At 32.6% G+C, this 72,089-nt stretch overlaps 3 protein-coding genes across 3 annotated transcripts; 2 read left to right on the plus strand and 1 right to left on the minus strand.

The window, feature by feature from the left end:
* The first annotated feature begins 735 nt into the window (after positions 1 to 735).
* On the plus strand, positions 736 to 19,935 carry LOC134260441 (probable serine/threonine-protein kinase pats1). The gene is made up of 5 exons (XM_062742996.1): positions 736 to 769; positions 3,488 to 3,736; positions 3,918 to 4,217; positions 14,602 to 14,735; positions 18,500 to 19,935. Exons 1-5 carry the CDS (start codon positions 736 to 738, stop codon positions 19,298 to 19,300), a joined length of 1,518 nt encoding a protein of 505 aa, XP_062598980.1. The 3' UTR covers positions 19,301 to 19,935.
* A 14,330-nt stretch (positions 19,936 to 34,265) lies between these two features.
* On the plus strand, positions 34,266 to 38,948 carry LOC134260439 (uncharacterized). The gene is made up of 5 exons (XM_062742994.1): positions 34,266 to 34,852; positions 35,130 to 35,285; positions 36,284 to 36,425; positions 37,890 to 38,072; positions 38,468 to 38,948. The coding sequence occupies exons 1-5, from the start codon at positions 34,317 to 34,319 to the stop codon at positions 38,669 to 38,671; spliced, it is 1,221 nt and encodes a 406-aa protein (XP_062598978.1). The 5' UTR covers positions 34,266 to 34,316; the 3' UTR covers positions 38,672 to 38,948.
* Positions 38,949 to 43,058: 4,110 nt separating this feature from the next.
* Positions 43,059 to 43,517, minus strand: LOC134260442 (zinc finger protein 37 homolog). Its single transcript, XM_062742997.1, has one exon. The coding sequence runs from the start codon at positions 43,515 to 43,517 to the stop codon at positions 43,059 to 43,061; it is 459 nt and encodes a 152-aa protein (XP_062598981.1).
* Positions 43,518 to 72,089: the final 28,572 nt, after the last annotated feature.

Genomic DNA, 72,089 nt, shown 5'->3' on the forward strand with positions numbered 1-72,089 from the left:
ACTTATGATAAGTTACTGTGTACGTCAAAGTAAATATATTGCGAGCGAGGCCAAAATTAACCATTTTCATTCTATGTCCAATGTAAAATTCACTCTTCAATTCTTAAGAGATAAGCCATAAGCCGAAGTCAAGATTCCGATATCAGTTAGGAAGATGTGAGAGATACTGTATTGATTGATTAATTGTATGTTGTTGAACGTCCCGTTCCAGAATTTTTCATTCATGCAGAGACCTGACCATTTACTGGTGAAGGACTTCGAATTTTGACATATACTCAGCACTCAGGGCCATTGATCAGTGAGGTATATTTATCGTGCCAAAGCCTGCCGCTGACACAGGGACCTCGGAATTGAAGGCCTCCAAAGAACCCGCAGTTTCACTTCAATTTCCGAGCGCTTGGCAAAGGAACAGTTGCCACGCATTTTTTTTTATCGAATTAGGTCCGTCGTGGACGAGATTCGATCTAACGACCTCCCGATCAAGTAGTGAACGCTCTGCCTAGTTGGGTACCGTGACCGGTGGAATACGGTATATGTTTCTTTTCCAAATTTTACCAATCATGGTCATTGTATGTTAATACACTGTATAACCCTTGCTATTTTGTTACACGCTGTCGATGAATTTATTTTGTTTGGTACTTCAATAAAAATATCTTTCTTCTTGTGAGAAATCAATGTTAAAGCCAGCTGGCTTTTTATCCAGAAAAAATCGTCAGGTAGTTTTTAGGTACTAAAATGCCGATGCCAATCAATTTTTGTACCCTTGAAGGTAGGCAAAGAGAGGGGTGTCAATTGCAATCATAAATCAAAGTACTGAAAGTACTGAAAAGCGGTTAGCATGCTTTCATCGAATATGTACAGTGTACAATAACAAAAAATGCATTGAATGATGATATTAAAGTAGGCATGCATATCTTTTTCTAGTGTCATCAGCGAAGAAGCAGACACAATGAATTTTGTAGTACTTAACTAAATGGTATAACCAATAACATCCCAGACTGATGTCACAAATGTTTGTTTCAAAATATCAACCTGCGATTTTCAGTTTGAAAGACAGAAAGTTCAATTTCAAAAATTTCTCCCTAATTGTCTCCATTAGTGGCGTCCAAAAGTGCTCAGTACGAAAAAAAATTATGTTGATGTTGCAAATTTTATTGGCTTTCATGCTCTATTGATTCTGAAAGTAGGTAACTGAAAAGGCTCTTTAGAAAACAACCCAAAAAGAAAATAAAATGATAATTCAAATTCTTTAGATTAATTGATTTGGAGTACTGTACATAGATCTTTAGCTGGCTATTCTGAGAAAAACGGATGGACGAGCAGAGAATTAATTAAGGTAATTTCAGAGAGCTTCAGTTTCGTAGGCTCACTGCGGGTCAGCAGATGGTTTCATTCTACCTATTCCCACTTTTTGAAAAAACAATTTTTCCCTGAAAACAAAGCTTTTATCATCTTTTAAATAATTTTAATTGAGAAAAAAAGGAGACGAAAACAAACGTTTCATTATAGAAGTAATCCATAACTGTTCAACTTACAGATGTATTCAGTATTTTTATATAAAGGCTTTCTTCGTGTACTAGTATTACCTAAGTTAATTAAAGGGATGCCTTAATATTTTGGAAAATGAAACTCGATCGAGAGATTCTCCGATGTTTTGTAGTCAGTAATAACCTTAAACCCCTTTAGCCAGTAATTAACCCGTCCTCCCTGTGCCCAGTGGCATAATTCGGTCAAATATTTATTGTTCATGAGGGGTGCCTTATAATTAATCACAGGCACCTGAATTTTTTTCAGTAAGTCTCTAAATTAGCCAAATATCGAAACATTCTTCTCCCTCTATATATAAATAAACAAGGTGTCCAACGCCTTTTGACCACCTGTTCGATTCAGGCTTAAATTTAACACATAAATCGGATATGCCTACTGGTTTTCGTGTAGCATTGGCTTCAAATATGATATTTCTCGCTATACATTTCTTCCCAAAGTTTAATTCTAACGCGTTGATAATGTTATCTGCTAAACTTCATGCTGACTTCGAATTTCATCACAGGGCCCGTTCGCCATCAGCTGATGTCACGGAAATTTAATCTTGACACCAAATGCTCCTATACATAAACTTTTTTTTAATACAACAATTATAGATTTATTTCATTGACAAACAAAATCAGAAAAAAACCGAAAGATTATAATGTTGCTTTGATAGTCTTGATTTTATCTAACATATGCTATATGTGTTGGAAACAAATCATAAGTACTTGGTAGAGGCTTTGTTGAAGTTTTTGTTGTCGATAGGTAGCGCCTTATGGAAGTTTCCGGTTTTGATAAAAATCTGACACATGCCATAAAGCGCTTAGCGAAGCTAACCGCTTAAAAATAACAAAGAATATGTATCACTAAGATTCAAAAGTTTAAGCCTCAACATGCATTTTAAACTCCTACGTCTGAATAGATTTTACACCATATAGCTCTCCCCTAAAGGTCTGACAGAGTGAGGTTTTTACAATTTAGCCATAGTTGCAACGGTGATAAAAATCATATTCGAAATTTCATCGATCTTTTCCTTCCATGAATCTACTAGTATTCAAAACTATTTAAGAAATATTTGAATATTTTACAGACTAAAATTTATATTTAGACAATAAATGTATCTTTAATAAGTGAGAAAATTGGCAATTAATTGACAACACCGTCAATTCACTTATGGCATGTTTTCACAACTATCACTTTTCTAAAACCAACAATTACCTGTTGCTGCCATCGTCTTTCCTGTCTACCCGGGCTCTTTGTTTATTGACGATATGCGAGCTTTCGTTGCCATATATGCGACTATCAAAACAAAAAAAAAGTTGACATAAAAAGTGACATAAAACACAATAACTAGTCACTTCATTGTACCTCTTATTGAAAAATTTATAACTTCGGAATTTGAGGTAATATAAAGGCAATTTAAAATGGACACTATTTGTAGGTAAAAATAAAAAGTTGGTTCTGATCATCGCAATATCGACTAAATTAGTCTCCAATTAGCCCTGCAAATTAAAGTTTTTCTTCCTTTTCCTGAGATATCTTTTTTGTTTGCTTTCTTGCTCTTATACATGTAGCTCTAATGCTATTTTGCCTTCATCATATCACCTTATGAAGACATAGAATCATTAAACCTCCTCAGTTGATCCCAATCAAATATCAGATAACAGTCAGCGTAGGAACTTGACATCCTCATATATTGAAAGAGTATGGCAGAATCGTAAAATTATAAAGTTTTTTTTTTCTACATACATATGTACATGTCCATGTCCAGGTCATAAATAGCTCATTATGTATCCGATTAGTCCTATTAGGGCAATTGTGTTTATTTTTATTAAAATGTAGATCATCACTCATTGCATCCATTTTTAGAGAGAAATTAGGTATTGTTATTACCTTATGCTACTAAAAAAAAGAAAAAAATATAGAATTTTACAATATGCAATTTTGAATTTTTATCTAGTAAACATACCGGAGGAAATTTTGACATGGGATTTGAGTGCCAGGAAAAGATTTGTTGAGAGTCTCCGCCATGGAAGAGTACAAATGTTCCGTGGACGAGGTATGATTGTGGGATGCGCAGGCGCAGGTAAAACAACTCTACTTAGGAAGCTTCAAAGAAGACACACAGAGGAAAATCAACCTACAGAAACAACAATTGGTCTAGAGGTCCATGAAGATTTGTTTGAAATTAAAGATGACACTTTATATGGTAATTCTTCTTTTACATATCAACATTTTTACGTTAGGTTTCAACTGATTTTAGAACATGTGCATTTGAACTTCTGGAATTTTATAAATGCACCCCAAGTCACTTCCATCTCGTTTGTTTTCAGGAATGACTGATTAACAATATTAAAAAATTGTTCCCTAATTATTTTGTATCAAATCAGATTTCAGTGTTAACGCTGAAGATGATCCGATTACAATACGTATACAGAACAGGGAAGAGGAAGAGGGGAAGGTTATCAAAGGCATTCATCTTCACAGCAGCCGTGGTACAAAGCTGATCAGTATGACAGACTTTGCCGGACAAGTGGCTTATTACGCATGTCACCAGGTTTATTTGTCAAGGAGAGCATTTTATATCGTTGTTGTTGACATATCCAAGGGTTTAGATGAAGAAGTTAGAATCTACCATACTGATCGCCATAACCCTGAAGGATCCTTGTTTCATTCCTGGAAATACAAAGGTGGGTTTCAACAAAAACAATGTTTTTTATCCTGTTATTTTACACATCTATAGATGTTTCCCCTTATACATTTTATTTATATATGCATGATTTAAATTATTACCCGGTATACTTTCATGTTGAATATTAAAATCTGACTGGTTAAGACGCAGTTAACAATCTGTTCTATTACCCTTAACCTAAGCAACACACTTGACAACGGGTAACACAATGAAATTGTCACATACGTGCAAATCATGCCCGTACTAGTACTGTTCACTTTAGAATTCTCAAAATGTCCGTTGTGCGTTTGAGAGACTTGCGTCCGATGTAGCTTCCTTGTAAACAACAAACACCAGACGAAACATGCTTGCGAGTGCAAAAAAAAAAAAAACCAACTAATTTCTAGAGGATAAGGGACTCTTGGACTATCAAATAAAGAATAAAGAGGTGTGTTAATCTTTTTCGAAGTAGTGGGGAGTTTGAAAGTTTACTAAACGTGAACGTAAAGACGATCGGCGATTTTTTCCACTTGCATCCTTAATCAATAAGACATTCAGTACTAGAGCCGAGCTCGTTGCAAAGCAACGAGTAGGTCTTCCGTTGGAGCTGTGGACAGGAAGTACAAACCTTGGGTCAAGGTCACTGCACTTTCTTATGTAAACTACCTTTCTTCCCAGCATGAGCCTCCAGTAAATTTTAATTATAAAGTTATGCTTAAACATTTTTTTCTTTGTCAGTGACCTTGATTTGCCAGAAAGACATTTGATCAGGGTCATGACAAAACCTCCAATCATAAGTAATGTATGTTTCAAGTAAGAGCCTCCAATGATTTTCATTTACTAATTCATAGCGTAGTAAAGAAAATATTTCTTCTGTCAGTGACCTTGATCTTAACAGAATAATCTTGGCTCTGTGTCAAGACAAACACCCTTTAATGATTAGAAGTTCATAACCTGACAGAAATTTTACAACTTCTCTGTCATTGGCCGATGATGATGTTTGAAATTTGCATTATCTCGCACCATTTTGTCATAGGTCAGAAAAACAACACTGAGGTATTTTTAAACATAACCGGATATTAATATTCAAACAACATGGAGTTTCTATTTATGAAAGATAGACGGGGTTGAAAGTCCTTTCCATAATACGTATTTTAGGGTAATAGCTTTACTTTCAATAAAATTAAACTCAAAAGTCCACAAATAAAATATCTTTCCTCATTTATTTCAAAGTTTGGGTAAGGGGGGTGAGGAGCATGGGGATGTCATAATGTATACGTAATACATTCGAGGTTATTATTCTGTTATACAGGAAGACCCGAGGAGTTGTGATTTGCTGATTATGATCTAAAACACGTTGACAAACCAAACCCACATGTTTTTATACATGTTATTCAATCAATTCATTCATATAATTATATATTTTCCTTGAAGGAGGATCGCGATGTTTAATAGAAAAAAAAAATAGACAATACTTGATACAGGTACTTGCTGGTAAAAACTTGAATGTACTTGAATAAAATGCTTCTCACTCGTTTTCTCTCGTATGCGTATTTTTTAAACCAAGGAAAGTAATTTGTGCTAGATATAAGTTCATCATTTTAAAGAAAATACTGAGTTATATACGGTTAAGGATACAAATGGTTTGACTTTGGTGCCGGTTTTGATTTTAACAGCTTAATTTAGGTTGTAAAAGCGTTTAATTACAATGACATGATTAGTCTGTAATATTAAGATAACGTTGTTACCCCGGTATACAAGTTCTTAAATTTTCGATTCTGGACAAATGCGGGTTTATTATGACTTGAATGTACATTGTATAACCTGCTACTGATATTTAATAACGGAACAAAATTACAATGTTACAGTAGCACACTATACTTATCATTTATACGGGTTTTGAATAAATTATAAAACAAATTAAGTTCATTGCTTTAAAATTATTATTTCCTGAACTTTACTTTAAAACCTGTAATATAAATTGATAGACAGTGTGCAGCACAGAAGTCACTTATGAAGTTTACACGTGCCGGTGTTACTTATCGATGTTTAGTCCATTTCATTGAGTATAATTCTATCCTTACGATTCGGAAGATTCTCTTTAAAAGTTTAAAATTGGTATAGCCATGGTTAATATCTGTGATAAAAAAAATGTGTTTCGGAAAACTTGTGTTGAAAACGGATTTATTTGTGTGTGAAAAGAGCAAAGCTTGTGCATTTTATATTGGTTGAAGTAAAGTAACGGCAGATCGCCAGTCCTTGTGCTATGAATCGTCAAATTACACATGGATCTAACGAATATTTAAGAATTGAAGACTGATTGATGTACATGTAAAATAAATACCCAGCGTTTTGTACTAAAGTCAAACCTAAAAAATTTTAAGATATTTTTGAAAGATTTAATTTACTTAGAGAAAATAATATTTTCTTACTGTTGTGAATGGTTTGTATATACCAATTATTTGCCTATGACTGCGGGGTCAATGGTTCACCGCGGTGTGTCGCTTTAGAATTAATCGAAAGATAGAATACGTAATGGTAAACACACTTAAAAAAAGGATCTTGGTTCCAGGTGAATATGAGAATCGCGCAGTAAATAATTGTGTATTATTTGACTCTTAAATTTTTTTTAATGAAATCCGGGCGTATGTTGTTTCCGTTCATATTGTTGATGTTCATATTTAAACGAATCAAAGATACTCGTACTTTTTTTCTATTACTCTTTCTCTTGGAAAGATCTTCATTAATAAAAGGAAAAAGATACCATCGAATACTCTGAACGGGAAACAAAGAACACGTTTAAAACCTAATTTAAAAAAGAGATATGATACAGCGTGGTAAAATATTTATTACTTACGGCAAGTTTATTTCAATTATACGCATAAAGAGTTCTTCAATATCAAAATGAGAACGGTGCCTTGTTTACGGTTAATACGGATCTAGCTTTCTTTCCTACCATACGTAAGAATCGAACAAATTAATATTTTCATGGGACAGAGATAGTTTAAGAAGGAACAATTTTATCAAGAATTGATTTAACCATTCTGTGGTGTTTTTCTTTTTGTGTATGACTGTGGGTCGCTGGATCATACGCCGATTGATTCCCGGTGACCGACTTTGCCCCGCCGCTATCGAGGAATGCGCGTTATATAATTGTAAACAAACAACATGAACAAGGTGAATGTTAAAGCCGTGCACTTAATGGTGTGCTTTTTAGTTATGTTCTATTTTCTCACTATATTGTTTGCTTTTATGTGATAAGAAGAAAAGATGATATTTTCTTCCCTTTTTAGTAGACTTGGTTTATACGATTTTTAAAAGATGAAATAAAAGGGAAAGTTGTCAGTGAATAAACATGAGAATTTATAAGAAAAAAAGCACAAACACTTCGAGAACTTTATTCTGAAGAATATTAGCTTCCAATATAGCCATGTTTATTATTTATAGTAAGCTTGCTTTGGTTACACGCACGAGGAGCTCTCGTTTACGTGCTGAGTGAAAATAATTACCTGTGCATATATATAGGTCATGCACCAGCTCATTTAAAACAAGACTCGAAAACAATTACAATTTCATGAGATCAGTAAGATGTTAAAGAACAACTTTATAATCGATAGTCATTTCGAAATATTTACCGTTATTGAGTTATAAAGCAAAAACTTTCAAGGTCCCTTGATCCCTAATTATAGGGGCCAGCCCCTTTTGAATATTATTATATGAAATCCCTTGCAATTATGCACAACTTTTGTTCATTATGTCTTAACAAAATATTTTCAGTTTTCAAGATAAAAAGGAAAATATGTGTAAATTTTCGCTCTTTTAGGCGTTCTAATTTTTGACCCCTATATATAGCGCCATTGTGAATACAGAAATCGAAAAACAAAAACCGATGTGCACAACTTCAATCCTTCTGTTACCTAAAATCGGTAAAAATTTTGCTCCAGCTTTTGTGGTCTCTGAGCCTTTATCCGGAAACGAAAGCCTATAAATTTTCATTTAAAGGGAAATAACTCAAAACCGGAAGTGACTTTTTAAAATTTTAGTCAACATTCTGGTAGAGTTTATAAACACCTATAACCTCTGAAAATTTGAGCGAAATCCGTTGAGAAATGAGTGAGATATAAGGCCTCAAAGTTGCGGTCTAGGAAGTAGAAGAAAAAAAAAAGAATAACTAGAGCCGAGCTCGTTGCAAAGCAACGAGTAGGTCTTCCGTCGGAGCTACGGACATAGAGAAATGACCTTGAGTCAAGGTCATGCCACGTTCTAATGATAAAGCAATCTTTTAAGGGTAGATATCATCTTATTATGTTTTACTATTAAAAAAGTGTTAGTAAAGGAATGTTTGCGACCTTGACCTTGTCAAAATGACCCTGGGTCACACCATGACACAAGATGGTGATGAGCATATCCCATTTGTGTGCTACTGTATTGACAAATTCACACATGTTTTTTTTCAAACAATGCATCCAGTCAAAATATCTTATCCTAAATGACCTTGATTCAAGGCCATAACACACTCTCCATGATTTAAGCCATACCTTTTTTTTAGATAGGCCTTGTCACAGCTAATATACATGTGTAAAAAGTTATGGTCAATTTTATGCAATGTTTAAATTTTGGAAAAGCCGGATAAACTTCAAGTTCAAAGTTCATGATATACTAGTATTTGATATGATTTTATCACAGGTTACGTACATGACATTATGATGTTTGTGTAATATGAAAGCCCTATCTCTCCTCATTAAAAAAGTTATGATCAAGCCTCAAGGTCAAGTTGTCAAAAGTCAGTGTATTTAGAAAAGAGTTGTCATAGGTAATTCATAGGGATAAAATAAAAGCCCTATCTCTTCTCAGTCAAAAGGTATAAGTATTGTTAATGTTTTTGAAAAGCAGGTCAAACTTCAAGGTCAAAGGGTAAAAAATTAGTGAATTTTAAAAGGTGTTGTCACAATTAATACATTTTTATAAAATGGAAGCTATTAAAAGTTATGGTCAATTTAAAGAAATGTTATTTTTTTTAAGTAGGTCAAGCTCCAAGATCAAGGTCACAGGGTCAAAAATCACAGTATATTTGAAAATCATATGTCACAAATAATGCTCATGTGAAATATCAAAGTCCTATTTCAACTCATTCAATAATTATTATCAAGTTTAAAGTTCTCGTGACAGATGGACAGACTGGCTGACGAATAAGGTTTAATGTTCCCTAAAAAATAAATACATGTAATTTGAACATGATAGATTGAGAAGTACGAATAATTACACAATAGAATATATTAGAATATAAATCAGGTTTCCTACATGAGATTTCCTTAAAGACTTATTTATACATATTATTCAAGAGCATGCAATACATGTTCTTGGAGGTTCAAGACGCGAAGACCGGTCATTTCGATGAGATGTCTCGTTATGGGGTTGGTGGTGCCATAAAAGGATTTAATTCGCCTGATTCCACCTCTGATTTTTTTTTTAAAGTCTGTCTTTGCGCTGCTAGTGATTTATATTGTTATAACAAAATTTAATTTTATGAAAAGAATTATTTTTAATGCTTATTTTTGACATATGCTTAAGTTATTAACCTATCAAATTGAGTTTAAATAGTAAAAAGGAATTTGTCACTAAGTATTTATCTAAGAAATTAGTGTCAATCCTCTACATCAAAGAGCGTCTGACTTGTATGTATATGATGTAAATTGCGTAAATGTGTTAATTGAAATTTGAGTGAAACCCGTATGTTGTGTGAGAGAGTTTTTAGATCCGCCGTGGACTATCCCGGACGTGAACATTAGATGTACAGGACATTCCTTCATCAAGAAAATATAGTTTTACTCTGGACTATTCCGAGTTACCAAAACGTTTGTGTGTGTGTCGGTGTGTGAGCTTTACAACCTGTCTTTGTTTTCTGTGACTTGATTTGATTTATTCGTGTTTCAATAACACGAAAGAATGGCTTGGAATATTTGTATGCAACTACATGGCTTTCTCAGAAACAATTTTGAATTTGTTAAAAAAAATTCTAATTATCCATTTTTTTTCTCTCGTATTCTGAAAGCTCGGAATGTATATATTTTGGGGGCTCTTCCGTGTAAAATAGCATGTATTTAGTTACCATCATGTACCCGTAAAATCATATCATATTGATATTCTTTTTATTCGAGGAAATAAAAAGAATACATTCGGTACAATACATATATATAAGTTATGCATCAATTCACGCAAATCTCCAAGTTGCTTCATTTACGATTTTCATGAGAATTGGAAACGTCACTTTCACTTACAATTTACTGTGCAATGTTTATAGGTATTTGCTAATTTAAACAACATCGCAAATTTTTCTGATATAAAGCAATTAGAATAACTTGATATAGGCCCCTATACATGTAACAATTGCAATTACTTCAAAGTGGAGGGGGAGACGGGGCCTAAAAAAATCGTCGTACTAGGTGTGTACCTCTCCAATAATAGAATCATCCGCACAAATCAAAAACAAGTTGCAGTATTGATATCCCAATTTTTTTTAAATAATGAGACTATAATGGACCTCACAAGGGTAGAATTGAACATTAATTTATCATGTTAGTGGTACATGTGCAATTAAAATCACTATCAATATTGGCAGAGTTATCGATAGGTCATCCTGTGTCACCCTTCAGTGTAACCGATGAACTCGTCCATAGATACCTTAGCAGATGAGAAAAGCGCGTGTAAACGCAGCACCTTTTATTCATTCGTCAAAGAATAGAATCCGACATTCAACACTTTTAAATCATGTTCAAGAAAACCTTAAAATTTGTGTAAAGAAATATTCTTACGATTAGCGCAAATGACATGTTTTCTCGATCTTAAATCTAGGACTCTAGTAAAAATCAAAGAGCGGTAATGTTGACCTCACGAATGTATACAGTTCAATGCGCGATAGATAAACGGGTTTCATAACCATGTGATAACTGTACACACAAAACACGCACACTGTACACATGAAACTTTCAGGGTCCGAGGAAAATTCACGATGCATGAATTGACTGACAGTGAATTATCTTAAGCTTGAATATTTTTTAAAATAAATTATGCTACATTGAATATTAATACTTAAAAATATTTTTCCTCTCTCCCGTCTTGTTCTTTACACTAAACACAGAGAGAAAGTTGTCTCTGAATAATCTGTATGACATCCAGCTAGAGAATACGTTAAAAATCTTATTTCAACAAAGTTTAACATTCAATTTAGCTAGGTATATTATTTTATCCAGTTAATTTCAGTTATACGTGTTATACGCGTACGCATATAGAATTCTTCTTCACTTGCCGTATAAAATCACTTACCTGTACATGGACTATAAAGTTTTCTTCTCATCTAATAAAACATGACTAGAACAAAATAACGTTTTCATGAGATCAATAAGATACTAAAGAACCCTGAGCGGAAGACCTTAATAATCTTTCCCATCAGAATCAGTAGAAGGTCTTCCGTTGGAAACAGAAGACCTTAATAATATTAAAATAAATGGTGTCTATTTTGGAGGATATAGCTGTTGAAATTGACACCCCTCGGAAAACCATTGTCAGCCTCCGCTGACGCGTCGGTTGACAGTGGTTTTCCTTGGGGTGTCAATTCCAATTATCATCCCCCAAAACAGGCACCATTTATATATAAATAAAGAACAATGCTTTTCTTCTTTTAATTCTACACATTATACGAGGGGCATTTCAAAAGTCCTGAGAACTGTTTGATAAAAAATTAACCGTTTAACGGAAATTATTGAGTTTGGTATCATTGGAAAGAGCAGAAAAATGCACACATATTGTGACGTCACTTTATAATTTTTATGACGTAATAACTCCAAAAATGACGTCAAACTTCCGCATACTTACAATACTGACCATAAAAATGACGTAACAAACGACACAATTTAATCAATGTAAAATTTTAAAAACAATTTTTGCTCATTACTCGGGTGCAAGCTATCGGACGTAAATGACAGTTGGTAGAATCTTTACATAGACTACAATCTATCATATGGTGGTCTATTATAGAGATCATCTTGTTCTGAAATGGTTTAAGCGATTGTCAAACATTGCAAGTTTTTATCGAATCTTGCTCAAAATATTGCGTAAAACAGACCCAACTGTGAGAATAATGCAAAGTTGACAATCAAAAAAAAAAATGATCGTGTTACTTAATTTCATGGCATCAATTCGTCAGGTGTTTTAACTATATTTGTGGGATCGATGAAGGCTTAAGAGAAGTTAAGTTTAGTGTGCCCCATATTTTCTCGTAAAATCCAAAATGGCGCGGGCGCAGTTGAAATCCCACCGTACCTCCACATATTCGCAAAAATTAATTCATGGAAATTAAATAAGATTTGACATGTCTGTGTAACTTATAAACCTTTTCTGGAGTCAAAAGTCAAAAGCAGTACTGAGTTTTAGGGGCACCGAAGTTGAATTAATGAGAAAAAATACGTACAGAAACAAGTCAGGGGCAAAACTTTTGTGCATTTTATTTGTAAACGGCAAGAGTAATGTTACTCAAAATATATTTGTTGAAAGCTGCATTAATATACTTTAGTTTTATACAGAAAAAGTTTTATTTCATACACTGGAGAACTATATAAAAGACCGAAAATCCAGTCGTATCATGTAACTTAAAATATTGGATGAATGTCGATGGTAGCATAACCGGACATAAACCGCGCTAGTAAACGAACAAAACGATGAAATATAGTATTGTTGATAAACAGTACCATAGTCCTACTCAACTTCTTTGCAAATGAAAATTTTCTTTCAAATATATTTTAAAATAAGCCTTTGGCAGCACTTTTAAAATTGTGCCATGTGGATAAAAACGCGAGTTTTCAGTATGCTAAACATTCTATATCCTGACGTCATTTTCGGAGATATTACGTCATAAAAATTATAAAGTGACGTAATAATATTTGTATATTTTTCTTATCTTTCCAATGATACCAAACTCAATAATTTTCGAGAAACGGTTAATTTTTTATTAAACAGTTCTCAGGACTTTTGAAATGCCCCTCGTAGAATGTTTCCTCTATACTTTTCACAAATACAGCCTTTACATTCACATAAAAAAACTGAATCGCTAAATATCTGATTAAAACTATTGGCAAATAAATAAAAAAACATGTACATGTATAGGGCATTAAGGTTTAAACAGTTATTTCTTTATTTATGATTTTATTTGCTGTTTCTTGTTGTCGTAATAAAAAGGTAAAGACCAAATAAAGTAGCAATTTTGACGTACCCTTTATCATTTCTCTTAAAAACGTTTCAATAAGAAAGAGATGAAAGTGTCTATTTCACCAATAAAAATAATATATTTCTGTGTAAATCAAATTGTCAATGATTATTCTGTGATTGAATAGTTCAAAGTGATTGACATATACGTAGCTATAGGTGATGATTAAATCCAATAAGTTTTATGACAACAAAGAACATTTTAAATAAGTCTCATGTTGACTGCAATGTTAGGCCATTCCAAGTTTTTTTCTATGTTTATAGTCAGGGGACAAGTTGTTTTTCAAATCAAGAAATTATAAACAAACACAAATTAATATCGATAAATATTAATCTTTGAAACGCAATTATACACTTTTAGCATCGGCATCATAATTTCAAGTTGTGTACTAAATTATGTTTGTTTCAATTAAGTAGTAGTTTACGAGTAGAAGTTACAACGCGATAATAATTCTTAAATGAAGATTAAAATTTCTACTATTTTCCCTAAAATATTGTCTTTCCCTTTAGATGTGTGCGGAGATTAATTGGATAGAAAGATAGGTTTTAGATGCTAAACGTTGAAAAAAAACTTGGACTGGTCTTTACGTCCGACATGAGCGACTACATTTTTAAGTCTTGCTAAAATACAAAATTAACATTTGAATGTATTAATGTTTATAAACAACCATCATATTGAGATTTAATTTTTCGACTGTATCAAAATATTCTTTACTCCTGCAAACAATGATATTGGAAAGTCATGAGAATTATACAAAAGATAAATGAAGTGGATCACAGATAACCAGCAATTACCTTTCGATCAGGGATAAGATCTTCTTAATTATGCACACATATTAGTCTACAGCAATTTCAAATAAATAAATAACAACCATCTAATAAATTAATTGAATTATGTAGAAAAATTCAGTAGAGGTATAATAGAACTAAATAACACATGAAATAAAGATATTCTAAGATGAGTTTATTCCTTTGAACATTAGTAAAGTGATTTTTTTCAATAACGGTAATAATCAGGTAAAATTCATAATGAGCTAAACACTAAATTTAAGAATACGAACTGTACTCGTATATATTATTCGATCGTAGTCTTTGATGTTGGAGTTCCTTTAAATCATTCATACATATCTTATTGATCTTTTCAGATTATTTTCATTTTTGGTTGCAATCCATACAGACATACTGTGATGTTGGAAAAACGCACACAATCCACGAAAATACGGATTCAATAGCCCGTCTTTATCCTGTTATCATTGTTGCTTCCCATGCAGACAAAGTGGTAAGAAATCAATACAAATCCTACAAAACTATCAACACAAAAATTAGTGTGCTGATGCTTAATAAACAAAGGCTTCGTGATCCTTATATTCGACTTTATCCGTTTACACAAACATGACAAAAGGCACATGGCAGGTATGACTTGGTCGAAGGGAATGCTCACTCCTCACTGGCACTAAGTCCCACTCTGCTCTCTACTCATTAGTTGTAATCTTTTATAGGACATTGAGGACTAAATTAATGCACTAAACAAATGAATAAAACATATCTGTATATATCAGATGTTTTACATTGTAAAGGGTGTTAAGAAAGTTCGTTCCATGCTGAAATATTTTCAAAAATTTCAAAGTACATGTATTGCTCAACTAAAGAGATGAATTTTCAAGTCTGACAAAATCACAAGAGTGTGCTTTAGATTTAAAACAATTCATTTCTAGCTTGAAATTATAGGATTTTTCTTCCATATGAATATATGTATAAAATCGTTAAAGCGTCGGAATGATAGAAATGCTGTCATTTTGAGTGAAAATTTACTTTTGTTTCTTCATAGCTTATCTTGCATCAGACAAGCTGATGAGCATAGGTATAACAACGATAAAACACTTTTCAAAAGGTTATAGGTTTGTTATTTGAAATTTTCCACCGATTTGATAATTTTTGCATAGTATTTGAAAGAGTGTTTTGACCTGTGTGCCTAATATATATCAAAAATGTACGTCATCTATGATTTTTCTGAACAGACATCATCTGTTTTAATAATTGCCCTCCCCTAATTGATTCAACAAAAGACAGTTAAAACCTTATCAGTAGCAATAATGAACTCTGTAAACATAAAATATAACAAATTGTAAATATCTTTTCATCGTATTTCTTTTCGAAAGTATTAAAAAGAAAAATGTAGAACGAATTTTCTTAACACCCTTTACATTAGAGAATCATAATTTTTATTAGTATATTTTGTCCACAATATGAAGCACACCCTCTAATCCTGATTTAATGGCGGCTTATAGGTCCTTAATGATGGTTTAATGGTTGTCTTTAAGTCACCATTAAACACCTTTAAGTAACATCTACGCCACCATTACGTTACCATTAAGCCATCTCAAAGTCCATAATGGGTGCTTAAATGTAGCTTAATGGTGGCTTACAAGACCTTAATGGTAGCTTTTAGACCATCATTAAGCTACACTTACAGGCGCTTAATGTCCAGACTCCATTAAGCTACCATTTAGCTACAATCAAGCCACCATTTGCGCAGTCGAAAATGCTGTTTTTATGGGTGAAAAATTTTATAGTGATTTGTTATCAAAATTATAAATGTCGAGTTCACACATATCTTGATTTGGCAAAAATAATGAAAAAGAACGAAATTCATAAAAAAAATGGCCACAAACGGGGCGCGAAGCCATGACCTTTCAAGTACATGACAGCCGCCTTATCCATTAGGCTATCGCCGCTTTTGAATTTAATAGAAAATATTTAACCTTTATTTTTCACAAAAATTTGTTTGGACATGTAAAAGTATTTATTTTGTTGAACGTTTCCAAAATCTTGAATTGATTTATTGATTAAAATATAAACAATTTTATTTATGGATCTTTCTAAAAAGGCTTATATCACATAAATATTTCATATATAACCGTTGAGTTCGGCCTTTTGGTTGATGTAATAAATTCTTCGATCTGTTATTCTAAGATTTATGCATGTAAGCATTAAATCATGATTGAATTTAAATTAATTATATATAAAACACAAAAATCATTCATTGAAGAGGAAAGATTAAACAAAACAGATTCTTTTATTTTTAAATGTGCTGCGGATTTTGATTGTTTTTGTGTCTACAATAAAGTGACATTCCTCATTTACGAGTAACCTGGTTATGTTTACTAAAATTGTGGTAGAATATCATATTCAGTTTAAATTCTTTTTGTATCAAAATAAGTATCAAAATAATTGTCCTTTTACAATGAATCATAATTTTTAATTTGTTATATGCTTGCGTTAAATTTAAAATATAAATTTTGTAAAAAATAATTGATCATCAAAATCTGTCTGTGTACCATGGTGTACGTTGTGTATGTATAGTTTCCTGTTACTTAATCTTACCCCTTTTCCCAAAGTGTATAAATCTGGTCTGATCACGGATGTCATGTTTAATCTGATCGGATTTTGAAATAACAAACATTGAATACCGACTAGATTTGACAGATACTTACCGCTGCATTATATAAAAAGAAATAATGTATTAATTCAAATTATTCATGATGTAGAAGTCAATCTTTGAAAACTAAACATTTTTAACCCCCCCCCCCCCCCAAAAAAAAAAAAATAAATAAAAATTAAAAAAAAAGTTTTTGTTTTACATTAGAACATTTGACTTTAATTTATATTCTGTTGCTTTTAACACATGAAATAAAAATGCCATCTTTATTTTTTAAAAAAGTTATATATATATTGTGTTAATGGATGAAGATAATTTAAAGAACAAATTGATTTTCGGTGGTGAAAAATTAAGATATTCCACAGGGGCTTGCTTCCGGCGTGTAATAATTATTTGTGTAAAAAAAAAATCATATACACAAATAATAAAAACAACGTGTGTAATGATTATTAATTAAAAAAAAATCATATTGGTAATGATAAAGCGTGTCTTGTTTTATTATTACTGTAAATTATTTTTTTTAAAAATAACTATTAGACATCGGGAGCAAGCCCCTGTGGCTATATTAGCTAACTTTTTTCTCAGTGCCCTAGTTTGTGTTGACAAAAATGTTATATAGAAATTACGACCACGACAAAATCATATAGGTAATAATAAAGCATGTCTTGATTTATTAGTACTATAAATTATTTTTTTTTAAATAAATAATTACATGTATTAGACACCGGGAGCAAACCCTTGTGGCTATTAGTTAACTTTGTTCTCAGTGCCCGTGATTATCATTGTTTATGCATGTTGACAAAAATATTAGATAGAAATTACGACGGAGAGAAAACTATGAGTTGAAATAGATTTTACGTAAAAGATATGGAAATAAATTAAAAAATAAGTTCAAAGATGCGTAAACGTTTTATGAGGTTTGACCATTAAGTCACCATTAAGCTCAGCTTAAAGGTGGCTTAATGGTAGCTTTATGAAGTTTGGACATTAAGCACTTGTAAGTTGCAGTTTAATGGTGGCTTAATGGTGGCTTAAAGGAATTAACTCCTTTAAGCCACTATTAAGTCACCATTAAGCTACCATTAAACAATTGCTTAAAGGTGGTCTTTCGTCTTGTGGTCATCCTTGTAAGACATCAGCAAATCAGGAGTGATTCCAAGAAGATCGTTAGGGTGTCATCTATACAATTAGCATGGAAACTTCTTGGGCAATATACGGTACATATATTATACTTGGAGTGTACGATTTTTTATGGAAATTCATTTTTTTTAGCAAGTTAGTGAAGGTTTGCTTTAGTGCCATCTAAATGTGCTAGATGTAGAGGTATATGTAAAATTAATAAGATATTTTGCGATGTACTTGATTTTGTGGATTTTGCTTTTCGCCAAAATCGCTAAATAGAATGAAACGCCAAATGTAGTATGTTTACAGTAGCTTCATCTATCAGTTGTATAGCACTTCTATTGATTGTTTACAGTGTATTATCATAATCAGGTAACTGTTAAGGCCCTTGGTTCCACTTTTCATTCTTTAGCTATTTTTATTGATAATTTTTTTAAAGATAATATTGAAAGCACAATAATTATAAATTATTTTTCAAACAGAATGAGGATCTGCCGAAAACGTTCTACGATAAATTGGAGAACTGCTTATCTGATGAACAATCTTTGAAACATCTTATATCTCCAAACAGATATTTTAACGTCGAATGTCCGCCAAATGAATTGTCACCAAAACAACAGGACTCAATTGAATGCCTCAGAAAATGTATAGTAGAAACTGTAGAAAAGATGCCACAGTGGGGAGAGATAATTCCTCTGAAATGGGCAAATCTTGAGAAAACTCTGATTCAAATGAAACAGAAAGGAAAGAAAGTTATTTCAGTACAAGAAATAAAAGAATTAAACAATGTGGATTCACCTAGCGATAAAGATCTAAATGATGGCCTTCGGTTCCTACACGAAATAGGTCAAATCGTTCATTTTGCTGAAGACAAAATGAAAAATGTAATAATTGTTGACGTTCAGTGGTTTGTTGATGCTTTCAAGTACATCATAACTGATGAAAAACATCTAGCTAGAATAAGGAGCAAAAATAAATTGATTAACACAGGAAGAATAACTGAATCGGAACTGAGAGAGATATGGGAATATTCTAGAGACAGCTCTTATATTCAGCATAAAGATGAAATTTTACCATACATGGACAAACTTGGTTTAATGACAGAAATTCAGGATGATCCTAGCGGTAAAACATATTACATTCCGAGCTTGAACAGAACCGAACTTACTGATAAATGTAAAGCTGCTATCAACAATGGACAGAAAACATCCATTATGGTGTTCCATTTCAAAACGTACTTGCCTCATTTTTTTCTTCTTTCGGCTGGTTGTAAACTGCTTTAGGAAATGGAAGGCACTTGATATGGCGTTGTTTTGTAAAGATACAGCATTCTACATGGTAGAAGATGCTAGCCATTACATTGCAATTGCTGTTAACAAAACGTCAATCCAGTTACAGGTTTTTACTGCAGATAAAGATATGAATCTACAGTCTGATTGCGTCGTACAGATCAGAGATACAGTGGAAAGTCTAATAAACGAAATAACACAAACTTTTCACAGACACATTGAATATGAGAGGGGGTTTTCTTGTACAGATATAGACATTACAGATGAGGATGACGAGTATTTTCTGAGTGAAAGTCAAATTGTAGGAATGAAAACAATTACTGGGAAAGAAATAAGACCGTGTCCTAAACATGTTCTACGAATTCCGCATGATATTAACAAACGCAAAATGATGCAATTCTGGTTCAAATAAGTCGTAAAAATAAAAAAAAAAACAGTGGAGAGTGATTACAGAAATAAGGCAAACTTTTCAGAGACAATTTTATTATGAGATTGGATTTTACTGCCAAAAAAGCGTTACAGATGAAAATCAAGATTTTTTTTATCAGTGAAAGTGACGTCATGAAAGTAGGAACAAATTCTGGTAAATAGTTACGGCCTTGTTCAAAGCAAACCATGCATAATTTTGAAAAACAAGGTATATCGAGATTCTGGTTCTGAAAAAAAAAATTTCATCCTTTGCAAAAAAGATAATGTAATGTTTAATTTGATACAAATCCTGCTAATATTCAAGGAACATTTCTTTTATATTTTTGCTGTGTATCCTCATGTGTATTTATTTAGAGTTATAATTACAGTTCAGATTTCATTTCATTTATTCAAGCTAACCTTAAATGAAAAGTATAAATTTTACATGTATTACTCTGAATTTGTAAGTATATTGCAATACATTTATTTGAAATTGAAATTATAATGTAAATAATTTATAGAGTGTCAAAATTATTCATTTTGTTCAATATAACTAATTTTCTTCAAACAGTATTATGAATTCAACAAATGTAATCATTTTCCTATTACAATGTCATTATAATAATACGATTAAAAGCAAAATAAGTTAGTTTTCTTCATCTTTTACTGTAAATATTAAAAATTTGAAATTTATACTTAGGACTCAACAGCATTTTCTTGATAAGATTATTTTAAGATAAATAGCCAGGCGCATTTTCTATTTGATTGTTCATTATTTTGTCATTATCTATTAACATAATGTAAATGGTACTAGTTAATCATCAGTAATATGCGCGTGTTCAATATATCAATTTTTTTACACTAAATTTGAATATTATTTCTGTAACATAATAATCAATGTAGATTTAAAACTTTTTTTGATTTATTGCAAGCGAGATTCATTCATTCAAGGTAAGGTCCTAGGGCACAGAATTGAAGCTTTTTTTTTTTTTTTTTTTTTTGTATAATATCATGGCTTTATAATATGATATATGTTGCTATTAATAGCATTTTCAAACGGAAACATACCGGTAATAAAATATGTATCTTTTCTGGAAATAATTTAAACCACGAATTTCGGGACGCGCTTGCTCTTCCATAAAGCTAACTTTATTCTTAATACTGAAGAAAGATAATAAATTAGGTTGTGTATTAATAAAATATATTCAAATAACTATCCAGAATATACAGTAGAAAAGTGAGAAAACAAAACCAATTCATTAGTATTATCAGTCCTTGGTCAGTGATGTGTGCAGACTTTAACAAACTGAGTACACCCGGTGAAGCGTAAACATTAACCATAACATAACTCGTGTCCTGATAACCACAAACAGTTAACGTTTCACAGATGTTTGTTTTTAAGTATACTTTAGAAGCACAAAACTTTGTGAGGACAAAATGTCGTTGATTTGTCATTAAAAGTAGTTTCGAGGGCATTTAAGTTCGTTGTTTGCAAATCCATTCAAAATACCGCATAGCGGGTTTTCTTGTCGGGTGTAAAATTTGGCGTATTACCTGCTGAAAGCGGACACAGTTTCAGATCTTTGCAGAACACTTAGACGAGAACTTACTATTTTAGCGATTTAAACTTTAGCAGGCTTACATGAAAACGCCAAAATAAGCCAAAATTAGCACACCGCTAAAATTACCCACTATACGGTATTCGTGTGGGATTAAATTGCGTTGATAATTATAGACAGAAAAATAAACAAAATTTAATCCCCCACAAATATTTGTTCTTTTACAGTATTTCCATGTGGATTGCTATAGAAACATATAAGATTAGTAATTATATTATACCGAAATTATGAGAAAATATTATATAACTTTGTGAAATCCGGTAATCTGATTGGTCAATACGAAGTACTTATTTTTTAATAACGACCGCTGAAAGCGAATAATGACTCGCACGAGCTGCCTCGTTTTCACTTTCACTTTAGACAAACATGGAAGTTCGCAAGTTGAAGGTGAGGAAAATTTAAAACATATAGTGAAGAACTCTGAGACTGATAATACAAACCAATTACTAGGGTATTTGTGAATATTTTTCGGGAATAATTAGCACATACCATTTCATGGTTGAGTTCGACCTTTCCACTCAGCGAGCAGAGTTTTGACGCTGTTTACGCGATTACGGAGACTAAAGAAAATATAGACAAGCATGCCATGTAAGATTGTATCTATTCTTAGAAGACATACTAGGTATTTTATATTTTGTCAGTGCATTTCGTCTGCAAGTGTAAACGAGAGCGATTCTCAATCTGTGGGAGGGGGTGCTCTATGTTATTCGGAGATAGATATCTTGCGTCATTATTATGATATGGGAAATTTATGCCGAAACAATTTCCTCTTATATTCAATAAATTCTAAAACATTTACATTCAACTTATTTATGGTTAATACTATCTCTGTAAATAATAGGATGATATACATTGCATTAATAAATTTGGGAAATTATTATTTATATAATATAATAAATATGGACTCAATGCACGGTCAGTATGCATTTATAATGACCCAGGAGACAGATATTGACCTCAGATACATGAAGTATTTCGACCTCGGGCTAGCGCCCTCGGTCGATATACTACATGTATCTTCGGTCAATATCTGTCATCCTGGGTCATTATAAATGCATATTGACCTACATTGAGTCCATATTTGTATAATATTTACTTCAAAACTGTGTCCAAACACTTTTAAAGCTGGCAACAAATTTTTTATGGTAGTCTGCAAAGATGTAAATATACATATGTATTTTGCACGTCATTGTAAATAAATGAATAAATTGTTTGCACAAGTCGTTTCAGAACTATTTAGATGCGACGACGTTTCTACAAAAAAATCCCCCTATGTACATGTAGTATATTTATATAGAAATGTACAAAACTAAGGGTAATTAAATTATGCAAAAGCAACCCCGTTTATATGTACATGTATGACGCCAAAAATGATAAAAGTCTTATATCTATGTTTGATAATTCAGGAAAACAGTGTTTATGACGTCAATAGAGGCCGACGTCAGTGTCACTGTCCGCCTTTAAAATTCCAAAGTCGCCCACACGTGGCGCAGTGGTTAATAGTGTATGCTCCGTAGGGATCAAGAAAAAGAGTTGATCCTTTCTTCAATTCTTGGATTCGTATCCCATTGAGCGAAATGGAGAAGAGTCCTTCGAATGACACTCTATAAGAAGAGGTTCCGTGTCTCAGTTGGTCTTTGCATGAGAACGATCCGTCACTGTTCAATGTTCACAAGTGCCGAGTATATGCCAAACTTTTTAGCCTTCCACAAGCCAGCGGTGGTGTCTCCATATTAGTGAAAAATTCGCGAGAGAGATGCAATCATACGTTTGACTGCAATGAAACATGTTTAACAAAAAGTTTTTAAGGAAAAAAGAGGGAGCTTATGCATTTTTTTTACCAACTTAGTGTCTTTTAGGGACCTGAATGCTGAATCCAAGACTATTTTTGACCAAAAGCCCAATGTATGAGTCTAAACCTTGAACCAACAGACCATGAACTTCACCATGAACTGTCCTTTATTTCTCAATATTGTATATCATCGTAAAACAAGTTGAAATCAACATTTACTTAAAAAAATTAAAACTTGATACCTTCTCATTTATATGAAACAAAACAAACATTGATGAACATTTAATTGTCGCCTGGAATAAAATCAAGTAAACAATTGACATGAGTCATAATCATCAAACCGCTTGGTTATGTGTTATAAAGACATGCGTCTGAATGATGAAAACAATGGTCGAATGAAAAACTAAATAGATACTGTTTTATCAGTTCCTTCAGTAATTGCATGCTGCAGGAAATAATAATCAAAATCTGACACATGCATCACATATTACAAAACAAGTATGAAACCAGAAGTCTCTGTCGAGACTGTAGCTCTACTGGTTTGTACTTATCAAAAACCATTGCACTATTTTATGTATCTTTGTGTAGTCTACTTGTGTGCCAATTTATTTTGAAATCAGACCAAAACTGTAGAAGGAGTAGCGTTTTAAAGGAATTTCACAGAAAATTCTATTTTTAGTAACCATGGTAACACCGTTTATCGAAATCAAAAACCGATGCACTATTCTATGTATCTTAGTGTAGTCTACTTGTGTGCCAACTTATTTTGAAATCAGACCAAAACTGTAGGAGTAGCGTTTCAAAGGAATTTCACAGAAAATTCTATTTTTAGTAACCATGGTAACACCGTTTATCGAAATCAAAAACCGATGCACTATTCTATGTATCTTAGTGTAGTCTACTTGTGTGCCAAGTTATATTGAAATCAGACCAAAACTGTAGAAGGAGTAGCGTTTTAAAGGAATTTCACAGAAAATTCTATTTTTAGTAACCATGGCAACGCCGTTCATCGAAATTAAAAACCGATACACTATTCTATGTATCTTTGTGTAGTCTACTTGTGTGCCAAGTAATATTGAAATCAGAATAAAATTGTAGGAGGAGTAGCGTTTTGAAAAATTGTTTACAGACAGACGGACAGACAGACAGACGGACGGACGCCGGACACATTACTATCGCATTAACTCTTCTGGTCTCTGACCAGTAGAGCTAAAAACGGACTGTGTATCCTACATTTTTATGCGATAAGTAAATCTTAATGTTCTTTAAAAAATATAGGGTAAATGATAAGCAGCTTTACGTATCAAATTTGAAAGACAGATAATATTTCAAAAATGGTCTGTGATAAACGTGAGGAATTTTGCTTATCTATCGTCAACTTCCCTTACGTATGCAGTAATATAACCTAATCACCTGCATACGGAGTTAAGGTATCTCAATTGATTCGATACACAGGAGCATGCTCTAGCTACGTCTGAACAATTTTTAAAACGTGGTTGATTAAAGAAAATTATTGTCAAACAAGTTGACGTTACAAGAATATCACCAATATCGTTTAAAGTCATCATTTTGTAAGTTCCGTGGTCTATACAATGACCTTGTCAGCAAATATAATTTTTCATTGGGTCAAATACTGACTGATGTTTTTCATGCTAATTATTAGTCCTTTATTTAATACACTGAATTGACGACAAATTTCTCTGACGCGTACTCACTCCTCCCTGGCATCTGACCCCACCCACCTCTGATGTTTTGGAGGTCCTTGTTTGCTCTGCTTCTATTTTGTATTCTTTTTTATCGACTTTTGATTTTGAATACTGTTTGTTATCTCCATGTTTCATAGAAGTTAACATTTGTGGATCTGATAATTAATGAAAGGAAAGCACATTTTGGTTTTTTAATGAATAATTAACCTGTAAATCAGAATAGCTCCCCACCTCAATCCCATACAGAAAAACAAAATTTCATGTATAGAGCAGTCCAGTCCTCCGGGCTACAATAGTATATTTAAGGAATGACTCTACTTCATGGCCAAATTATTCAAGTATTACCTGGTTGGTGTAAGTTCGCAGAATTACAGTCATTCCTTATAATTTAATTAAATTTCTTCTAAATAATCTTGATAATACAACCATAGTAAGGGAAGTGATGGGAAGCGAAGGGAGGTTAAACCTGATACACAGACCTAGCAGCCATGATGTTACTATTTGAAGAAAATGGTGCATAAATTTATTAATTATTTTCAATGAAATCCCGAAGACTGGAAATGACAGACTTGGATTGATACAGATGATTTAGCTGGTTGTCAAGGGGTTTTTCCCCATAGCAAACCAGGTTATTCAGACATAATTTGCTTTTCTTCTTGGATATTAAGCAATGAGAGGCTGGAATATAAACAGAATTAATTAATTATATTCAGTTTAATATGATATATGTCAACACTTGTTTTATGAGGTCTTAAAATTTGGACAAAATCAAACAAAATTAATGAAAATGATTTTTTTTAAAATCTCATGTATTCCTGAACATCAAGCAGTTATACTAGACTATTGGCACAATTATGATAATAATCATAAATATTGAGCCCTTGAAACTCATGGCCCCAGGGTCTGGAGATCCTGTGCCGGCTAGGGCTTAAATTGTTTTGTTGATTCCAAAGTAAAAATGCATTATGCCTTTCAATTCTTTTTCTTTGGTACTGAACAATCAAACTTAATACATAAATATAATAAGGAAAGGTTCGCTTTAAATTTCATGGCCCCTGATCAGGGATTCATGTGTAAAACCGGAGCTGTAATAATCATATAATGAAAATGCATCAATTATATAAATTCATCTTTACTTCCCTATTTTTCCTTGTGTATGCAGCAAACACGCAAACTAAAATAAACATATTGTTAAGATGCGCGAGGTTGCCTTTTCCAAAAGTGTGAAATCAATTACCCTTGGGTAGGGGGATCTTGAAAAGACAGGGCTCCATTGAATAAATTGTGAAATTGCATCAATTCTATGAAGATCCTCGTCTCTGCTTTTAGACTTTTTGCACAAAAACCATGTAGTACATAGTTATCAATATCAAAAGTTTATCTTCCGATTTCTTTTTTACTTTTGATTTTGTGTGTGCGAAGGGAGGGGTTTTAATTGCATTTTTTCTTTGAAATATTCCTTTCTGTTATTATATATCAAATAAAAAAACGTATGCCGAGATGCGTGATGAGCAAGGTCGATTCCTTCTCTTAAAATTTAAAATTCATTCCCCATAGTCAGGGTTTTATGTGTTCTGCAGTCCAGTCCATTGCAAAAAATACTAGTATATATGTAATTACATTTTTCCATAATTAAGAAAGGCAATTCAAATGATCCGCAAACATTTGAACATCATTTGTTGATTTGCAAAGGAGATACAGAACTGAAAATTCTTCATGATGAAAACAAAGCCTGTCCCTTGTTTTTGATTACATATAGAAAATATTACATTTATAACAAAACTAGATTCAACAAATCTCTAGAAACTGTCTAATCGTATCTAGAATTAAGTTCTTTATTGAAACATCTGCTTTGAACGAACATATATTAGTATGTACTGAGTATAATTATTCATATTTATATATTTAAATATTTTTAACCTATAGAAACAAAAACATGGCACGCGATTTTTTTTATTCATTACAAAGGTTTGGGCATCTAAATCTGTCATGTATCTCAACAACTGAAATGCAAATTTTTGATAAATAATTAAAAGATACTTTATTTGTAGGCATGAAAAATAAATTGAAATTTTTCATCTGAAATGTGTCCATGTCCCTTTCAAGTCATCTCCCCATTGTAAAAAGGCTTAGTGCTTAATCAAATATGCATCTAGAACGCAGCAGGTCAGTACTAATACTTACCAAAATAAGATCTAGAAGTGAAATACATACCGAATGTATCATCTAGGCCTTAAGATTGAAACTATAAATGATTATAATGCAGCTGATCTAAGACACACTAAGACACAAGCATGGTGGAGTAAAATGTTTATAGGTAGGTCAGAGTCATAAGACCGGTAATCTGGTAATATTGAGAACAAGCTGAACAAGCTTGGGCTCAGATTTTGTTTTTTAATAACTAGACTTCGGGGCCTCAGCTCCATTTCCCTTGAAGGAATGGTGGATACTCGTACATTTACCCTAACGTAAACCTTACAATGTGTGAATTAGGATTTATCAGTGATGTAACACGACCTAATTGACGTAGGTCATGACATGTAATAACTTTTTTAAAGCCAATTTAAAGGTCTCAGGCTGTCTAGATCTGTTTCATTTTTGTTCGAAATATGGCTGAAATATTGCTGATCCGGTGTTAAACAATAACAATCAATCAATCATTATTGGTTAAGAGTAAACACTTTTGTATCAGTCACGAGTGTAAGATCAACTTTCTACTTTAATTTATATTTCACAATGAATGCCTAGACGAAGGAACGCTGAAGCACAACACAAATGAAAACACTGTATGAGGATATCCACAAAAAATCACTTGAATATGTCTTTGAGAGTTCCCTGTCAGAAGATTGTCTAATTACTGGTGAATTTATTGCTTAATTACAAAAAGAAACAATAAAAACAAGATGCGCCCGGCGGCAAATTTTTTTTTTAAAAAGCCATTTTAAGTATAAAAGTCACAGTCAAGGTCACAAGGCCATTGATCTTGGAGTCGTTTGAAAAAAGAATTTGTTAGTAAAGTATGAATACTAAATATGCAGTCTCTATCTTCTATGGTTTGAAAGTTATGGCAAGGGTACGTAAAAGCTATTTTTAGCATACAGGTGACAGTCAAGGTCACAAGGTCATTGACCTTGGTGTCATTCGAAAGAACTTGATTAGTGGAGGATTCATACCAAATATGAAGTCTATCTTTTATGGTTCAAAAGTTATGGCGTAAGGTTAAAGTTTGCGGGGAAAAGCTATTTCTAACGTACAGGCCACAGTCAAGGTCACAAGGTCATTGGTGAATTTAATGTCATTTGAAAGAGCTAATGTAGTGGAGTAAGCATCCTAAATATGAAGTCTCTACCTTTTATGGTTAAAAAGTTATGGCGAAGGTTAAAGTTTGCAGACAAACAAACAGACAGACAGACAGGACACACTATACGTCCCGGATCTATCGATCCAGGCGCATAAAAATACCCAGAATGATTACTATTCAAGCCTTTTAGGCATGTTCATAGCTTCGAGATCTAACATTTTGCAGAAATCATTCATGTCCATTTTCCCTGAGGTGCAAAACTCTGGTGTAAATTAAACAGACAAGATCATAATCAGCTTATTTGTTTCTCTTGTCCGTGCTGATGCTAAAGAATATCAGGATGTCATCCACGTCATTCAGACTCAAACAATTGCTACAAAAAATGGTTGGACACCAAATTGTGTTGCCTCTATTCACAAGCATGATGATAAATCGCTTTCAAAACTTTCGAGGTTATCCTTTGAGGATTCTGAATTTCATCGCTCCTTCTAACCATAACAACCACAAGATACTCTCTATCCACTCTACTAGTCCAACACAAATGAGGAGTTTTTTGAAACAGATGAATTGAACAAAGGACAAAAAACGGACAAAATGCTGAGATGCTTCCTTTATTGATTTTTCTTCTTCTTCTTCTTCTTCTTCAGAAAAAGATGATATGCCAGAAATGCCAGTTCAAAAATGCCCATGTTGTACATGAGAAAATGGCATGCACAAGAAATTAGTAGTACTCCAAATCAGCCATGGAATATTTTCTTTCCAAATTAAAAAAAAGTTTGTTTAAAAGAATGAGGTATATTTCAATGCCTCCTGGTTTAATAGGTGGTCTTAAATAACAAAATTAATATTTTGTAGTTTCTTGTTCGACGACAAGGAATTGTTCTTTTGTTTTGATACAAATGGCACAAACGACAAAGAGTGCGCTGCAAAGTCTCCGAGATAAGAAAATTTTCACTCAGTTGTCCCTTGGACTTATCCATGATACTTGACCCTATGGTGTTTGAGATATTTTGTTCAACTGTACTTCAGTCACCATGACCTAAAAAAATAATCAGATTGATTGTCCTCCAGATGAGGGTGCAGTTAGTCAATTAGACAATATGTTGAGCTCATTTTGACAACTCGAGAAAAATCATACTGACTGACTCGATAGTCTACCTTGACTAACTGAAAGTCACCCTGAGTACACTATAAGGATTTCATTTAACTGTATTCTTATCATAATGATAGATTCCGATATTCAAAATTATTATCATTTAATATCAAAATGACTTTCAGTTAGTTGTATTTCTAGGCATTTTGACGATATTGGAAATCATGATGACGATCAATCATTTTGATTATCACGCATCAATGCCCTTCAGATACAAAATATAACACTTATACAACTAATGTTTGAACTTTTTATTATAAGATTTCTGTTTCATAAATATGGTTATTTCAATCACCAAATATACACAAACGTATAAACCGATCATCTTAATAAAAACACTAGAGGTACTGTGAGCGATGAGCTCACTAAATGATACCCCCCGCCTCCCATATGGTTATAACTGGTGAAAAAGTCCATGTTTTCCTGTGGCCGGGAAACCCAAAATATGTGTCGAATCAAGAAGTAAAATAAGAGGTGCACAATGGCAATATGTAATAAAGATTCTGTGAAAGTTTCATCAAATTTCATTCAGTGGTATGAGAGGAGTTGCGGATAAGAGATGGGTACCCCAAAGCGTAACAGACGGACGGACGGACGGACGGACAGACAGACGGACGGACGGACGGACGGACGGAATTAACGATTACTATATACCCTCCCGCTTTTCAAGCGGGGGGTATAATAATAAGATTTGCATATAAACATTGTAAAAAGTTAAAAGAAATCATATACACCTACATATATATCATACATAGATATATATATATATACTAGTATTTTCAAGCAAATTAATTTTACTGTTTGTAAATGATTTCCAATCAATCAAAGAAATAGCTTCAGGTAACAGTCTCTTGTTGACCCTTTCAGTTGCTGCTTTGTTTTCCTACCTCAGGGGAATATATTTACTGGTTGTTTTCTTCTTTGATCATTGCATTTAGTCTTTTTCACATGTCCTGCAATGAAGAACAGTCTTTATAATTTATACAGTTGCTTGATAGGAAAAGTAAAGTAGGCCTATATGAAAACAATGAAATTTATTTATAATAAAAGGAAATCAAGATATAAATATAGTAAATAGATATATATGCAGTAAATTTATCGTTTAATACATACAATTAAAATGAATAAAAAATTACATTTACCTTAGCAAACATGGCACATAGGAATGAAATCATCATCAGTTCTGTTTTCTTCTTGTTTGGCTGTTTTCGTCAGAAATGGGTCAACTACAAACCATTGTGATTTTATTTTAAATGCCTTTATCATATACAGTCAATTCTCGAATTATCGCCATTCGATTCATCGCCATTCTCGCAATACCGCCATGATTTCCCAAGAACGTTTTTCCTGCTATATAAAATTCTCTTTATAACGCCAAATTCGCATACCGCCATCCGCCACCCTGTTTTCACAACAAACGTCCATTTTTAAGTGTCAATTATCTCGATATACCGCCACAGGTGCGCGTGGTCAGTGAAGCGCGGCTAATTGGTTGACACTATCCCTGTTGTTAAAGCATGCAAAGGCAGACAAGGTACATGCAATTAAGTAATTAAACAAGAACTAATTAAACAGAGATTCTAACATGAACTGTTATAATAATTTTGTTTTCTGTTTAGTCACCGCTTTGCCACGAAAGCGGTCGTTGTTAAAGTCCGCCGATAACTATATAATTTAGGTAATCTCTGCTTTAAAAATTGAGAAGTTTGCTGAAAAATAATAATAATACGGTATGAATTGTGAATGTTTAATTAACAATGTTGCCATAAACAATAAATTTATTCAAGAATTCATTTTATTTACTATCGGCAATATATCACGACGATCGACCCAGCATTTTTTTTTCAATAGCAGAACTGCAGATTTAAATGCACACCCATAGACTTTTCTTTATTTCATAACTGCACATTTTGTTTTAGCGTATTCGTACATTAAAAAATTACATGAAGTATTTTCAATCAGAAATATGTTTTAATTATATACATGTACATGTAATAATAAGAATAGAAACGCTAAATGGTATTTCTAAGAACGGTAACTCTACTTCTTGTTTTCCAGAAGATGGGAAATTCAATTCATCGCCAAATTCGTTATACCGCCATGATTTCTAAATTACAAAAGGTGGCGGTTTATCGAGAATTAACTGTACATGTATTATAAACAAAATACATGGAATAATACGAATAATATTTAGTGAAGCAGGCCAGTATAGTCAGTGGAGAGTTAGTACGTCTATTTGTATTTTCTTTTATAAAATAGAATGTTGAAAAATAACAAGTTCTATGTAAATCACCATTTATACTTAAAATATAAGCTATCAGTACGTGTAATCCTACCTTATTTCTTTATTCATGGTAATATCTTCGTGTACCTAATGTGGTTTTCATCTTGTCTTTATTCGTAACAAGGTATTGTATTTTGATTTATTTATCCATTCAGTGGTAGTTGAGAGTCCATGCCATACCTATGAGTTGTAAAAGAATACTAGTCCAATTTGAACTGTTTGCATAAATTGAATATGCAAAAATCTACTTGAACACAATCAACCCACATCCTAGTCTACATGTATCATTTTGATAATAATGTAAAATACAATAATTATTGAAGAAAAATATTGAGTACTTTGTAAATTATAATATTATTTCTCAGTAGAACATTTTTAGTATAAGTTTGTTATAGAATTATTTGTCTAAAACAAGAAAACAAAACATGACATACCATCATTTCGTGTTTCCTGGGAGGAAAATGGCGACCGACGCTATTGTTTCTTCCCGCCAAACAATATAAACAAAATGACCAGGATACAAGTCAACGTTTACCAAAAAATGGTAATGTTGAGGAAACAGATAGTCAAATTATGTATTGACTAACTGAACGGAAGAAAATGACTTCAAATCTGGTCAACGTGACAAATTTACGTTTTGAGGGATTAGGAAGTGTTCAAAAAGCACAACTGATGTTGAACATGATCGATGAATCTTTAGTAAAATCGATTGAGATCATCAAAATACTTCCTTTGACGTCACTTCTGGCCAAACCGGAATAGTCAGAAAATACTTTTTGCCGTTCTTTACACGTTTTTGGAAATCACTGGAATCATAAAACTTAATTTTCCGTTCGTCGACGTCACTTCCGGTTGAACAGGAAGTAGTAAAAATGGCTTACTTTTGCAATTTTCAACATAGATTTGGATGATGTAAATCATTTGAGACGTCATTTCACTTTTTTAAAAAATAAAAGTTACATCCGGTCAAACAGGACGGCTCTAGTTATGAAGATTTTTTTGTCAAAAGACTTTACGCCAGATATAGCAAGTGTGGCTGAATTTTTCAGACTTTTCTGACAGAAAAAAGGTTTTCCCATGCAAATATTCACTACTGTGTGATCATATATGTATCTGATCATGAGTAGTGGTGGGATTTGAAACCACAAATCCCCAAACATAAACTAGACTGTTAGCAACATACAGAGACAAGAGCAGTACATTCACCCATTTTACATGTCTCCTATACAGGGCATTGGTGCTTTATATAGTTGATAAGACACAAGACAGTTAGTACAATGATTAGACATTTATAGTGCAGGAAGAATACATGCAATTAAAATTTGCCGAGATCCTCAAAATTCTCAAAACTAATTTCCTGCAACTAACGCTACCAGTGAGCACCAATTCAGCGCCTTGTAAAGATTGAAAACATCACTGACATCAAAAGTGAGCCAAATATGAAGAAACAATTTGCTTTTATTTCATGTTCACATAAATGAGAAAGATGAAGTTCACTTAACCCAGAAAATAAAAGTTAGAGTTCATACTGAAAAATTTAAACAAAACTTTAAAAATTAAAGGTGAGGGGTTTTCTGGGAAACTAATACGATTATATGCACATAATAAATTAGATGTACATGACGTACACTACAATGCTTGCATATACGGGGTACTTCTGCATTTATTTTTTTTTTGGGGGGGGGACTCCCCCGAAATAAAATTGCTTCAGGAGAAAGGGCTTCGTCAATGTAAGTAAGTAAGTAAAAGGTATTCTTTGGAAATAAAGTCCACTTTACTTGCTCACTTTTGGGGAGTGATGTCAGGCGCGAATCCAGGATATTTTTCTAAAGGGGGGGGGGGGGTGTCCACGTACCCCAGTGCATGAAAAAAAACACATAAGCAAGAAATTTGTTGACAAGCAAAAAGAAATTACCCAACCAAAATCGTGAAAATCCTATTTCGTGGGGTGGGTTGGAGTTATCTTCGAAATCTTTTTCATATCTTTGACTTTTCATATCAACTTAACCATGTATATCCAAGTTTTTAGGGATGGGTGGTATGCGTTTTCTTGGGGTGGGCCCAAGGTCACTTTTTACTTGGTTAAGTACATGTACTGTATATAAATTTAATAACTAGATGCAAATTCCATGGGGGGGGGGGGGGTTCCGGATGGGACCCCCCCCTCTCCCTCTAGATCCGCGCATTGATGTTATTTATCATGTTTATATGATATCAATCTCTATCCAGAGTTATCGTTTGCTTCGCTATAACACACTCTGGGAAGAGATTAATACGATATGTTAGAAAAAAAATTGTCAAATATAATCAACATGCACAGGCACCTGGCGTTACTTATTTTCCTTTTAATAAAAAAATATACACATACCTAAAAATAGGTTCGTGTATATTTTTTTTGTTAAAAGAAAAATAAGTAACGTCAGGTGGTTATTAGGTATGTGTATATTTTTTTTGTTAAAAGAAAAATAAATAACGTCAGGTGCCTGTGTCAACATGGTACGTATACATGTAGGTAGGCTTTGTAACTATTTAAAATTTTACTCCAATTGCTTTGATTACAATTAAATTTATTTTTTATTGAAACTTAAAAAAAATTATATTGATCACATAAATATGTCTAATTAAAGTCAGAATTTCTGAAAAACGTAAAGATTTTGCATTTCAACAGCAATCGGGATCGAGATTCCAAAAATTCTTACAACATATTCATTTCACATTTGGTCATTTTGGAAGAAGGAGTGATCAGCATGGACGATTCATCTAATTCCTCAGATTCATCTGATTCTTCAAACTCCATTTTATCACCCTGTTCATCTCCTTCATCATCGGAACTAACGTGGAAAAGGGGAAGATCATCCTCAAGCTCACAGACTTACGAGAGCGACGACAGTTGCACCTCCCAAGTGAAATGTGCTAGGTTTTGTGAAGACCATGTTTCAGAATGGGAAATTAGTAAATTAGAATCTTTTGGAATCATATATGACGACAAAGCAACAGAATTAGCCGATTTATATGAATCAGCCCTGAAAGACTTGTACTTGGTACTTGGTATCAAACATCTTGCTGAGCTGTGGACTAAACTCCTTAAGATAAAGGAAATTCTGATGGAATCAACCAAAAAGTGCATGCAGAGCTTAGATGTAGATGAAGAATTTTCTGATATTGATTCATTGAGTCCATTTGCTGTTGTAAAAGAAAGCGAAAAATGTCTACAAGCAATTGCAAAAATTAAAGATGAAATGTCGGCAAAAGGATCTCCTTCATCATTCGATAATCTCTCCTGGTATGAATTTAATCTCAGTGAGATGGGGTTAGAGACTAAAATTTTGGTCTGACATCTGACCAAAATTTTAGTCCCTACCCATTTCGCTGAGATTAATATGAAACATGATTTCATTACAGTCTTTCATTTTCACTTGGGAGGTGAAGAAATATATTGTTTATCACTGTAATGCAGTAAGTGGCAAGGCATGTATGTTTACTTCACTTTGTGTTGAATAAATAAACAATTACAGATAAACATGACTTAATCTATGTAAAAGGATTTTTTATTTTTATAGGCACCTTTTTAGCTTTTGGCATACGGCTATTTTGGAGTATGTTGAGTATTACTCTGACCTAATTAGAGAATGGAGTTCCCATGGGAGACTTGGAGTGGAGGGGGAATTCTGTCAGCTTCTGGTCTTCTTCAGCAGGCTATTCCTATTGAACTCAATGTGAGTGTGTGTTATGCTTGTAACATTTAAAGTTTTAAATTGGTGTTGGCAACGTGTACCTGGTTAACGTGTTATTTTGACTGTCGAAGGATGCAAATTTTGGTTAGTTAAACAGGTAAATAGTTACTCACATAAAAATACAGTAAAACTTGATCAAAATGAAGTCATTGGGACCCATGAAATTACTTCGCTATATCCGTAATTCATTATATCCGTATTAAAGATAACTTCGCCATACAGTATCTGTGAATGCAATATCCGTGTTCATACTAAATGAGTTTTGCTTTACATCTCATATAGTAAATAACTAAAAAATAAAATGTTCATTTGCATACCTGTCAACCAAATGTGATTCTGTGGGGGTTCATGATTCAAATTTAGAATTGAAATGTTAGGTCATAGCGCACAACATTTTTCAAGGTTGGAATAAAAAATGGTCCCCAATTTTTAGGCATCAATGCAAACACATGCATGTAGGTATATGTTACATTTTATTGCAGACTTAATTGAGTGGGGCCAGGATAGAAAACCAAAGTACAATATTGAAACTATATATAGGAAAAATTTTTTTTCTCAAGAACCATTGGGCCAGAAAAGCTGAAAATTATGTGGAATCTTTCGAGGTTCTATAGATTCTAAGTTGTTTTAATTATGAACCCTGGGTGGTAGGATGTGACAATGGTAGGTATTATAATCGAGTAGCTCTGGTGAAGAACAGTGGGGCCATAGTAACTAAAGTGAACATCATTGTCCATGGACCTCTTGTCTTAACCATTTCACGTCCAATTAGTTTAATTTTTATGATTTTATCACAAGAGTAAAAATAAAGCAAATACATGTATTGTGCTTGTCACTATATATACTCTGAATCTAAAATCATATATTTTTATGCAAGTATTTTATGACGCATGAATTTAGATTTTTATTTCTTATCTATCAAAACCCTAAAAGAAATAATAATTATTGAAATGAAATAATAATGAATTTAAATGTTGCAGGAGAGGAGATGCTTCGCCAGAAGTGAGAATGACTCTTGATGGAGTCGATACAACCAGTGTTCCAGATCTAAGATACAAGTTACAGGGAGAGTGTACACATTTTAAAACTAATCCATCTCTGATGACAGCGACAGTTGGAGAGGTTAGTGGGAAATCTCTTAGTGGTATCTGTCACTGATAATAATTTTGAGTTATATTGTATACTGTAAATGTATTATGGTTAGCAGTCCTGTAATAAAACTTTATAGTTTCCCACATGGGGCAGTGCTCAGAGTGTCTGGTCTAGGTCATTGACCTACGGAGCTGATAATTAGGTAGCAGGTTCAAATCCACTGTGGGACGTGGAGACAGATCCTCCGGGTGAGACCGTATAAATGTCCAGTGTCGCTGTAGACACTGGCATAAGAAAGAATTCCTTCATTGCTTGATAGCCCCGAGTGCCAAACAAATGGATAAATTTGCAGCCCTGAGCCCTCCACCAGCAAGTGGTGTTATCTCCATCAGTGAAAAATTCTTGAGAAGAACAATAAACAATAGACAAACAAACAACATTATATATATATTACATGGCTTCAAGGGCAGCATACCAGAATATTTGCCCCAAAGTGACAGGAAAGCCCTGGAGTGTTATGTCGCCCCATGTCGCAGGCAGAGGCTGTCACCGAGGGGCAAATATTCTGGTATTGCTGCCCGAGAATTAAGTCATGTAATATATGTTATATAACATTTTTAAGCATTGAACCCAAATTGATCATCGTACATATTTATTGAACGCTATGTACGTACATATATATGTACGTTGAGTATAATTCCGAAATATCTCGTCCGGTTTCATGGCAGAATGTTTTCAGTCTGCTGGTCACACTTGCGTTGATAACCTTTGTTGTATTTAAAGAATTTTTCTCCTCGATTAAATGTTATCTAATTAATATTCCTTTGAATTCCAATAGACAAATGGCAGACGTTGTCTCGACTTTTTAACTTTTGCGGAACTGTTTACGTTTGCTTAGCAACTGCCTCTGTGAATTTCGTACCCGACGTAATTAATATGCAGAATGATTGCACGCGAGGGAACATAACTGTGTTCGGGAGGGCAACATAACTGTTTCCGGTGGAACATAACTGTATCTGGCGTGATTTGGCAGTTTTTCAGGGCATACGGATAAAAATATTATAATTATGATATAATGGGGAAACTTCTTCAAAAATGTTATATTTTAATATATTGTGTAAATTTATATTGACAGAGTTGCAGTCAGTATATCCAGTTAACAAATAGTAACAATAGCCAGTTTATTTTCTATTAGCAAAGAACGGAGATTAAAAAAGGGGTTAATTTTATGAAATTATTTATCAAGTTTCTATGCCTACATTTGATTTGATGTCAAAACTTGCAATTGGTTCAAGATTAAAAACATCATGGGAATGAGTCTGTAAATGTGAAACTAAGCATTTATTTTCAAGTGCAGGTTTTTGTATGATAAGACTGTCTTCCTTTATTTTTATTACAAATACGTTACTATAGAGCTACAGTGCCATCATAGACTTCTAATGAATAATCAAATCTGTAGATTTTAAATTAATCATATTAAAAATGTAATTTCAGGTGAAGAAGTGGACTCTTGCACAGGATGAAAAGACTACCACAGGTTTCAATATCAGAAACATGAAGTTTTCAGGCCAGTCTGTGGAGGGCTTGTTAGGAAGGCACGGGGGAGAGCTTCTCCTGGAATGGAAAAAGTCCGCTTTACAGGATACAAATTTAGGAATCATTTGTATTAAGAACATGGTTAGTTATTGTATTGATTTTATCACTGGAAGGGCTTAGTGTTCTTAATTGATTGACGCTTGTCAGTCTGACACTTGTCCCTTTTTTATCAACTTCTGAACTTTCCATTTTGTTCAATTAATTCAACATGTTAAAAGGGTCATTTCCTCTTAAAAGGGGGGATAACTAAGAATATAGGATGGATGTCCTTCAAGCATATATTAAAAAATCACAAACTGGGACAGAAAAACCTGAACAACAGCAAAAGCTTGAAAAATCATCTTACTGGAAAAGCTGTTTAAAAAAAACTTCGATAATGCCAACGTATGAGACATACCAGAATCAGTTCATATAAAAAAAATATTTTTCTCATTTCTTGTATAAGATATATAATATGGTTATATTCAACATTGCAGATCATTTTCACATGTTTGAAGTTGGACAGGGAGCATCTATCCAACTTAGCACATGGTGATCCCATGGAAGATGAGAAAAGTATCATCCACTACTCAAGGCCCTACAACTACTTAGTCAGAAAAGATCGAGAAGAAATTATGGATACTATGTTTCATCTTGGATTGCTCTGTAGAGTTAAAAGTTTACACTGTCTTCAGGATTAGGCATTTTTGCATTGTTTTTTATAAAAACCTTGAATACAGATCAAACATTGTCAATAAGTCAAATAACATGTTAATGAAAGACTTGCAACAGGTATTTCCAGAAGAAAAATGACCAGGACAGGAAAATATAAATGATTGAGTTAAGACACTAAATTAAAAAAAAAAAACTTGAAAAAAATGAAAGCAAAATATACATTTGTCTTATGTATTAAAGGTGTGAAACCTCAAGATGTGCAGTGCCAAGTCAAATATCTCCTAACCATTGTATCATTTTGTTTGTTGAAATGTTGAAATTGAATACATGTACCGTATTCTTTATTACAAAAAATAATGAATAAAAATGAGCAGAAGCACTTGTTTCTTGTTTAGGAAAACTGAGCAGGCAGAGTCCATGCTAATGAAAGAGGATTCAAGTTTTATGTCTCTCAGTTGATCCTTTGCTTCTGGGCATTATGCTAATGATTTAAGTACATATTTTTGAGGCTTTTAAGGCTTATGTTCATGAATCTTTGATAATTGATGCATTTAAGGTCATTGAAAAACTTCCAGTGAAAAGTAAGTAACAGTGACCTAGCTACTTTTGAAATTATCTGGTTATATTTAAATAATGGGTACTATTTTGCTTAGAATCATCAAACTTTGTCAGGTGGTGCATTTTTAGTCCCCCTGCAGACTGAAAAGTAGGTCACCGTGACTTACTTTTCAATTGTTATGGCTATTTAAGAAATGACTCTAATTCTTGGGCAAATTATTCGATTATAACCTGATTTGGGTTAGTTTACGCTTTATAATCTGCAAAGCGGATTATAAAAAAGCATAAACTGACCCAAACCAGGATATAATCGAAAAATTTGCCCAAGAATTACAGTCATTCCTAATTATAATTCAATCTTAGAATAATCAAACATTTGTTGGTGTAAAATTGTGCTGCTTTTTATGAGTTCAAATTCGCCGCTCAATAATACATGTACATCCCTAGTATCGGAAGTGATGTGAAACAAGTGGAGGTAATAACTGATAACAGTACACAGATCTAGCAGTCATGATGTTTGTTTGCATGTCGTAAAATCAAGCTACTGTTTGAAGTTAAAGCTACATTTATTAGGTCTTTCCACCTTTCCGTGGAAAGACCTATTGAAATTGTTCTGTTATTATTACTTTTCTTTATTATTTTTCCGCCGAATGTTTTTTTGTTTCACAAGTTATCGAAAAGATTCATAGCTTATAAGAAAGTATTCCTTTAATGATTTTTTCGTTAAACCCTGCGTATATGAACTTCGACCCCTTTCAGAGTTATTGCCCTTTTCGCAAGAAATGCTTGTTATCAATACTCCTCCGAAACCGTAAAGCGTAGAAATATGAAACCTTCACTAAAGACTTTGACTAATTGAGAGGACTCTAAAATCTTTTCATTGCAAAAGTATTCGGTGACCCCTTCAATGAGTTATTGCGCGTGAAAGTTTTTGAATTTTATAAATTATCAAAAATTTTCAAAACGAGAAGTCATAAAGACATTAGACTAACTGCATAAGATTCATTGATCTTTGACCTTGAAAATTATGCAGATGTCAAAGGTCAGGGTCATTCAAAAAATGAGAAATTCAGCTCTTTTTATATCTCTTTTGTATTTCAACACATACTATCTTTCTTTGCACTTTTAATATGTACTCTTAAAACTATTTCAGGGAATTCATTCTTGTCCCCTAAAATTAACCCTTTTAAAAGTTATTGCCCCTTGTGCGAAAAAACTTGTTATCGATACTCCTCCAAAACCGTAGACCGTAGAGAAACCAAACCTTCACTAATGTCTTAAGGGTCTTTAGACATAACTCACTGTATAAGTGCGAAAGGATCTGATGACCCCTTATATGAGTTATTGCCCTTTAACTTCTTTGTACTTAATATTTAAACATAACTTTAGAACTAAAAGTCATATAGGCATGGGGTCAATTGCAATGTGACTCTTGACTTTTGACCTTGAAAATTTATTCAAGGTCAAGGTCATTTCAAATTTTTAAAAAATTTCTTTTTTTTCTATCTTTTAAGCCACTTTTGTTTTTTTTATGGTATTTAAAGAGTTAAATATAAAACAAATTTGATATTCAGAGAAGGTGGAAAGACCTCTTATTGTTCTATGAACAATAAGTCTCCTAGTTAAATCTGGAATTATCCATGAATTCCAAGGACTGGAAACGAGGGGATTGCATGGATACAGATGATTCAGCTGGTTGTCAAGGGTGTGTGTCCCCATACCAAACCAGGTTATTGAGAAATAATTTGCGTTCCTTTTTGGAAATCAACAATGAGAGACTAGAATACAAACAAAATTAAATTATAATGAAATATTTCAGATACTATTTAGCCTAGAATCAATAAACTCTAAGTTGATGCATCTTGGCTCCACAGAGTAGGTCAACTGAAGAGTAGGTCACTGTGACTTAAAAAAAAAATGGCTTCATTTAAAACCGCTAGAATAAACCGAAGTTACATTGTAGCTAAAAACTTCCCATAATAGGATACTATCTTGAAGTCCATGTAACAAACAGAATCTGAATGAAAATGCAACATTAATAAATCTCTCCAAATACATAATAATTCTGTCATCCAAAATATTAATAAACAAAGCAATGAAATTTCAAAAAGTATATCAATGTTGCCTACTATTGGTTGATACACTCCAAGATCTTTGGATTTTAAAATACACGTTATTGACAAGGTTTGATCATGTTGATGGCCTAAAGATTTAGTGTACAAAATGAGTGCCTAAAACCATTTGCTTTAAAAACTTCAATATTAAAAGTGCTGGGCATTGTGACCTACAGAATAATATAGAAAGAAATTAAAGAAAATTGTGCAATCGTGTAAAATAAAAAAAAATTGATTATATGTAGTCCACTTTTCCTTTTCATTGCCATATATTTACCATTAAGCTTGCAACATTTTGTCAAATTATAAGAAACACAATTCTTAATTAGATTAATTTATTTTCTCAATTTACAGCAATCTGTGATTTCAGATATTGTACTTAAAACAATCCACTTCTATCAACTAAATCCATGAGTAAAAGCTATGATACTTTAACCTTTGATCTAGTAATAGGTTGAAGTCAAAATATTAATCCATGACCTATGATAAACATGATGCCATGTATTCTCCTTTGCTATACATGTACACTGTAGTAACAAGCTTATTCAGAGAATCTGTGTCCCTGCCTCAGATAAAAAGGACCAGTCAGGAGCTGAAAAGGGGGGGGGGTGCAAGGGTGTACACTTTAAGGAGGTGGAGCAGGGCAATAGGGGGTTATGGTTAAAATTAAAAATTGCAAAAACTCACAAGCTTCCTGAGATACATGCATCACCAAGAAATGAAAGTTTTACACATACACACACAGAATATATATGAATTTGTACAATTCTCAGGTAAGCTTGGACTTTCAGTAAGTCGAAAAATAGTCATTCTTGGTGCACATTAAATTAGCATCTGTCAAACAGTGATAAGATTTTCATTGGTTAAAAAATAAATCACATCAGAAACTTTAAATTGTTGTTGACAAAGATGAGACGACTTATAAGCTGTGCGAGAACTTGTAATTGGCTATTTGACACACCAGTTGACTTTCGCCTGAATATTTATCCTATGTATATTTCAACAGTGAGGAAATCTCAGAGGCTATTTATTTGGCATCAAAATGCCATGCCTTACTAAAAGTCCAGGCTTATCTAGGAATTGTTCTAATGACCTTGACCTCTGTACCTCAAAATAAATAGGGGACTTCCTTCAGCAAAGAGCATTTTATTTCAAAAGCTCAAAAGCTTCTTGGAAAGTATTACAGAGTACAGACAGAAATACAGACAGACCCTAATTAATATTTCCCCACTTTCAGTGAAAATGGAGGACAACAACTTCAAATATAAATCGCAAATTTCATTAAATTTTGAAAATGTGTACCAAAATTATCTCTAACTATCCTGACCTTTCAATAAATTTTAAGAGTTCTAACAAAAGCTTTCAATAGTTCCAATCATGTATATTGTATTGTAAAAGATACAGGAATATACCTCCAACAAACAAGTAAGAGTTGAGATAATTTAACATTAGAACAGTGAACAATATGTTAACATTTGTGTAACCTAGATAAATAATATACAGTGTTTGTACTCATTTAGCATCTACAGGAATCTGTAACATTGTAAAATTGATTTAAAAACAGCCAAGTTGAAAAGAAAAAATCAAGTTAAAAAAGTTGTATTACTTTAAGACACAGAACAAGTTTTTGTACACCTACAAAAAATTACTTTTCATCGACATTTTTTCCTTTGAGAAGCGTTTTTTTTTCTCAAAAAATGGTATGCAGATCTAATTTTAACATATTTGCGAGAATATCACTTTAATTCCATCTGCTTATATATATGTTGATGTACATCTGATGTACATTACGCTTGTGGCGGTTCAGGGCACCCAGACTACCAAACACTCCATTGCAGACTTGACATTTGTGAGTGTCAGGCCTCTCCTGTACCTTCCTGTGTATCAGCAAGTAACTTTTCTTAGAGAAGACCCTGACACACAGACCACACTCGTGCACAGAACTCCTGTCAGGGGGGTGCGTTAGTGTCCCAGAGTTTTTAATTTCTTTCACAGTGTGGGCTCTTATATGGCCCCACATATTTGAACTTTGTTTGAAAAGCCTACCACAAGGAAAGACCTTCTCGATTTTTCTGGCGCCTTTCTGTGAGTTTTCATGTGCTTTCTCAACGTTGTTGGTAGTTTGAACATTATTCCACACACAAAGCAAAATCTCTTGTGCTTCAAGTCCTGAAATGTTGTTTGATGATGGTCCAACCATTTTTTGTACCTAAATTTCTTCCCACAGACGGCACACTTAAAAGATTCTGATTAATTCCCAGGCTTCATAGCATGCAGAGTTTTTTTCTTTGAACAGGAATACCTTTTATGCATTTTGGGATCTTTTTTCTTGTGGAGAACAAATCGGTAATGTTTATCAAAGTCCAGGTGACAACCATCACAATGAAGTTCTGGGTTGTAATGTAATTGACTATGAATATCAAGCTGATGACAATAAGTGAACTTTTTACTACAAAACTTACAAGAAAAGCCGTTCGTGTCTGCATGACCCTTTATGTGGAGCCTAAGATTTCGGTTTTGACTAAATGTCTTCCTGCAGATAATGCAGGTTTTTTCTGTGCCAGACACATGGCTATTTATATGTGATGTCAAGTGAATTAACTTAATGAATGTCTGTGAACAAATCTGACATCTGTAGACTTTCTGGGCCCTCCTACATTTCAACAGAGTTAATTTAAGCTTAACCCATTCTTCACATTTTGTGCACATAAAACTGACACTCTTTTCCACCCTGTTTCCTTGCTTTGGAGCTTATCATTTTCTTTGTGATCTGAAATCTTCTTTGCTTGCATTGACAAACACTCGCTAGGCTCATAAATCTTGCCATGTGTTACGTTCTTTTCACTTTTATTTCCTGCTTGAATGACCAATTTCCTACACACGGTACACCTTCTGAGCTTGCTTTCATTCTTTTTCTTTAAAGCCTTTAGACGCTTCTGATACTCGCTAAACTTTTTCGATTTTTTCTTACGCTTTTTTGCTCGTTCCAGCACGCGCTGCTTTCTTTTTTCATGATTCTCCAGGTGCTTCTGTAAATAAAACTGACGACTGTAAATCTTTGAACATATATTGCACAGGAACATTTCTGTTCCGGATACTCTGTGAACTTCTTTCAAGTGTTCTTTAAATGGTTGCAATTCCTCAAACTCCTTTTTACATAAAATGCAAAATAAAATCATTTTTCTGCTGGTGGAAGGTTGTCCATCTAAGTGCATGCAATTAATGTTTCTGTCCCAAAATGTGAAATCCTTACCGCATGTAATACATCTAAATATTAAGTCCTGGGGTCTTAGTCCATGGACCCTGTAGTGTACGCCCAGTGACTTATTTCTTACTAGCTTTGAACATATTTGACAATTTGCATAAACAGGTCCTTGTTGTGTTGGTTGACAGTGGGCTAAGTGAGTATGCATGTCTGTCAACATGGGTACAGGTTTTCCACAAACAAGACATATTTGGTTGTGATTGGTCCTAAAATGCTCCCTCAATTCATCCAATTCCTTGTATGCGGAATCACACAATCCACATTTGAAAAACTTTCCAGTCAGCATGAATTCATTTAAGGAATTGCTTATTGGTTGCCCGTTTGTTGAATCCTGCAAATGAAAATATTCAATTTATTGGATTAAAGTAATATTAGAGATATTTTAAAAGCTTTTTTTATCAATGCAAGTATGCAGTCAAGTTTGTGGGCCTCGCAGGTACGATAAGGCTTCCCAGAGAATATTGTAGTGTACTCTGTGCATGAACTTCTCTGAACTACAAATGTATGACGTCATAATTGAAAATGACGTCAAGTCACTGCATACTTGAGCTGTAATGATGGGGAGAATGTCATAAACTTTACATCTTTATTTCAATCTGTATATGAAGTTGCAGGGTTCTAGTTTAAAATAAACGTGTTTTTATCACTTTTTTTAACTGTAATATATCCGAATAATATAGATAACCTTGCTTTGTTACTCTTGTTTAAGAGTCAGCGTGTTCAAACTTCCTACGAAAATATACGTTTGACATTTACCCTTTTTTATACCCGTGTACAAAGGCACAATTCAAAATATGTGTGTAAAAGAGACTGGCGCAGGTTGTTTATGAGGATTTATTTAACATCTTTTATGGAATTATGTAAAAGAGGTTCCACTCTAACTGAATCTTGCTTGGGAAATATGAATAGTGGCTTTGTTTTAAAACAGTTGACGATATTCGGTGGAAAATACTATAAGATTTGCCGGTAAGTTGAAGTTAATCTGAAATAAATTGTTCCAAAGAAAAAGTATAACTTTTCCCAAGCACATTTCGGTTTCACAAGGATGCAACGAGTTTATTTATGTGACAAATGTAAATAATAATTGTGCTAACAAGCTGCGCCGAAGCGATTTATGTGAAACATTTCAATAAAGAAGAAATGACCGTCACGTGATCAACAAGGTCATGTGACATCGTAACAAATATGTTTATATATAGCCTTGGGGATCCTCTGTATGAATTTGGCGCACTGAAGTACATAACTTAAAAATAAAACTAAAAATCAACTTTGCAAAAGAGTGTTACGTTTTAAATGCATTTTAAGCTCCGGGTAGCCTTAACAGTACTGCGCTCCATATGAATAAAAAAATATTTCTTTAATAATACTAGAAATTCTATTTATATTTCAATCACTGGACCATGAAAAACTGCTGTTAACATGGTTAATGTTAAAATATTAATATGAAAGATTGCTAGTTCTGCGTGATCAAATCAAGTAAGCTTGGAAAGGGCTTAGAATACGTTTTCTCAAATTATCAAACAATGCTTGGAGAGAGGGGCGTTTATTCCAAAATATTGTATTATAAATGAAAAATCTTACCATAGCTTGTCCACTTATTTGACCAGATCTTGATCAACAATAGTAGGTTTAAATGTCACGGGAACAAGATGTTCAGTCGGTAACAACTCATTTGATGAACTTCTGCATTCTGCAGTTTGAACCAGTGATGATTGATTAAATACAGAGTAGTCCTCATCTTTGATAACTCTACTTGTTGAACCAGTTTCTGGTCTATTTTCTTCAGGTATGTTGAAAGAGCTGTGGGAATTGAAATCAGCAGCAAGGGAATAGTTTTCTGCACAAAGTCTTCCTTTTTCTGTGGATGAAACAGAAGGACTTTCTGAATGTGATGCCTCTAAATTCTCAATATAAACCTCAGTTTTTATTTCTTGAGGAATTTCTGACACTTCTTTTCCACTATAGTTAACTTGCATGACATCTACAGATTTGTGGTTTGAAATAAAGTCCTCTGAAGCACACTCTTGTTTAACGGTTGAAAAGTCTGTGAGCTGAGCAGATTCCAGACCTTCTTCGCCAGGCTCAGACTTTAGAACTTCAGAAATTGTAGAGACATGGGGTGTAGATATGTAATGAGAGAAATATGGTGGTTGGCCAGATGGCATACAATTTTGATTTCTCTCTAGCTCTCTGCATGGCACAGGTGCAGACTGTGAATATAATGCAGATGATGCATCAATTTCACAAACCTCTGATTTTATCTCTTGGGAACCTGGTGATATTCCTTCTCCTGATGTAGAGGTGCGGAAGATCTGAAATGCTTGATAATTCTGAGAATTGATTTGTGTATGATAACACGAGCCTGAAGCGATCTTTGAAGGTTCTTGGTCATCTTTACAAATTTCTGATTTAATGTCTGGAACATATGGCAAAACATGTACACCGTCCGATGTAAGTGATGATTCAGAAAGGGTTTGAGGTAAATAACTGTTTGAAAAGCTTGTCAAGCTTGTCAAGGTCTGACTATCTTCACATCTAATCTCATATTTTATGTCAGGGACAGATGGTAAAACATGTTCACCATCAGCTGTAACTGATGAAAAAGTTTGAGGTAAACAGCTATTTGAAAAGGTTGTTAAGGTTTGAGAGGTTTTAATGTTAACTTTGTGCTTCGGGACTGTTTGGGGCTACCCAAATTTCCACTGGGTTTTGGTCAAAGTATTACCACCTTATACTGTTTTTCATTCCCACCAGCTCTTTTGGCATTGACAACCTCTTGAAATCTTTTCAAAATTTGACCATAAGTTCCATTTCAGACAGGACGTTGATCTCCACAGCTACTCATTCTCTGTTTCTGTTCTGGATTTTGGGATTTGTCAGACATTTTTTTTTCTTTTCTAGACTCCCACTTAGACTAAGAATACCCTTCCCATTTCTCCATTTCCAACTTTCCCTGAAAAATAAAATTAACTAAAATATTAAATATTACCAAAAATGTCCTTCTAGTATTAATGATTAAGTTTATAACTTTTACTTCACACTAGAAATTAATAACTGTAGGAGCTCATAAGATCTTCATGGATAAAAAGACTTGGGCATGAATGGCATAAATGACTTTTCAACTTTATACACAACCATTCCCCACGATTAATTAAAATCCAGGCTTTTTGATATCATTGACAGCTGCTTTAAAAAAGAAAAAAACTCGTAAATTTACTTGCGTGGTCATTGGTCACTTACAAAATTATTTTGTTGCTTGATTCCTTGATTGTTTTGTGCAATCAGAATTGCTATGTACTCCGAAGTTGACATAAAAAAGATGCTTGAGTTTCTGATTGACAATATTTTTGTTGGTTTTGAAGACCCAGTCTTCCAACAAAATCTATTTGAATTCCTATATGAACCAATTACGCTCCGTTATTAGCAGACCTATTTTAGAAATAACACAAAAGTAATCCTGAAAGTTTCGCATTATAACCCGAAAATTATATTTTTTACCTGCAAAAATGAGCTCAGTGGTCTTTTGTTATAACGAGTGTGCTCATGTTGGAAAAAAATAAAATAAAATATCAATATTATCTATGGTAGTGGAAAGACACTCATCCCACAAAGTAAAAAAAAAAGAGAGAAAATGAAATATTTTTCCATTCTACTACGGAGCATATTGATGCCACTTGGACACTTTACTTTCTTTTTAATTCTACACTTTTATCTGTTAAATTTACACTTTAGTCTGTAAATTTTACACTTTAATCTGTAAATTTTTCACTTAAATCTGTAAAATGTACACCTTATATCTGTAAAATGTACACCTTATATCTGTAAAATGTACACTTTAATCTGATTATACACTTTAATCTGTAAAGTTTACACTTTATGTACAGTCTTGGTTATACAGCAAATGTTTCGCGCTATAGAGTGAAAGTTACGCATTTATTCGCAAAAGTTTCGCGTTATAACGCGAAATAAAATTATTTTTGAACCTTCAAAAAATGAGCTCAATGAGCTTTCGTGCGTTATTACATGTACAAAATATGTTCATTGGAAACTATTTCTCGAACAGTTATAGTTCCCTTTCTGTTTCAATATTTTGCGGTAACGATCGTGCTCTTTGTGAAAACCACGACTAATAGTGTAAAAGAGGAAGAGCCACTTGCGGCTTTTTTTTACCCTGAGAATTTCTGAAAAATCAAAACTGTTCAGTTTAGGCCGAAAATGCAGTATTTATAATTTGGACTCTCGTTGACGTCGTATCTATTAAACATGACGTAATTTCATTCTAGTCAAACATTATGAAGTCATAATTTTTTTTAAATTTAAATACAAATTTTCCCAGTATCCTGTAAATTCCTTAAAAGATGGCCTAAAATGACAGTATTTTTTCAATATTTCTTATAGAGCACAACTTCTGATACAAAATATGAAATTACATAATGAAAGATCTCTTTCTGAAGATCAATATACATTTGAATTTTTTGGATCATGAACTGTGCTCTCGTAAGTGCAGGACTATTTTTTGTGCAAAGTGATCCTAGCTCTGTGAGAATTTTCCTGGAAATCTCAAACAATGCTGCGATTAAGAATTTAGTTTGACATCGTAATGTCCGGTTTTGACGGAATAGTAAACATATAAAATCTTTCAATGTTCTATGTTGATAATAAATCAAAACATAGTTTTCAAACCCCTTTTTAAAATTTGCATATTTGCTGCTATGCCTATAAGGCATGTTGTTGATCGAATTTTAGTCGGTAAGCTTAACTTATGGTCAAATAGTTTGTAATCTGGAAAGATAGATATAATTTTTCCAAAGCACATTTTGGGTTCACAAGGAAAGGGCGAGTTTATATAACAAATAGTAAATATTAATTGTGTTAATCAGCTGCGCAGAAGCGATTTATTGTAAACACTTCAAAACTTTCTTAATAACCATGATGTGATCAACGAAATCATGCGGAATCAGAACATATATCTATATAAAGCTAAGGGAACTCTTCATATAAATTGGCTGTGCTTAAGCTTGCAATTCAGTGTTATATACATATGTACATGTATTTCAAACGTTTTAAAAGCTTCGAAAAGCCTAATCATTGCAGCACTGTAAGCATAAATTCTGTGCAGGATAACCCGTCATAAAGTAATAGTGACTGTTGCTACGCTGGAGGGCCTTTATCTTTCAGTGGCTAATAATGATATCTTTAGAAATGGTTATTCACGATTTAAATTTAGCTAATTTGCAGTATAATGATGAAACTTAATTTCTTGTGCTCCTAAAAGATTTGATATTTATGTTCAAGGACTCAGTGATAAGCTATGTCATTTTTATTGGAAGAAAATAAGTTGCTTTATAAAATATTTGTTCATACCTTTAGACTATTCACCTTGAAATTGACCGACTTTCAAATTCTTCCCAGTCATACGCTCACTAGCAATGCTTTTAACATTTTCCTTTCCTGTGAATTATATTTAATACAGTACAGGGAAATCAATTTACTAAAGACTGGGAAATAAATTCAAATATGAAACTTGTGATCTTTAACTACAGATTATTTGTTTGTGAAAAGAATCCTACATTGAAGTCCAAATAAACGCAACAAACTGTGACATTTTGAACTATAGAGGAGAAAATTATGTATTAATCACGTAAGATTGTATTTATTTTAATTTGCCTGACTGAAGTAAGGTCATATGATACTGATCAATGGTATATGTAATTTGTAGTTTGAACAAAACTGATGTTTGTTGTTGTCATCGACTAAAAGAAAGGTAGGTATTTTCTCTCTCAAATTGCAATTTTAACTTAGCCGTTGTCCAACAAGGGGCCTCAGACCTGGTACAACCATCAGAATATATAATTTGCGGTAAAATACATTGAAATCGTTCTCTCGTTTTACCAGGGTAAGGTACATGTAATTAAAAGTAGAAATTGTAATTTGGTATAATTAATTAAATATTTCGTAGCCAATGAGCAAATGGACGTATTTTGTAATTGATCATTCTCTGCTACATTGATTGTGATTAAATTAATAACACTGCAAATTATCATGTTAATTCAATTATGTTTTGATTACATTCTATAGGAATTAGATAGAAAAAAAAATCTCCATCACAGTACGTCACAGTTCCTTTCGTCAATTTAATATAAATTAACCCCTTTATTTTTAAGTCTTTTTCCTCCAAATAAAGGAATTATTTTATTTAATTCTGATATATATTATTCAGACAGGTAAACAAATGTTGCAAATTTCAGGGTCCCTACCCCCCACCCCCTTGGGGCCCGAGCGGTGGTACTAAGAACCACAGAATTGCTGCAGTCATAAAAAAAAATTCCTCTTTACTCTTTGACATCAAGCGGTCAAACTTTTGACATGTAAGCAGTAAACCCTTTACCAAAATTGTGAAATTCATGGCCAAATGGTCACGGGTTCTAGTGTTATATGTAGGAAGGGGTTATATAGATCAAATAGTGAAAAAGGCATAATTTATTTGAAAATCTTCTTCTCTGCTCTTAGGTATCAAACAAACTAACTTATTTCATAATTATGATGTGCAAGTGTGCTTCTTCAAAAATTGTGAAATTCATAGCCCCAGGGTCAGGGTTTCTGGTGTTAGGACGTATATAGTTAAAATACATTAATTCTTTGAAAATCTTCTCTTCTGCTCCTGGGTATTAAACAAACTCACTAAATATAGTTATTATGAGCACTAGTGCCTCTTCCCAAATTGTGAAATTGATGCCCCTGGGGTCAGGGGTTCTAGTGTAAAGGGGGGTCTAATGATTATATAGTGAAAATGTACTAATTATTTGAAAACGTTCTCCTCTAGATCTGCGCCTCTGGGGCCCGTTTCATCAAAAGTGTCCTAAGTCAAGTCGTAGCGCAACGCCGCCGTAAAGTCAGGACTAGCACAAAGATTTGCGTTTCATTATACAGTGTATTGTTATGCCTGACTAAATTTAGGCCAAATTTTTACGTCTGCTCATGGGTAGGCCTAAGTTCGGGCGTAAAGTTAAAATTAAGCAATTTTACTGATTTTAAAACAATTGAGCGAGTGCTAAAGAAAAAGTACGGTTCTCAGAAGTCTGCAAAACACAAACAATGCATTATTTAATGAGGGACCTATATACTAACTAGTTGTATATAGGCCCCTGATTTAATTATGTATATTATGAAGAGTGGGGAGGGGATGGGGGGCTTTTTACAACCACTTGGGGACGTAGTTGATTAGATTAAAACGCACTTAATATTTTAATAAATTTTTTCCGAGAAAAAAAGATTGTCTTATTATTTAATAAGCTTGTATATCAGATGGACTAACCTCATAAAAAATCATACTTTTAATTTTTAAAAGAGCATTAGACCAGATATTAACTCCCAAAAAACCGACTTATAGGCAAGTATATACGGTATATAGAGTTTTCTTCGACCAACATTTCTATACGTTATGACAATGTAGTTATATACATTTGATTGTTGTATTGTATGTATAAGTTATTGTTAAATCGACGACACATTTATAACTATATTTATACAAATATCCTGCTTCGAAAGCGGGAGGTATATAGTAATCGGGATGTCGATCTGTTCGTCCGTCTGTTAAGTATTGGGGTACCCATCTCTTAGCCGCAACTACTTTCATACCACTGAATGAAATTTGATGAGACTTTCACAGAATCTTTATAACATATTGCCATTGTGCCTCATTTTACTTTTTGATCCGACACTTATTATTTCCTTTAGCAAAACATGGACACTGCTATTAAATTCTAGGCAGGGGGATCATTTAGTGAGCTCATTGCACACAGCACCTCTTGTTATATAAAAAAAGAAATATTTTCCCCATAATGTATTTTTTAAATACGAAAAATCGGTATCAAAACCACCGTAATCCTCCTTCTGGTATTTTTCTACATCTAAAGACAAAAATAAATTCATCTTAAAACCAAAAATGAATAGTTAAGTTCGAGAAATGAATAATTCTTAATTTTTTGTCAGACAAACATTGATGCAAAATACATCTTTATTTTTCATGATTACGTTTAAAAGAGTGAATCTTACAATCTATAAGATAATTTGAGCGCATATAAAATGAAAAAATAATCATGTTTTTGATTTCTTGCATAACTTACATTTTTAACGAAAAACAAAATCAAGATCGTAACTTAGAAAAACTACACAAGCAGAGAATTTCTGTAAGAATATTTGTAGTCATTTTCCCGAATCTCTCTCTCTCTCTCTCTCTCTCTCTCTCTCTCCGCGTACTTTTTAAACAGTACATTAAATTTAAGCTGCATATATATTAAAGGTTTTATTGTATAACTGCATGTACATAGAGTATAGTGTTTCGAAATTATTTTATGAACCTTTGTGTCATTTTATTAACAATTACAATATCTACATGTATATTGAATCATTTAAATTGACAAAATTTAATAGACTTAGAGGGAATTGTCTTAAATGTACCTTAGCAGTAAAGTGTAAAATTTATTTCTTGACTCAAAATGTGTATATGTAACCTGTTTGCAGTTTTATACATTAGTTTTGCTTGTAAGTATACATTTCTTAAAGGTAATACTAGAGAAGTGTTTTTTTTATTTTTACAACTTGATTCAATTTCTAATAAAACTTGCCATGTCTTTCTCTCTTTTTAATGCTTGTATACTCAAAAACGAATATTCGAATCACAAGTTTATTCGAATATCAACTCATCGATTGAATATTCGAATATTCGTTGACATCCCTAATTTCTCATGAAAATAAAGTTTGAAAATTTTAATCTGTCAAACTTTATTATAAGTATTTTATCAGCAGAGTCAGTATTTACCGAATCATAAAATTAGTTATTTAGGTCATTTAAGTCATTAACCTGTATCAATTTCGGGAAGAGAGGGGTGTAATTAAAATTCCGAAATACATGTTATACATGAACATTGCATGATCCTTTTCTTCCTTTCAATAAATCAGACTTATATATTATTAAAATGTAAAAAAAAAATTAAATCGATTTCTTATAAGAGATATGTCTCCTATATGACCCTATAAATTTATGTATGTGCAATCACTGCAAGTATTTATTAATCTAGTATTTGTGTAATTCTTTACTTTGGCGAACTACAAATATATATTGTAATACATGTTTGTCCGCAGTGGACAATGTTTATGTTTTGCGCCTGAGCATTGCAACGTTGTCAAAGACTTAGTCCTGCGACTTAGCATATCGTTTACACCTAGACTTACGCCACTTGGTGAAGCGCAACTTACACCTGACTAAATTTTGGCGCAAACCCCAGAAAAACATCTAATTTAAGACTTAACTTCACGACTTTTGATGAAACGGGCCCAAGGTATTAAATAAATTACCTATGTATATTGTTTTTATGAGTAAGAGTGCTTCTTCAATAATTGTGAATTTCATAGATTCTTGGTCAGGGGTTCTAGTGTTATATTGGGGCTTTAATTATTATATCGTGAAAATTCATTAGTCCTATGAAAATATTTTCCTCTGCTTCTAGGTATTATGCAAATGAACTAAGTAATTATTTATAATTAAGAAAGGTTCCTCTTGGAAAATGATTAATTATAGGGCTCTCAGGTCAGGGATACTCGGCGGAGGGGGGTTACGTGTTCTGAAAATAAATTAATTCTTTGAAATCTGCTCTTTGGTATTCATCAACCATTTAACACGAGCAAATATGTCTTTTTGAAATTTTGAACTATGTGGCCTCAGGGTTAGTGGTTCCTTTGGGTGGGGTGCACGAATAGCTATAAAGTGGAAATGCATTTTCTCTTTGTTCTCTGATCTACCTCTGGGTATTAAGTAACCAAAGTAAGCATGCTAAGTGTATAGTTATGATAAGCAATGGTGCTTTGTTCAACATTGTGAATTTTGTATTTCGAAACTCGAATCTTGAATGAGCCGCCTGGGCTTTTGTACGATAAAGACTTCTGGACTTGGGTTTGGTTTGTTTGGATCTTGAATTTCGACTATCGCATTTCGAATCTCGTATTTCGAAACTTGACTCTCGAATTATCCTTCTGGGCTTTCGTAAACATGAGGTTATCTATATTAAACTTACCCAAATCTCGAATTAAAATTAAACTTTGCAATTTGAATACATTTAATTACATTCTTCGAAGAAAGGGGAGGAATTAATTCGTTTGTAAAATTCATTGTGATTGTAACTGCAAGTAGCTGTCAAAACTAACAATGTATTCGAAAGTATTTAATTACATAATTATGCAGAGTAATTGACACTAACTTTGTAATTTACAACAGGAAATATCGCAATCAAGAGACAACCTCCCGTGCAATTTATTTGCATGAAAATTGTAAAGATGACAAACATTGCTACACCAAAAAGTGTGCCAACATTGCAACGCATAAAAAGTTAGTTTTCTGTCAGAAAGGAGAAAAAGTGCATAAAATGTCGTAATCTGTGATTAATTTGCATAATATTATTGCATAAATTAGCGTACTGAATATTTAGGACAATTATCCCAATAAACTGTAAAGGGTTTTACAATATTTTACCTAATAATCGTTAATCTGAATTAAAATGCAAAATTTTAGCGTTTCATTTGTAATACATTTATTATTATAAGTCTTTTGATGTATGCATATGCATCTAATCTAACACAGTTTTTCTTTTAAAAATACCATTAACATGTTTTTTTAGATACAAGAGTAAGAACTTCAAGAAATGCGCTTAATCAAATCGATGCTTACTTGTTTAAAATATTTTCCCGCTAAATACCGTACACGCTAAAAAAATACGTTTACAGTATTTGTCATTCATTTGCATTTAGATTTTTTTTTACATATAATATTTTATTACAATATTAGATTATAAATCATTGGAACCCTAATTTCTGTTTAATCCAGACGTCAGGTAGTAAATAAATCGGATTTCTTGAATTGTATTTATATAACTAAAATGAATCCCTGGTACGATGTGCAAATAAAAAAAACTTTTTGACCCTGTACATAGCATATATTAATATTTGGTGCAAAAAAAGTCTTCCATGTCATTAATATGGTTAGGGCATAAAGTTTCTGTCATTTTGGTCAGGGGTTCAAGTGTTATAGTGGGGCTCTAATGATTATATCGTGAAAATTCATGCATCCTTTGAAAATATTGTCTTCTGCTCCTGGGTATTATACAAATAAAGTAAGTCTTCCTTTTATATCTCCCTTCTGGTATCTTTCTGTTTGTCCGTCAATCAGCATTCGTGTATAGCCCAGTTGAAGAAATATTACCAAAGATTTTTTTCAAGCTTTATCCTCTGATTCATTATGATTTCTCGTTTCTACTCATGCCTTTTTAGATTTTATTTGAAATATTTTATTACTTTACAATAAAATCAGCACTTTAAAGCATAATTATAAGAATAAGATTTACTCATTGGAAATGTACATTTTATGCGTCCCTAAATTTACAGTTTTAATAACCTCCAAATAAGAAAAATCTCTAAACTTGCTTTTATAATAGTTTTGTTTGAAATTGATTCAGGACTTATCGATGATATAAGCAAAAAACAATAAGCTCAAATATACGTCCAGTTTGTTGATTAAGTGATGATCCACAAAGAGTGAGTAAAAAAGATATACCTTGTTTGAAATTCTTCATTATACAGTTAAATACCTTAATTTAGGGTTGCATCATATATGAATGAAAATAAGGTGACGACTCCTTTGAATTATTTTTAAGAGCTGTAGATAAGTTTAATATCAGTATAGCTTCATAATTCAACAAAATATTAAACATATTGACAGCCCGTTTGTTTAAAAAAGTTATACGTATTTCAAGCTTTACTCCATTTAATTACTTTCAGAGGAAACATTTACTTTTATAAACTATAAAACTAAATTAACGGAAATAGTATCATTTTTTGCATTTTAGAACATTTTTTTCTTTTATTTTTATTTCTGTTATTCAAAATATGAAAAATGTTTGGGAAAAGTTGGGATTCTTAAATCATTGTCATGTCAATATAAAAGTTTAAGAAAAGGGTTTTTCCTTTATTATTGTTTCCTTCAAAATTCATCCATGAAATTGTTACATTGATCATTTTCATTATACTGACAAAAAGATATAGGATTCCAACACTTTTTTCATGTTAACAAATCCTGTATTATGGGTTTTGTACATAAAATTCAAGTCTTTTCTGCATTTATAAAGACACTATTGAAAATTTTAACTTTAACTAACATTCAGCTTGAAATCATAATTATGAAAGTTGAACAGAACATCACATTATCATTAACTATATAAAACCTCAGTCAATTGAACGGCTCTTAGTACATGTATACTTCATAATCAATTCATATCAATCATTTAATCAGTTTTAGAATTTGGATCAAAATGTTAATGTGTGTAAAAGAAAAAAGAACGGCAATTTTCTAAAAGACGTTTTTTTTTCAATGAACTCAAAGAGCAATTACTTTTTCTATTTAAGAGAAAAGTTGTAAGATTCTGCCGAAATTGGTATACTGTCATGAATATATTACAAGAACAGGAAAAATAACGATGCTTAAATAACTAAAACTTTCCCTCTTCAATGCCTATGTATACATGTGTCCATGTATCTTGCTATGAAAATAATGAATTATCTTTGTGATCACAAAAACGATAGACATTTTCTTCCTTGTCAAATATAAATACTGATAATAAAAAGATCATAAATGTTCATTAGTAAAAATATTTGAATTTGAGTTGAACTATCACACACTTCTATATATACTGAAAGGAAAAAGAAACGCAGGGTAGCATAATGTTCGAAAACATTTTGACCACATGACCGAAAATTACGCAAATTGGTCAGAAGAGAAATTTAGTTACTGTGCACCAAAATCAGTATTTAGAATTACTCAACCGTAAAATTTATGACGTCACGGAGGGAAAACGCTAAAAAGACCAAAACACGTGCAGTTTGATAACAACGAGTTTGTCAATAAATCTTGTTGCATTATTTGATGCATATGAGGTATGCACATCGTTTTTCAATATTAAGAGACATTATGAATTTCTTGCAATCTTGGCACCGTTTATGGAAGTTCAATAGGGTCTCGTTTTCGAATTGCCTAATTATTGGAAAAAAAGCAACAACGGTTTATTAAGCAGTTTCTTATAAATTTTCCCCCATAAAACTTGTTACCCGTTGTCAGAGAGGGTCTGGAATAGTTTTCAATCAACCGTGAGGATCACGTTAACGCAAAACAGAGCAATGTTACAAGCTGGTTATTCGTCCTGCAATCTCTTAAATCGCCACCTTACTACCACAAAAACAGCCATTTATACAGTAGACGATTATAATCATAAACATTCATACGAAATTTGAAAGAAAACAATGCCGCAATTTGATTTTTGAGCCAGTCAACTTACTGTTTTATTCCTCTCATTGGCGCATTCGCATGCCGTTTGACTTATTTTTTGCATCGTTATCCATGCCAAATATAGCCAGGGTCTGAAAGATAAACCTCTAATGAAATTTCATGCAGAGGAGAAATAAGGCTCAGACAGATGCACGGGAGAGACATTGAAGATAATGAGAGTTTTCGATTTTCACGTTTGGGGGTATCGTCATTTGAGCTTCAGTAACTCATGAATTATTAGACAAAATCAAATGGAAATTTGGTTATATCTTTTTAAAAGATGATTTTAAAAGTTAGATATAAAAACTAGAACACATTTTTAAGAAAACAAATTTTAATTCACCTCAAAAGTTTAACCTGCGTTTCTTTTTCCTTTCAGTATATATGCTGTGAGCACGGTGTACGTACAAAAAATAAAGAAAAAGGAAACAAAAAGATAGGGTAAGACCCCTTTCTGGTTCCCAATTTGTGTGTCTTGCAGAATCTATCTATAAAAAAACATCTTGTCACCTCTGCCACAAAATGAGTATTGGTTCTACGTTTTGGAATAAACAGAGGTCACAGAGCGGTTGGGAAATAGGTCAATTTTCTATTTTTCTCATTTTATTTTATTTTTTTTTTTTTTGCAAATTTTCATCGATTTTGCGCACATTTTGTTTCGGAAAACATGGAGCACAATTTTGCCTATCTACCAAATTTATATGTTTTATAGTCTAGTATCAGATGCAGTGTATGTGTAAAAATCTCAGATAGGCAAGCTTGTACTTTATGTATTCCGAAGAGAAAAGTTTCTCAAATATGATGAAATTTCACCATTGAGGAAATTTGGGAAAATTTCCTACTTCTGCACTCTCTAGTGCCTTCCATGTACATTGTAACTTTTGAATCTTAAAAGTGCTTGTTTTAAAGCAAGCATCATTTCAATTTCTTAACTACAAACTACAATTTAACCAGTGTTCTCATTTTTACATCAAATAAGGGGCCAGATTCGGCCGTTACCCTTCCTTGTCCCTTATTGGTCCAATAAAAATATGTGTTTTTGTTTAGATTGATTTATCATTCTAATCTGTTTAATAAGTAACAAACTACTTTGAATAATTAATATTTTTTTATATTGTAGATATATAATTTATGTAGAACATTTTCCCTAGTCCTCAGGGAATAGTTATCTAGGATTTGACCAAAGTTAGAAAAAAGAATAAAATTATTGTTACATAGGGAATCTTAACAGTAGTTTTCTTGAAGTATTGTAAACGTATTACATTATTTTATTTAGTGATTTTTCAAATAAGTTGAATTAGAATGTTTCCGGCTGTAGGGGATCTTAGTCATATGAATCCTGATCAAATCATTTTGTATTCACATGTGCGATTATTAACGACAAATTCAATACATAGAATTAACAGTTAAATATTTCCCTGCCTGATGCAACTGGATCAAATTTCCAGCCTGATGCAACGTTATTAAACTGTCAAATGCTTCTTGTCTTTTCTTTCCTGTTCAATGTTAATAGAGAGAGTAGGTCGTAACAGATGATCCCATATTCATCATGTTCATTATTTCGTTCTCGATGTAATTTTCAACTCGGGTCAACGCTACACCGGCTTAAGGGGATTTTAGTCACATGCATTCTGATTCTAATCATATTGTAATCGAATACTCGATTATAAACTACAAATACATACAATAAGCAGTTAAAAATTTTCCTGCTCGTAGCAAATGGATCAAAGAACTACGAACGGTAGTATTGTTCTCCCGCCGACTTCCAAGTCAATTCTCAAGAGTTAACATATTTGAATGATTTTCAAAAATTTTATAGATATTGATACGAATTTTCATAAAAGGTTTCTTATTTGGGATACCAAAGAGAGATAACTCTATAATTTTGATATATTTTGTGTTTTTCACTATAAAAATCAACGGAAAACGGAAAATATTTTTAAAATATCCCTCCCCCCCGGTTAGACAAAAATTCCTTTTTAAGGGTAACATAGACTGTCATTTTACAAATTCATGCCAGAGCTTTTTGTATTTCACGAGGGGGAATATACCTTTATAGCCAAAAGACGATAAAAAAATGCTGATTTTTTTTTTACCTATTTTAAATCAATTTACAACTAAATAATTTTATTTTATTAATTTATATATGTTTTATTTATTTGCGTAAAACATAAGAAAAGATATGAGATACATTTTATCATATTTAAGACTATCTCAAAATATGGTGATTCTTGAAAGTTCGATTTGACTAGAAAATATCGTCTACCCTTCTTTTTTCTAGAGCTGAAATTAATGATAATTTACTATCTAGCACTGGAATTAAAATGATTAATTGATTACCATGGAACTATTCTTTGTATTAAACAAAGATTTAATGGCCAAATTGCAATTAATGTTGAATTTAATGGGTGCAAAATGTAGGCGGGAATCAAGAGTTAGAGTTCGTAGTTCTTTTCTTCCTGTCTTTTCTTTTTCAATGTTAATAGATTGGGTAGATCGTAATAGATGATCCTATCAATCATATTTTAAAAAGAAATTCAAACGAAATTGAAAAAAAAATAGAGAAATTAATTTTTTTTTTCAGTATTTGGTCCAACACGATTAATCTGATCCCGATCAAAATAAACACAGAAAGAGTAAAATACTAATTTATTGCCTCGTCATGTATTAACAATAAAGAAATTTATTTTATTGTCAAGTTCAATAATGCTATAACCCTTATTACACATAGTCAGAGTAGTGTTCTTTGAAAAATTTTGTTTATTTCCAATAATTGTACAATTATGGTTGGGATCCGTTCAATTTTGATCGGGATTGGCCAAAATTGAAAAACAATAATTTTTTCTAAATTATGGACATTTCGTTTTATATTCTTTCATAAATATGATTTACGAACAGTTGTGACTTGTTTTAAGAAGATTTTTACCACAAGTTTAAAAAATATTCACAGATTATGTGTTATATTCATAAACATTTTTTTTATTTAAAATTCTAATATCTTAACGGCTTTTCTTTACATATCTTATTACGTATTCATGTGACGCATCCATTTACAGCAAAATTTTTACAACAAAACGTATCAATTTGATGAAAATATTTTTTTTTTTTATTTTCTTTGAAAAAATACAAAAAAGTTATTTAGAGCTACTGTCGGTCTTTCAATGCTGAAACCATTGTTTAAAAAGATTGACTCAGAGATCCATAAAATAAAAAGTTGGTGTGACATTCCTTCTTAAATACATATGCAAGTTGGCGTCCTATCCTCTCGTTTTTTGTTATGTAATATATATTAGATTTCGTTTCAAAATTATAATTCTGTAAATTTTTTTCGGAATATTAGAAAACAAATGCTGCACGGTCAGAAAGTGGTGATTTGTGGTTTATTGTAAATGTATGACTATTGTTCTACCGGACCCGTTTTATCACCTGAGATGTTTTCAGTTGGTAACTCTTTTGTTTAATATTAAAATATTCACTTACCCAGTTGTTATCGCAGTAAAGACAGAATAACCGACCGTCTATCTACTTGAAATTGAAACTCTAAAAAGTCCAATACATTTTGAATCCCCCTTATGTATCAGCCATGCATGTCAGAAGAAAAGACTGCAGAAGTTTTATGATATATTCATTTGCAATTTAGTCAAGGAAGCAGAAAAAATTCAGGGGATATTTTTCGTATGCCTCCACTTTTCAACAATTCTCTGTGTCTGTGTGTGTGTGTGTCTCTCTCTCTCGATCGAACCGTAGTGAACCCTGTCTAAATCCGCGCTTTTATTCTACTTTACAGATACTTTTTATTACCGTTTTGGTCATCATCCTCATTCTTTTTTTTTTGTTTTTAAATTATTTCAACTCATACTGTAAACCAACTTTTGTTCGCGTGCGAGAAATTTTCGCGAAGTTTGCAAGAGCCTCATCATAGGGAACATTTCTCGCCACAAACCCGTTTTTAAAGTGTGTGTCTCTATTTACAACATAACCTAAATAAGCTTGATCGCAAAAATTAATCGTCAGGAACTAGTTTACCCATTTAAGGTCTTCAATCCCTAATAGGAAGACATTCAATGAAATTGAAAACATAAAAGATATGTAGGCATTCAATACTCAGTTTATTTAGACATAGTTCCCATTTATTACTATAAGTATGTTTAGTGGGATGTGTCCTAATTCATGACCTTGAATTTTGGTAAGAGTTATCTCCCCTTTTTTTAATTAATAAAAAAAATCAATTTAAAAAAAAAAACTAGCTGGTAAAAAAAATTTGTTTTCAATTATCATTCTATTTTTAATATTTCAATGCATCTTTCCACCATAGGATTTATTGATATTCAAATTATTTGAATTTTTATTTAGGAAAAAAAACGCTTTTCCCCGTAGACTTCAATGAAATCTTTGTTAATTAACTACTCCTTAATTAATGAACTTTTTGAAAATTTCTCGTGGGCAATCCATTTCCACTTTAAAATGCTTTAATATAATATCAGAGTATTGTGTACTTGACAGACATTTAAGGGTAGAAAATTTGGTGCCATTAGGGATTGAAATCCTTAAATCACGAAATAAAGTTGTCGCAAATAAAAGTTGGTTTAAAGTATTTTCAAAGTGAACAAACAAATCCATGGTTCATGACTGTGTCCAATTTATTTCTATAACCGAGGTCCAATTAATTTTAGACGTATCCCTAAAATTGAATTTTGTATTTACTAAGGTATGCTGTGTTGAGAGTGCTATTGGAATCAGTGATACCCCCCTCCCCAACGAAAAACTCAAATTATTTAATCAGCGTCAATTAGAGTTAATTATTTTCCTTAATGATTAATATGAATAGAGGAACGTTTTAACATCGGAAATTAACTTTAAAAAATTCTAAATATAAGTATAAGAAAGTTAAGATATACTTAAGTGCCTGTCTCAGAGAAAAACATGCAAACTGAAAAAAAATTGTCCAGATGCATTATCGAAGTAAATTTAAAAGTGACCCATATAAATAAAGATTTGGTCCAAATAACCTAAAATATGATTTACATTTTGTTGTAAGTTGTTTCTATTTTTAGTAACGGTGATTATTTGTTTTCCTATAAAAAGGTGTAAAACGAGCATTGACATTCATTGAAAATGATGCATTTTAAGTGCGTCTTTTAAACATATTTACTATAATTTTTTTTCAATGTTGCATATGTTATGGAAGTGCAATAGTAGTTAATTATATTCATTAAAAATTTTTTACATATATATTTTTTATTTAGCCACGTTATATCAGGGAATATACAAAGAATCTAGATTTTTGCAATAAAGGCTTTTTTTTCAAAGTTTGGTTAATCGTATCTTGAAGCGAGGATGATTTTTTTATTTGAATTATACTGTTTTGAATTTACTCAATATAGAAGAAAAACATATTAAAAAATTGTCGTTGGCAAACAACTCTGCATCACAAAAAAAAAATTCCAATTACGGGTGAATTTTTCAATATTAATCTTAGATTAAAACATGCCATTTCATGCTAAAAAATGTTACATAAATGATTAAATGGTATTTTCCTGACATACTAAATTTTTAGAAATTGTTTATTTTAAATAGAAAACAAAAGAAATCTTTTTTCATTTAAATGCCTTTAATTCTAATGTTAATATTTAGATTTTTTTGCATTTGCCTAGTCAGAGTTAGGTCCCCTTGCGCAACTCTCCTTCTTTAAAGGTAAATAATTGCACTGGAAAATGTCTATGGGGAAATTAATAATGACACATGTATGAAAGCAGTCAACTTTCTATGGAAAAACTCACAATTTAATGCAAACAAAATGTGTAAAAATTCACAAGGATGTGATTTTCATAAATTTTCCCAGATTCCGTGTCATGAAACAGAGGAATATCTCGTGTAGTTGATTGTGGCAGAAGCACTGAAAAACGTCTAGCATGTTTGAAGTCCTCAGAGTGTATGAAGTCTTTTTTGTCAAGCCTGGGACACCGTAAACTTGAAACAAGCTAATTCAGAGAATTTATATGTCTTCCGCTAAGGGCAAAAGTAAACAATGCGCAGTTCGAGGGGAGGGGTAGGGAGACGGATCCCCTTGACTGAAATTGTAGAATTATCAAATGTATACATGTAATCCGAGATTCCTCTGACTCTAAACCCCGCTTTCATATTATGACTTGTGCGGGAAATCTCGGATTAGTATACATGTATACTGAAGCAAATAAAATATGCCAATATGGATATTTATAAAGATTTGATTGCTTATTCTTTTTATGTGTATAGAAGATTCTCTTTATGTGCATTGGGTCGGAAGTGGGGGGGCTAAGTGATAAAAAAAAATTATACCATCACAAAAACCTGACAAGCAAAAAAAAAAAAAGGGGGGGATATCCCAGCCACGAAAATCCTATTCCGTGTGTGTGTGTGGGGGGGGGGGGGGAGTTAGGTTTGAATTTTAGTACAAATTTTTTTTACAAACACCACCACTTTCCCCATTTTCAACCTATACTGTGACGTGTCTGTGGAAAGTGGGGGGGGGGGGGGGGCTGATGTTATGATGTGGAATATTTATCACACTGTAATGATGATTTTATGAGTTTGTACGAGGCAGACTTCATAAATTTTTCATTTTACATGCTGAAAACTATCATTTAGAAAAAAAAAAAATTCGGAAAAAAATAGATCATCCGGGATTCGAACCCTAGACTATAATTATATGTAAAGATGAAGTCACATACGTGTTTATATTCACGTTCGATAATTGTCAAAGTTTGATACAATGCATGGTGTCTAATAGATGTAATAAGAATATAAAACTCGCCGAGAACCTGTTTTATACATAATAAATCTCCTCATGCCCCTGTGCTAAAAATAGCGACATTTAATACAATAAATACTAATAAAACAAACAGGGGGGACTTTGAGAAGGATGAGAGAGGTCCTAGGGAGTTTTGGTATAAAATTACATTGCAAAAGCTCAAAATCTTCTTGAAATATCGCCTGGAATGGATAGTGTTACACATAGACAAAATGTATAAATTTACAACCTTGAACTTCGACCTTTTGACTTCAAAATCAATAGGGTTATTCCATAGGTCACTGGGAGTTGTTCTGTAAAATTTCATTGTAAAAGCTCTGTAGCAACTTCTAATGATAAAACGCCGCTTAATGATACAAATAGCATTAAGCGTTGCAATTGCAACGCTTAATGTCATAAATTATTGCATTAATAGCTGACATTCTCAACTGATGCTAAAGCTAAATCGTCGCTTAATGACAGAATTCAAAGCAGCTCAATGCATATTGCTTTAAAGGTTGCAACTGCAACGCTAAATGATACAAAAGTGTGTATCATTAAGCGTCGAATATGTCGATATTTGCTTGTTTCATTAAGCGTCAGTGTTGCTCTGCATTTGTGACGCTTAATGATATAATTCTATCATTAAGCGGCGATTTAGCATTGGCATCGGTTGAGGATGTCAGCTATTAATGCAATAATTTATGGCATTAGGCGTTGCAATTGCAACGCTTAATGCTATTTGTATCATTAAGCATAGTTTTATCATTAGGGGTTGCTACAAAGCTCAAAGGGGTTCTCGAGATATCGCGCGGAAACGAAAGTGTAACAACAGACAAAAGAACTTTATTCGGTAATAACCAATATTTGCCCCCCAAATCAAACTTTGATGGAGATATATTTAATTAAGTTCTTAAACAGGGGAGTATATGCTGACTTCAAAGCACTGAATATTTTCATAAGTAATGACGCCATATGTACGTAATGACGTCACAAACATGACGTAAATTTCAGTTTTTTATGAATTTTACAGAAAAATGTACGTATTTCGTCGATATTTTGAGTAAAAGTCACCGAGCGCATGTGTGTTCAGGATCAATATTTTGATATAATGTGTAGAATGATAATATCAATGAAATATGTCAATATTGTTCCTGAACAAACTTGCGCTCTATAAATTTTAAAGCTAAAATTGTTGAAATTTTGTCCATTTTGTCCTCTTTCTGAAAAAGGATATAAAATAGGAGTAGTTTTTGACGTCATAAAAACAAAAATTGTTAATACACTGCTTTGATACAATAATATTTTTTGTTAATTTATACTTCTCATACAATTTATTGAATTCAGCACATTTCAGGAATTTTCAAAATTTGACTTTTGTTGGGGCAAATATATGCAATATACCGCATATAGTTCTTTGCGAATTTATGACCTTGCCTCAAAATCAATAGGGTTCTGTTTTAGTCCATAGGAAGTTGCTATGCAAAATTTCATTGCGAAAGCTCAAAGGGTTCTCGAGATATCGTGTGGAAACGAAAACGTCACAGAAAGACGGATGGACAGACAGACAGACCCAAATTAATATCCCCCACTTTTCAAGCGGGGGACAATTAATTATGATACATGTAAACACCTTTGCTCTTGAAATTTACAATAATATTTCATTTCAAAGTATGAAGAATGTGAGAGAACATTAAATTGTCCAGATTGTGTTTAATGGCAGGAGAAATCAAGTTGAGTTGAATAGCTCACAAAGAAGAGAGTGTAAGTATTGTTTCATTCGTCAAAAAAAATCAACTCATTGCACCTCCTCCATAAAAAAAGCAGTTGTCTGAAATATCTCAATGTTTGTATGGGATGACTATTTGATTCTGAAGAGGGGGGGGGGCAAATTTTGTTGAGACAGATTATTTATTTTCATGCCAGTCAAGGGAAGATCATTTATTTTCAAGAGTATCAAGGACAGATTATTTATTTTCTTCTTTGTCTTAAGGTACCTTGATAAATTGATACCAGCAAGATTAGTGATTATCATGGGCGGATACAGGATTGGGGGTGGGGGTGGATAATTTTGTATAGACAGGGGGTCTTGGGATCGCCAAAAGGCTCCTAGTGGGTCCAGGACGAAGACCTTTGTGGGGGCCCTGGGAACGAAGCCCCTGACTGGTGTTTTGTGTATTCTTAGAGTAAAACTAGGCACAAAAGTTGTGGTATTTGTTAGTTATGTACCAAAGTATGACATTATTAATGCTAGTCATATCATATTTATTTGATTGAAGGGGTTTCCGGGGGCAAAACCCCCGGAAACTCCTGGGGTTTCGTGTATTTTAAGAGTAAAACTAGGCACAAAAATAGTGGTATGGTACCAAAGTATGGCATTATTAATATCATTATTATCATACTTCGCCCCCCCCCCCCCCGCCCCATTCAATTCGCCAGTGATTCTTAAAAAATAAAAAAAAAATGGGCTATATTAACATTACTACAGTGTACGTATAATTTTTTTTTACAAGAAAATTTATTTTTTGCGGTGCATAAGAATTGGCTTGTATTTGAGTGATTCACACACCAACTGAGTGCACATTGTCGTGTAGGTTAACTGACTACTAGTATCCAGTCCGTATCGCAAGTACATGTATTGTCTTATCAAAGATGCTTGTGGTAGTGGTCATCATGGTCATACATGCATCTTCTTTCTTCTCACATTTATATAAAAAGATTGCCAATCAATTGATGTAATTGGCCATTGTGTTACATGCACAAGGATTTTTTTTATCTCATTTTATTAATACTATTTGATTCTCAAATGGCGAGCGAAGCAAGCCAAAAAGAATTGGTGAATTGAAGATGGCGAGGTTAAATTACACTGAAATAAAAAAGGTATTTCTCACAATATTTGAATACCATCAGTCAATGTCAGATTATTTATTTTCTTTGCAGTGGAGTTTCAACATTTTCAAGGACAGATTATTTATTTCCAAAATCTGCCAGCCCCCCCCCCCCACTCAGAATCAAATGGTCGTCCCCTTAAAACTCAAATGAATATGTTGATCGAATGACTAGTATGATAAATGATGTGTTCACTTTTGTAACTATCTAGCAAATGTGTATAAAAGGTAATTAAATTTAAGGCTTTTACATTATCCATGTAATGGTTTATAAGGAATTCATAAATCCCCCTCCCTTTTTAAGATTTTTTTTTTTTGGATTCAGTCATTATTTATTGAATTGAGAGCTATGTATGTCTAAATTCTTAAGTACTGATATAAAAAAAAATCCAAAAATAATTTTTTTTATTTTTGGAGAAGTTTTTAGGTACTTTATGATTAACGTTTACTGTATTTTTAAAATTTTTGATTTGAAAATTTAACAAACTTTGACTTTCAATATTTTCTAAAATTTATATTTGCCAACGACAGTTTTTTCACATTTTGTTAACATAAGCATCCTTAACAATAAGCAATAATATTTATTGTATTCAAATACCCTCGCTAGTTGTTACAGCAATATCAATTCTACCTAAAATTGTCACTTTTTCCGAAAATTGGAAAAATGCCAATTTCATGACCTTTTTGCACTAAAACAAAATGGATGTAAATCATTTTGACTATGCATTTGTGAAGAACTAACTTTTATCCTTTTACTACAAAAAAGAATATCTAATTAACTTTTAAAATTGCAATTTTATTTCTCCTCAAAATATGACTAAAAAGTTTTAAAAATTACCTCTAATTGTGTTGCATATGAGCTATTTTTAGTAACAGGCCATAAAACTTATACAAGTTTGATCAGCCCGATAAAAATTAGTTTGATTTTCATTCATGCATGCTAGATTTGGCTCACAAAGTTTGAAGGCGATCGGAAAAACTTGCCTCTGGACCATTTTGCATGGTTTTCTCTGAGACAGGCACTTAAGTTACCTCTATCCGCCGCCTAAGTTTTGCTAAAATTGCCAAATCTTAGTACGCTTCTAGTTACGGTATTCAGTTTTAGACTGTACTTAAGTCCAACTTAAGCACGGTCTTAGACGTAAGTAACCTTTATGATACGACCCTGGTACACACCTATTGTCATCCTTGAATTTTGCATGGATGGCTTTAATTATTGTCTTCAGCAAACATCCTTTAAGTCTGGTCTTTTATGAGTTGAATCATTTTAAATCATTTATTTAATATACGGTAGCGAAATCGGACATGCATAGAAATACCGTTACCTACTTCAAAAGAGATGAATTATTTAAAAAATGTTTAAAGTCAGTTTGCGTTATAAATTTAGTTTATATAGAGTAAACAACCAACAAGTGAAATAATATCAGACTAGGGATCTTAACAACGTCCGCTCCTTCTCGTTTGCTTGTCTTACCATCAAACCTGCTAAACAGATTGCGTTGATCAAATAGATCCTTAACAGGAACTGTTAAGCATTTTAATTTTTGGTGCATTTATTGTGTCTTTTGTGTATATTTAATAAATAGTACGAAAAAAACCTTATTTCCGTTGGACCCAATGTTTATATTACAATAAAAGACTTGTAAAACAGCTGTTGGATTTGACTGGGCTTAACAGGGGTCAAGAACACGCTAAATCTTTTTTTTCCCGAGTAACCGAATATCAATTATTGACCGATTTGACATCTCTAATATATATTTATCGAAGTGCGTTCGAGTTAAGAAGGGGGGGGGGTTGGTTGAACAAATTTAAATCTATTAAATCTACACTTCCTAAGAATGCTTTTGAATTAATATATGACACATAATGGCTTTATTATTTATTGTTATGAATCACTTTTATGTAGCTTTTAAAATGATGATAAATTCTGGCTATTTGAAGAATATTTAAGATTTTTTTTTTGTGATCCTATACTTTGATCACCCATAATGGCCCCAATCTTGCTCCAAGGATGGTGATTGAACAAACTTGAATCTTCACTTCTATATGTAGAGGGTAATTTTATATTGATTTTTAATTTCCTATCACAGTTACTTGTTTCTGTAATAAATTTTGGACCCATAGTATAACAATAAGACACGGTATCTAACTTCAAATTACACGGAGTACCCCCTCCCTTAGAATCACGCTCATTCACACTTTCAGAGAAAAGGCGTTGACAAACTGTTTCCACCTATGCCATCTACGATTGTTTATCTACACAACCTAATACGGCTTGCTTGTCTTTGTTTTTTTTTTATGTACGTAAACAGCGTCAAAACTCTACTCGCCATGTAGAAAAGTCGAACTAAACGAGAAAACTGTATGTGCTAATCTCGGACAAAGAGAAAAATTAAAGAATGCGTGGGTTTAAAAATTCAATTCCAGATTTTACACATTGCATTGAATAAATAAAATTTCATAGTGTCTTATTTTCCATAAAAACACTGCGATGTTTTTCCGATGCAATTTTAGAAACAGACATTTTAATTCTTTGCTAAAAGTAGTCAAATTGCATGTTTTCTGCAAATTTCAAGAACATAGAATTCCTCAGAGCATTTTTTATATCTGGATTCTCGATTTTTTTTTATAGAAAATGAAAGCACCAAGTGTCTTATTTCTTTTGATAAATGAAATGGGAAAGAGTGTGATAGTTAATTAATTGATGTAAGTACAGGGTCACTTTATGCATAAATCATTCTGTTATTTTTTATCACTATTTTTTTTGTGCAAAATTTGAATCATGCAATTTTTATCAACAAAACGTTCAAAAGTGTTGTTTTTACATTTAAGTTTACAATTTTGACGATATGTACATTGTATGTTCTGTTTTTTATTTTTTTATTTATTTTTTTTTTTACATAATAAATTACTTAGAATTGAGGTATAAATATAATTTTAAAGTTAAGTAACAAAACGGATGTCTTTAAAAGCAGCATCATGTTAATTTATATTAGATGAGTTGACAGTATTGGAATAATGCTCATTCTAATGTCTAATTTTACAATCTTCTTTCAGGGGACTGATTAGACCAATTTAAAATTTAAAACTAAGTGGGAAGAATTTGCGGTTAATTATTTTTATAAAAAGAAATTTTTAATTGTAATATATTGAACTAAGAAACAAAAGTCAGTTTTAATAATCATAATAAAACTAATTTGGAGGAGTTTAATAACAGACAAAATTTCAGAGGTTGGATCAGGTGACATGGGAGAGCGACCCTAAATGCGATATCACACAAATTATTTTTTAACATTATTGAAATTTAATGAAAAGTTTGGAACAGGGAAGAACTAGTATTACAATGGATCACAAATGTTTAAAAATGCTTGTTCAAAGAAAAAAAAAAATCAGGAAAGAAGCGAAGTTCAAGTCTGCCCCGCCTGGACACATGTACATAGCTTATTAAAACATAAACAATATTAAATAATAATATAATACTTCAGGGCTCGGACAGGGCATGGGTTTACATGTACCATAAACCCGCTCATATTTCTTCAATCCCCAAATTTTCTGACCAAAGGGAATCATAGTCTTCCCTCTGATATTAGTTGTCATGTTTCACATCTAAGCAAACAATCATTTTGTAAGAACAGGACTGGTATAGTTTTTATTTTGTAATTTCTTCCTTGATTTTAAGCATTTCTGCTGTATTACATCTCAAAAGGTTGTCTCCGAAAAAAAAATTCGATATTGTAACAACTCATTTGAATTTAAAGATATATCTTGATATAAATATGCATAAACTTTTTCTTTATTAAAATAAATCAATAATCACAGATATAATTTCACAAATCTAAAGTAATGTTATTGTCATGAAGAGCAAATGAGTCCTCAAAAACGTTTCAGATGCAACATGGCCGGTTTCTTGAAGTTATGAATTATGTAAATTTAATTGGCTTTTTCACCTTAGTCTAGTAATACATATTTAACTTGTTATAAGACTTCAAAGTTGTCCAATATCTCCTCATTATTATACAATTCCTTTATATCATTTTAAAGACAAAGCAAATAAAATAAAAACAAAAACGCGTTCTCTTCAAAAAAGTACAGCCGATGTATTATGTCATGTATGAAATTTTGATTATTCGTTTTCTGTTTTGTGACATTGGAACAGACAGTTTTGTTATAAGGAGGAATCCCAACTTACTTTGTTAAAGATTGATTAGATTATAAAATGTTATACCTCATCGATAACACTTTATTTTTTAAAATATTTGAAAAGAGAAATTATTGTATTTCTATTTGATGCTAGTTTTGTATTATTTACAATTTGATTGTTCAATAAGGTTTTTATTGACTTCATTCCCTGTGCAAACATGAATGAATTTGTCGACTCCTGTCCTCAAAACCTCACAGAAGCTTTAAATGCATCTACAAGACTGGGTTGTGGTCGTGACAAGTATGGTAATGATCAGTATATATGTCTTCCTAACATAGAG

The sequence above is a fragment of the Saccostrea cucullata genome, unplaced genomic scaffold, assembly GCF_032062105.1.
Source record: "Saccostrea cucullata isolate Sc308-1 unplaced genomic scaffold, CSIRO_AGI_Scuc_v1 ctg3296, whole genome shotgun sequence".
NCBI lineage: Eukaryota > Metazoa > Mollusca > Bivalvia > Ostreida > Ostreidae > Saccostrea > Saccostrea cuccullata.

What these genes read in the sequence shown, in the direction of transcription:
- LOC134260441 (XM_062742996.1), top strand. Translation starts at nt 736, where the DNA reads ATGCCGATGCCAATCAATTTTTGTACCCTTGAAG. An exon ending in TCATTCCTGGAAATACAAAG is followed by an intron (nt 4,218 to 14,601) that starts GTGGGTTTCAAC and finishes TGATCTTTTCAG; the next exon opens with ATTATTTTCATTTTTGGTTG. An exon ending in CTTCCCATGCAGACAAAGTG is followed by an intron (nt 14,736 to 18,499) that starts GTAAGAAATCAA and finishes TTTTTCAAACAG; the next exon opens with AATGAGGATCTGCCGAAAAC.
- LOC134260439 (XM_062742994.1), top strand. Translation starts at nt 34,317, where the DNA reads ATGGACGATTCATCTAATTCCTCAGATTCATCTGATTCTTCAAACTCC. An exon ending in TGACAGCGACAGTTGGAGAG is followed by an intron (nt 36,426 to 37,889) that starts GTTAGTGGGAAA and finishes ATGTAATTTCAG; the next exon opens with GTGAAGAAGTGGACTCTTGC. An exon ending in TCATTTGTATTAAGAACATG is followed by an intron (nt 38,073 to 38,467) that starts GTTAGTTATTGT and finishes TCAACATTGCAG; the next exon opens with ATCATTTTCACATGTTTGAA.
- LOC134260442 (XM_062742997.1), bottom strand. Translation starts at nt 43,517, where the DNA reads ATGGTTGGACCATCATCAAACAACATTTCAGGACTTGAAGCACAAGAG.